This window comes from Rutidosis leptorrhynchoides, chromosome 5 (genome assembly GCF_046630445.1).
Source record: "Rutidosis leptorrhynchoides isolate AG116_Rl617_1_P2 chromosome 5, CSIRO_AGI_Rlap_v1, whole genome shotgun sequence".
In the NCBI taxonomy this organism is placed as follows: domain Eukaryota; kingdom Viridiplantae; phylum Streptophyta; class Magnoliopsida; order Asterales; family Asteraceae; genus Rutidosis; species Rutidosis leptorrhynchoides.
In genome coordinates this window covers 264,410,177-264,482,265 of record NC_092337.1, presented here as the reverse complement: position 1 = coordinate 264,482,265, position 72,089 = coordinate 264,410,177, and positions in this window count along the sequence as shown.

Genomic DNA, 72,089 nt, shown 5'->3' with positions numbered 1-72,089 from the left:
CCCGTTAAATAAATTTCGTCCCGAAATTTTAAGCTGTTGAAGGTGTTGACGAATCTTCTGGAAATAGATGCGGGTATTTCTTCTTCATCTGATCTTCACGCTCCCAGGTGAACTCGGGTCCTCTACGAGCATTCCATCGAACCTTAACAATTGGTATCTTGTTTTGCTTAAGTCTTTTAACCTCACGATCCATTATTTCGACGGGTTCTTCGATGAATTGAAGTTTTTCGTTGATTTGGATTTCATCTAACAGAATAGTGAGATCTTCTTTAGCAAAACATTTCTTTAAATTCGAGACGTGGAAAGTGTTATGTACAGCCGCGAGTTGTTGAGGTAACTCAAGTCGGTAAGCTACTGGTCCGACACGATCAATAATCTTGAATGGTCCAATAAACCTTGGATTTAATTTCCCTCGTTTACCAAATCGAACAACGCCTTTCCAAGGTGCAACTTTAAGCATGACCATCTCTCCAATTTCAAATTCTATATCTTTTCTTTTAATGTCAGCGTAGCTCTTTTGTTGACTTTGGGCGGTTTTCAACCGTTGTTGAATTTGGATGATCTTCTCGGTAGTTTCTTGTATAATCTCCGGACCCGTAATCTGTCTATCCCCCACTTCACTCCAACAAATCGGAGACCTGCACTTTCTACCATAAAGTGCTTCAAACGGCGCCATCTCAATGCTTGAATGGTTGCTGTTGTTGTAGGAAAATTCTGCTAACGGTAGATGTCGATCCCAACTGTTTCCGAAATCAATAACACATGCTCGTAGCATGTCATCAAGTGTTTGTATTGTCCTTTCGCTCTGCCCATCAGTTTGTGGATGATAGGCAGTACTCATGTCTAGACGAGTTCCTAATGCTTGCTGTAATGTCTGCCAGAATCTTGAAATAAATCTGCCATCCCTATCAGAGATAATAGAGATTGGTATTCCATGTCTGGAGACGACTTCCTTCAAATACAGTCGTGCTAACTTCTCCATCTTGTCATCTTATCTTATTGGCAGGAAGTGTGCTGATTTGGTGAGACGATCAACTATTACCCAAATAGTATCAAAACCACTTGCAGTCCTTGGCAATTTAGTGATGAAATCCATGGTAATGTTTTCCCATTTCCATTCAGGGATTTCGGGTTGTTGAAGTAGACCTGATGGTTTCTGATGCTCAGCTTTGACCTTAGAACACGTCAAACATTCTCCTACGTATTTAGCAACATCGACTTTCATACCCGGCCACCAAAAATGTTTCTTGAGATCCTTGTACATCTTCCCCGTTCCAGGATGTATTGAGTATCTGATTTTATGAGCTTCTCTAAGTACCATTTCCCTCATATCTCTAAATTTTGGTACCCAAATCCTTTCAGCCCTATACCGGGTTCCGTCTTCCCGAATATTAAGATGCTTCTCTGATCCTTTGGGTATTTCATCCTTTAAATTTCCCTCTTTTAAAACTCCTTGTTGCGCCTCCTTTATTTGAGTAGTAATGTTATTATGAATCATTATATTCATAGATTTTACTCGAATGGGTTCTCTATCCTTCCTGCTCAAGGCATCGGCTACCACATTTGCCTTCCCCGGGTGGTAACGAATCTCAAAGTCGTAATCATTCAATAATTCAATCCACCTACGCTGCCTCATATTCAGTTGTTTCTGATTAAATATGTGTTGAAGACTTTTGTGGTCGGTATATATAATACTTTTGACCCCATATAAGTAGTGCCTCCAAGTCTTTAATGCAAAAACAACCGCGCCTAATTCCAAATCATGCGTCGTATAATTTTGTTCGTGAATCTTCAATTGTCTAGATGCATAAGCAATCACCTTCGTTCGTTGCATTAATACACAACCGAGACCTTGCATTGATGCATCACAATAAATCACAAAATCATCATTCCCTTCAGGCAATGACAATATAGGTGCCGTAGTTAGCTTTTTCTTCAATAACTGAAACGCTTTCTCTTGTTCATCATTCCATTCAAATTTCTTCCCTTTATGCGTTAATGCAGTCAAGGGTTTTGCTATTCTGGAAAAGTCTTGGATGAACCTTCTGTAGTAACCAGCTAGTCCTAAAAACTGGCGTATGTGTTTCGGAGTTTTTTGGGGTTTCCCACTTTTCAACAGTTTCTATCTTTGCCGGATCCACCTTAATACCTTCTTTGTTCACTATGTGACCGAGGAATTGAACTTCTTCCAACCAAAATGCACACTTTGAAAACTTAGCGTACAATTCTTCCTTCCTCAATACTTCTAACACCTTTCTCAAATGTTCACCGTGTTCTTGGTCATTCTTTGAGTAAATAAGTATGTCATCAATGAAAACAATGAAAAACTTTTCAAGGTATGGTCCACACACTCGGTTCATAAGGTCCATGAACACAGCTGGTGCATTAGTTAAACCAAACGGCATGACCATAAACTCGTAATGACCGTAACGTGTTCTGAAAGCAGTCTTTGGAATATCATCTTCTTTCACCCGCATTTGATGATACCCGGAACGTAAGTCAATCTTTGAATAAACAGACGAGCCTTGTAGTTGATCAAATAAGTCATCGATTCTCGGTAGTGGGTAGCGGTTCTTGATGGTAAGTTTGTTCAACTCTCGGTAGTCGATACACAACCTGAATGTACCATCTTTCTTCTTGACAAACAAAACAGGAGCTCCCCACGGTGATGTGCTTGGTCGAATGAAACCACGCTCTAAAAGTTCTTGTAATTGGCTTTGTAGTTCTTTCATCTCGCTGGGTGCGAGTCTGTAAGGAGCACGAGCTATTGGTGCAGCTCCTGGTACAAGATCTATTTGAAATTCAACGGATCGATGTGGGGGTAATCCCGGTAATTCTTTCGGAAATACATCAGGAAATTCTTTTGCGACGGGAACATCATTGATGCTCTTTTCTTCAGTTTGTACTTTCTCGACGTGTGCTAGAACAGCATAGCAACCTTTTCTTATTAGTTTTTGTGCCTTCAAATTACTAATAAGATGTAGCTTCGTGTTGCCCTTTTCTCCGTACACCATTAAGGGTTTTCCTTTTTCTCGTATAATGCGAATTGCATTTTTGTAACAAACGATCTCCGCTTTCACTTCTTTCAACCAGTCCATACCGATTATCACATCAAAACTCCCTAACTCTACTGGTATCAAATCAATCTTAAATGTTTCACTAACCAGTTTAATTTCTCGATTCCGACATATATTATCTGCTGAAATTAATTTACCATTTGCTAATTCGAGTAAAAATTTACTATCCAAAGGCGTCAATGGACAACTTAATTTAGCACAAAAATCTCTACTCATATAGCTTCTATCCGCACCTGAATCAAATAAAACGTAAGCAGATTTATTGTCAATAAGAAACGTACCCGTAACAAGCTCCGGGTCTTCCTGTGCCTCTGCCGCATTAATATTGAAAACTCTTCCACGGCCTTGTCCATTCGTGTTCTCCTGGTTCGGGCAATTTCTAATAATGTGGCCCGGTTTTCCACATTTATAACAAACTACATTGGCATAACTTGCTCCGACACTACTTGCTCCGCCATTACTCGTTCCGACACCATTTGTTCCTTTCGTTCTATTAACCCCTGGTCCGTAGACCTCACACTTCGCCGCGCTATGACCATTTCTTTTACACTTGTTGCAAAATTTGGTGCAGAACCCCGAGTGATTCTTTTCACACCTTTGGCATAGCTGCTTCTGATTGTTGTTGTTGTTGCGGTTATTATTGTTGTTGGGATGATTGTTGTAGTTGCTGTTGTTGTTGTTGTTGTTGTTGTTGTTGTTGGGCCGTTTGTTATAGTTACGATTGATGTTGCGATTGTTGGGATAATTGTTGCGATTATTGTTGTAATTGCTGTTGTTGTTGTATTGGTGATTCTTATCACCGTTTTCCTCCCACTTTCTTTTGACTTCCTTCACATTGGCCTCTTCAGCAGTCTGTTCTTTAATTCTTTCTTCAATCTGGTTCACGAGTTTGTGAGCCATTCTACATGCCTGTTGTATGGAGGCGGGCTCGTGTGAACTTATATCTTCTTGGATTCTTTCCGGTAATCCTTTCACAAACGCGTCGATCTTCTCTTCCTCATCTTCGAATGCTCCCGGACACAATAGGCACAATTCTGTGAATCGTCTTTCGTACGTGGTAATATCAAATCCTTGGGTTCGTAACCCTCTAAGTTCTGTCTTGAGCTTATTGACCTCGGTTCTGGGACGGTACTTCTCGTTCATCAAGTGCTTGAATGCTGACCACGGTAGTGCGTACGCATCGTCTTGTCCCACTTGCTCTAGATAGGTATTCCACCATGTTAACGCAGAACCTGTGAAGGTATGCGTAGCGTACTTTACTTTGTCCTCTTCAGTACACTTACTTATGGCAAACACCGATTCGACCTTCTCGGTCCACCGTTTCAATCCGATCGGTCCTTCGGTTCCATCAAATTCCAAAGGTTTGCAGGCAGTGAATTCTTTGTAGGTGCATCCTACACGATTTCCTGTACTGCTAGATCCAAGGTTATTGTTGGTATGTAGCGCAGCCTGTACTGCGGCTATGTTTGAAGCTAGAAAAGTACGGAATTCCTCTTCATTCATATTCACGGTGTGTCGAGTAGTCGGTGCCATTTCCTTCAAAATAGTTAAATGGAACAAGTTAATCATACAGAATATTAAGAGTAGTTAATAGTATTTCGTAGCATAATATGAACTCATTTATAAAAGCTTTTTCTTCATATTAGCGTTTTATAAGTTTAAATTCGGGTAGTACCTACCCGTTAAGTTCATACTTGGTAGCTAATATACAATTCAACTACTACAATTCTATATGAAAAACTGATTATAATAATATTTCGCGTTCAAACTTTTATACAATATTTTACAAACTTACAATACCGCTTATTTTACATAAAGCATGAAATATAGCACACAATAACTTTGATACAAGATAGTTGTGAAGAGAATTCTAGCTAGTACACAAGTCGTTCAGCAAAGGCAATAAAGACACGTAATTCATACGTCCAGAAACAAGTCATGCATTCTGGTTTTACTAGGACTACTTCCCATCCTTGGTCTTGTGCAACATAACCGTTATGGCCGTTGATAAGACAGCGTGTTGTAACGTCGTCAAAGGGACGAGGGTTACGTAATGTCCAACAGTCCCGTAATAATCTAAAAACCTCATTTCTTACCCCAATTACCGACTCCGTCACTTGTGGAAACGTTTTGTTTAATAGTTGTAGCCCGATGTTCTTGTTCTCACTTTGGTGAGAAGCGAACATTACTAATCCGTAAGCATAACATGCTTCTTTATGTTGCATGTTAGCCGCTTTTTCTAAATCACGAAGTCCAATATTCGGATATATTGAGTCAAAATAATTTCTTAACCCGTTGCGTAAAATAGCATTTGGGTTCCCCGCAATATATGCGTCAAAGTAAACACATCGTAACTTATGGGTTTCCCAATGTGATATCCCCCATCTTTCAAACGAAAGTCTCTTATAAACCAATACATTCTTGGAACGTTCTTCGAATGTCTTACAAACTGATCTCGCCTTAAATAGTTGTGCCGAGGAATTCTGGCCGACTCTAGACAAGATTTCATCAATCATGTCTCCGGGTAGGTCTCTTAAGATATTGGGTTGTCTATCCATTTTGTGTTTTTAAACTGTAAAATAGACAAGAGTTAGATTCATAAAAAAATACTTATTAATACAAGCAATTTTTACATATATCATAAAGCATAAGAACACTATATTACATATATTACACCACACAAATACAACTATCTTATTCCGACTCGCTCGTTTCTTCTTCTTCGGTTTTGGTTCGTTTTGCCAAGTTTCTAGGGATATATGATGTTCCCCTAATACGAGCCGTCGTTGTCCACATTGGTTTAGAAAAACCTGGTGGTTTAGAGGTTCCCGGGTCATTGTTACAACTTAAGGACTTCGGGCGTTGACGATACATATAAAGTTCATCGGGGTTGGAATTAGATTTCTCTATTTTTATGCCCTTTCCCTTATTATTTTCTTTTGCCTTTTTAAATTCAGTTGGGGTAATTTCTATAACATCATCGGAATTCTCTTCGAAATCCGATTCATCGGAGAATTGGTAATCCTCCCAATATTTTGCTTCCTTGGCGGAAACACCATTGACCATAATTAACCTTGGTCGGTTGGTTGAGGATTTTCTTTTACTTAACCGTTTTATTATTTCCCCCACCATTTCTATTTCTTCATCCGGTTCCGATTCTTCTTCCGGTTCCGATTCTTCTTCCGGTTCCGACTCTTCTTCCGGTTCCTCTTCGGGAACTTGTGAATCAGTCCACGAATCATTCCAATTTACATTTGACTCTTCATTATTATTAGGTGAGTCAATGGGACTTGTTCTAGAGGTAGACATCTATCACATAATATCAAATGCGTTAAGAGATTAATATATCACATAATATTCACATGTTAAAAATATATAGTTTCCAACAAAATTTGTTAAGCAATCATTTTTCAAGTAAACACGGTCGAAGTCCAGACTCACTAATGCATCCTAACAAACTCGATAAGACACACTAATGAAAAATTCTGGTTCTCTAAGACCAACGCTCGGATACCAACTGAAATGTCCCGTTCTTATTGATTAAAAACGTTCCATATTAATTGATTTCGTTGCGAGGTTTTGACCTCTATATGAGACATTTTTCAAAGGCTGCATTCATTTTTAAAACAAACCATAACCTTTATTTCATAAATAAAGGTTTAAAAAGCTTTACATAGATTATCAAATAATGATAATCTAAAATATCATGTTTACACACGACCATTACATAATGGTTTACAATACAAATATGTTACATCGAAATCAGTTTCTTGAATGCAGTTTTTACACAATATCATACAAACATGGACTCCAAATCTTGTCCTTATTTTAGTATGCAACAGCGGAAGCTCTTAATATTCACCTGAGAATAAACATGCTTTAAACGTCAACAAAAATGTTGGTGAGTTATAGGTTTAACCTATATATATCAAATCGTAACAATAGACCACAAGATTTCATATTTCAATACACATCCCATACATAGAGATAAAAATCATTCATATGGTGAACACCTGGTAACCGACATTAACAAGATGCATATATAAGAATATCCCCATCATTCCGGGACACCCTTCGGATATGATATAAATTTCGAAGTACTAAAGCATCCGGTACTTTGGATGGGGTTTGTTAGGCCCAATAGATCTATCTTTAGGATTCGCGTCAATTAGGGTGTCTGTTCCCTAATTCTTAGATTACCAGACTTAATAAAAAGGGGCATATTCGATTTCGATAATTCAACCATAGAATGTAGTTTCACGTACTTGTGTCTATTTTGTAAATCATTTATAAAACCTGCATGTATTCTCATCCCAAAAATATTAGATTTTAAAAGTGGGACTATAACTCACTTTCACAGATTTTTACTTCGTCGGGAAGTAAGACTTGGCCACTGGTTGATTCACGAACCTATAACAATATATACATATATATCAAAGTATGTTCAAAATATATTTACAACACTTTTAATATATTTTGATGTTTTAAGTTTATTAAGTCAGCTGTCCTCGTTAGTAACCTACAACTAGTTGTCCACAGTTAGATGTACAGAAATAAATCGATAAATATTATCTTGAATCAATCCACGACCCAGTGTATACGTATCTCAGTATTGATCACAACTCAAACTATATATATTTTGGAATCAACCTCAACCCTGTATAGCTAACTCCAACATTCACATATAGAGTGTCTATGGTTGTTCCGAAATATATATAGATGTGTCGACATGATAGGTCGAAACATTGTATACGTGTCTATGGTATCTCAAGATTACATAATATACAATACAAGTTGATTAAGTTATGGTTGGAATAGATTTGTTACCAATTTTCACGTAGCTAAAATGAGAAAAATTATCCAATCTTGTTTTACCCATAACTTCTTCATTTTAAATCCGTTTTGAGTGAATCAAATTGCTATGGTTTCATATTGAACTCTATTTTATGAATATAAACAGAAAAAGTATAGGTTTATAGTCAGAAAAATAAGTTACAAGTCGTTTTTGTAAAGGTAGTCATTTCAGTCGAAAGAACGACGTCTAGATGACCATTTTAGAAAACATACTTCCACTTTGAGTTTAACCATAATTTTTGGATATAGTTTCATGTTCATAATAAAAATCATTTTCTCAGAATAACAACTTTTAAATCAAAGTTTATCATAGTTTTTAATTAACTAACCCAAAACAGCCCGCGGTGTTACTACGACGGCGTAAATCCGGTTTTACGGTGTTTTTCGTGTTTCCAGGTTTTAAATCATTAAGTTAGCATATCATATAGATATAGAACATGTGTTTAGTTGATTTTAAAAGTCAAGTTAGAAGGATTAACTTTTGTTTGCGAACAAGTTTAGAATTAACTAAACTATGTTCTAGTGATTACAAGTTTAAACCTTCGAATAAGATAGCTTTATATGTATGAATCGAATGATGTTATGAACATCATTACTACCTTAAGTTCCTTGGATAAACCTACTGGAAAAGAGAAAAATGGATCTAGCTTCAACGGATCCTTGGATGGCTCGAAGTTCTTGAAGCAGAATCATGACACGAAAACAAGTTCAAGTAAGATCATCACTTGAAATAAGATTGTTATAGTTATAGAAATTGAACCAAAGTTTGAATATGATTATTACCTTGTATTAGAATGATAACCTACTGTAAGAAACAAAGATTTCTTGAGGTTGGATGATCACCTTACAAGATTGGAAGTGAGCTAGCAAACTTGAAAGTATTCTTGATTTTATGTAACTAGAACTTGTAAAATATATGAAGAACACTTAGAACTTGAAGATAGAACTTGAGAGAGATCAATTAGATGAAGAAAATTGAAGAATGAAAGTGTTTGTAGGTGTTTTTGGTCGTTGGTGTATGGATTAGATATAAAGGATATGTAATTTTGTTTTCATGTAAATAAGTCATGAATGATTACTCATATATTTGTAATTTTATGAGATATTTCATGCTAGTTGCCAAATGATGGTTCCCACATGTGTTAGGTGACTCACATGGGCTGCTAAGAGCTGATCATTGGAGTGTATATACCAATAGTACATACATCTAAAAGCTGTGTATTGTACGAGTACGAATACGGGTGCATACGAGTAGAATTGTTGATGAAACTGAACGAGGATGTAATTGTAAGCATTTTTGTTAAGTAGAAGTATTTTGATAAGTGTCTTTAAGTCTTTCAAAAGTGTATGAATACATATTAAAACACTACATGTATATACATTTTAACTGAGTCGTTAAGTCATCGTTAGTCGTTACATGTAAATGTTGTTTTGAAACCTTTAGGTTAACGATCTTGTTGAATGTTGTTAACCCATTGTTTATTATAACAAATGAGATGTTAAATTGTTATATTATCATGATATTATGATATATAATATATCTCAGTATGATGTATATACCGTTAAATGTCGTTACAACGATAATCGTTACATATATGTCTCGTTTCGAAATCATTAAGTTAGTAGTCTTATTTTTACATATGTATTTCATTGTTAATACACTTAATAATATATTTACTTATCATTTAACATAATTAACCAAGTGTATCAATATCTTAATATGATTCATATGTACCTAGTAAGACGTTGTTATAACGATAATCGTTATATATATCGTTTTCGAGTTTCTTAAATTAATAGTCTCATTTTTATGTATATAACTCATTGTTAAAATACCTAATGAGATACATACTTATAATAAAAACATGTTAACTATATATATAACCTTATATATGTCATCGTATAGTTTTTACAAGTTTTAACGTTCGTGAATCACCGGTCAACTTGGGTGGTCAATTGTCTATATGAAACATATTTCAATTAATCAAGTCTTAACAAGTTTGATTGCTTAACATGTTGGAAACATTTAATCATGTAAATATCAATCTCAATTAATATATATAAACATGGAAAAGTTCGGGTCACTACACCATATACATCGCACATATGCACATTTTGCTACCGACACCCTTTTTTATAATATTTAATAAATAATATATTTAATCTTTATAATTAATTAAATATTATATTATATTTACATGCGTAGTAAAAATGTAATTTTTGTCCAAATGACTCGTACATTGTTACTCGAATCATGTACCACTTTCGGTTTTTCGAACGCACTTTCGTACGTTTAGAAAACTAGCCTTTTACGTTACGTGACATGTAGCCTTATTAATAATTTGACTTACTCATCAATAAATTACCTTATAAAAAAAATAACTTATAAAATTGAGCGTTGTGGTCATTTGCTTCTATAAATCAGCGACTCATTGTTTATCAAATATATTATTTTAAATCAGGACATTTTATGACAAAGTTATATATATTTATATTTTCATTTCGAAATATAAATTTGAATTATTTACTTAATATAGTTTTTCAAAATTAATGTCATTCAAAACTTATATATTTAGAAATCGTTTAAATATTAAGAATTACTATTTCGCAACATTTGTATTTTAAAGTTTAAAATTGATATAGTTAATTTATATACAAATGTTCATAAATCATTTGATGTCGTGCGAGGTGTACGTGAAATACTATATATTTTTGATACGAAAAGCGATACAAATTACACAAGTTTTAATTATTTATTTACAAATGGGATATACCTAAACCTTGCTACAACACTATAGGCAGTGTACCTAATCGTAGAGTAGTATAGTTTTTAGTAAGTCCGGTTCGTTCCACAGGGAGCTGGCTTATTTCACACTATATTTTAAACAATTATATTCGTACAAAATATATTATATTAATAATATATAAAAGGGGGTTTTACCGTTTAATGACCGGTTTGTCGATTTTATATTTTAAACGAAGCGTAAAGTAAATGACGATATTTAACTAACAATATAAAATAAATAACAATAATTAAAATGACAATAAATAAAAGTACGAGGAAAAATGAAATAAAATATATTATGCTTATTTAAGCTTCCGTAACCATGATGGTTGACGTGTTGATTTTAGTTTTATGCCCATGGGTTAATTGTCCTTTGTCCTGGATTATTTAATATGTCCGTCTGGTTTTTGTCCATAACAGTCCATCGGTCATAAATTTAAAGTGCGAGTGTCCTTGTCAATTTATTCTTATACCCGAAGTCAAATATTCCAACTAATTGGGGACTTAAACTGTAACAAGGTTTTAATACTTTGTTTAATAATTACACTAGGATATCGACTGCGTGTAACCCAAGGTTTTAATACTTTGTTATCAATTATGCCAAGTGTCCTTGTACATAATTTCACCCCTGTTTTAATAATTCCATAGACTATTAATCCATTCCCGTGTCCGGTTAAATAAACGATTATTCGTACATATAAATACCCTGCCCATCGTGTCCGATCGAGTGTATATGGTTATTTATAGGTACATCCAATTGTAAATCTTTATATTAAAATTAACAAACTATCATTTAGTTAAACAAATATAAAGCCCATTAATAACCCATAGTCTAATTTTCACAAGTGTCGTTCTTTTGTCCAAACCCCAATTATGGTACAAAGCCCAATTACCCAATTTTAGTATTTTATCCCAACATCATGATTACTTCGTCTTATATAAGCATAATAATAACTTAAGTACGAGACATTAATTTAAAAAGGAGAACATAGCTTACATTGATTATTTATCGCGTAGTGGTACACGGACAGAATTTCGACTTCAAAACCCGTAAAATAACCTTTACATAACCCGAACTAATCTAATATAACACTAATCTATATTGTATATATATATATATATATTATATATATTTATTTATATTATACTATGGAGTATTATTATTATTATGTTATTTTTACTCGCAGAATTCGTGACCTTTTATAGACATTTTGGAATTTGGCAGCTCCGCGAGTCGTGGAGTTTTTGGCCTTCAAACTCCGCGAGTCGTGGAGTTTGAAAATTCAGCTCACAAACTTTTGGCTCCTAGCTTGTCGACATAATTTATATATAAATATAAAATATAAATAATTAATATAATTATTTATATATTATATTATATTCTTGTGCATAGTAGACTTGTAATTTTTGGTCCGTTGCGTCGGGCGTTGATAGTTGACTCATGTCCCGGTTCCAGATTTTCGAACGCCCTTTCGTATAATTTAATATCTTGTACTTTGCGTTCTGCAACTTGTACTCTTATCATTTTTAGACGTTTCTTATCAATAAATTGAACCTTTTGGATTGTATCTTGTACATTTGAGCTTTTTGGACGTTTGTGTCTTCAAATCTTCGTTTTCGCCTTTTGTCTTCGCACTTATTTAATATAAACGATTACAACTTAAAATAGGACAATTACAACTAAATAATTTACATGTTGGGAGGATATTGCTACTAAATATATGTTCATTTGGAGCACTATCAAATATCCCCACACTTGAACGTTGCTTGTCCTCAAGCAATACAGAACTTGAAATATAATACATCACACGAATCACTTCTTTATTCTTCACAATTTATACATTAGTGATTTTGAGATGGCGGTATGAACAATGGTAGTAACGATGTGGTTTACAGTCCCACATGACTATAAAAATTTAGATCCTTTAGGAAATTGGATCTTTATGATAATATTTGATCTTTTGAAAATTCATTCTAGCTTTTATCCTAGATAAGTTTTCCGGAATAACCCTTCACAGGTGTTTGCAAAATGTATTTGTGGGTTTTGTGGGTTTCAGATTTAAAAATTTTATCTCAAAACTTATGGTTTTGTGTCACCCACTTGCTAACCTTGTATTAGGAAAGCAACACGTCCAGTATACTTGCTCTATATATTACCTTTCGGTAAACTACCGTCCGGTTGTAAAGGAAAGCGTTGAACAAGCAACTGTTAAGGCAATGTCCCCTGACATGCTTTTAATTATGGTCTATAACGTGTCGGACGAAATTACTATCCTTTGTAGGAGCAATAGTAAAGCTCACCCTTATAATTTTTTGGTCTGGCACAAGGTCCTGTATTCGACCATGCTATGCAACCACCGTTCTTACGGTTGACACCCGATTTGGTTCAGGTGACCTAATGAATTCAAGGTGAATTCCTAGGATTTTACGTTCGATGGTAATGAACGCATTGAAAATGGGTTTTCAGAAAACAAATCTGTTTATAAATTGATCAAAATATTTTTTCGTTCAAGCTCGAGTTTAGATATCATTGAATTCCATGAGTTTGAATTCTCAATCTTTAAGGTCAATCTCAAGGATTGAGTAATATCAGGCTTAAAAGCTGATTTTTGATCTTTTAAGGAGATTATCCTTTCTGGGGATCTGATTCATTAGTCTTATCAAGCTAATTTGCAGGGGGGCCCTCCCCATTTTACGAGACAGATCCTCTCATGGTTAAGATAAGTCTGACCACTTGGCGACCCTGTTTGATGCTGAGGTCCATGGATTTCTTGCTGATTTTAGTGATGACTTTTCTAGATTTTTCATCAACCTACAGCTGGTCTGGACGACAACTTCCTGACCTAAATCAAGAAGCGCGTGTCTTTTTCGGAAGACTTTACTTCCTTTTAATGATGGAATTGATTCATCGTGTAGATCCATCTTTTCTTTCAAATATATTACAGTAAATCGGGTAAAACTGATTAAAATCGTCCAAAACAAAAGTACCTGCAATAACTTTACAGAAACATGTGATAGATAGTTTTTAATTGAATAACTTCATACATTCTCCCCACACTTAGTTTCTTTCTTTGCCTTTTTATTCTCCTTTATTTCATTTTAAATGAATTCAATCGTTTTAGGGTGTTTCTCAATTTATGTCCTTTCCGAGGTAACGATAATTTCGGTATTAACACCTAGTTTTCACCGTTCATAAATATATATAAACATGATTTTAAATTCATTTAGTTGAAAATTTTTAAAATTTTCACAAAATTTGGCAAATAAACCAAGTATAAACCCGAGAGAATTTATAACCCTTCCCCACACTTGAGATCATGCAATGCCCTCATTTGCATAAAATCAGACTTTAATTATAAATTCACGAGGGTGATAATTGTAGAAAAGTGATTAAAAATACCCAGTTTGTAATTACAAAGCTCGTCGAATGCTAGATGGCACACCTCATCGTTCATTCCTTCTTGTTTTTATCACACATGTTTTTCTTCAAAAATGGTTGCTTTTCTGAACTGTTTGCTAATCTTTAAAAATGCGTCTTTTACCCTAATTTATTATGCATGTTTATTAACGAGTTATGCACTAACCCGAACCCCTAATTTAACGTTAAGTGGGGTTAGACTTCCCCACACTTAGCTGACGACATGTGAAGTCGGTAGAATAAGTTCCACGAATTAAAATAGTGAGCCAGTTATTTACATCTCGGGTGGTGTATAATATATCAATGGGTTTAAAGTTTAGACTCACCCGATCATCACTACTTAATTCTTTTTTAAGTGTAGCTTTTAGTAAATGGATATGTCTCTTTTCTGGTTCTTGGTCAAATGGATCGATATACACCGACATACTTATTTCTATAGGGTGGACAATTCCTAATATTTCCTTCCTTTTATTCTCAGGATCAAAGTTTTCACCTCTATTACCCAATTGGGTGAAATTCAAGGTGTCATTATCTATTACAGCTCGTAGTTCATCTTCGGTAGATGACTCATCTATTGAGAATATTGGGTTGGAAGGTTGTGGAATGGTGAATTTCGGGATTGTAGTAGATTCTTCTTCATTAACGGTACTTATTGGTCTCACCATTTTGGTCTCGGGGGTAAAATTTTCAACGTTATCGTTTTCCCAAGAGTACCAATTTGTCACCCTTACTTATTCTTTATCCATTGATGGATCGATGATTTCGTCGGTAGAGGCTAATGTGTCGATATGTTGTGAAATTGGTAAGACTGAATAAAAAGTATCATCGGGATAGTTGGTAATTTCGGAGCTCTCGAATTCATCAAAATTCGATGATATGAGATTTTCTTGCACAATACTCCTCAGATCAACAGGTGTGTAATCTGATAGGGTTTCAGCTTGCCGATTTACAAACTCTCTCATTTGTTCATTTTGAGCATCAAGTTCTTCTAGTTTGATTTTCATATAATCTAAAGAATTTTTAGGCACATAATTTTCCTCGTCTTCTGGTTGTTGAGTTTGGAAATATTCTTGTGAATAATCCCAATTAGAATTGTATTCCTCATAATCATTCCATTCAGGTTCCATGGGTGCATAATTTTCCATAGGAACATTATAATAACATTCCCATGTTGAGTGATAATCTCCACAGATTTCACAACCAGTTATTGTTTCGTCATTCGTGATCCAAGCTTGACCGAATGAATTGTCATCAACACCTGTTTGAGAGTATTGATGAAATTGATTTTGGAGTTCAAAAAGAGTTTCCAAGGCCTTGTTTTCAAAATTTTCCGTTTTATTGCGATGGCCAAATTTTAGCTACAATGTGGTGCATTCACTAATTATCCTATTAGTTATAAATAAAATAAAAAAAATTATATAAGTTATCAAATTAATAGACTTTTCTGCTTTTGCCCACGTTTCGAATAGCCAATAGATGCAGCAGGGAGCCAGAACCCTTTAAATCGGAAGCTCACAACTCAGCCACTAACAAATCCAACTATTACTACGAAGCAGAAAATTTAGATGTCTATCAATTTAACCGCTTAAAATAATTTTTCGTTGAAATTTTAAAGAAATTATAGAGAAGAAATAGAGAAAATTCTAAGTCCTAAAAACTAGAGCGTCGAGAAATAAGAAAGAAAAAGAATGCGCGACAAAAACTGGAGTACATTAAATACTATTAAATTTTAGCAGAAAATACTATTAAATACGATACAATTTTACACAAGATATTTATTTATTTATAGAATGGATATACTTAAACCTTGCTACAACAGTTATAGGCAGTGTACCTAATCGTAGAGTAGTGTAGTTTTTAGTAAGTCCCGTTCGTTCCACAGGGAATCTTTTTAAACAAAGCTTAACGCTATATTAGTTTACTTTTATAAAAATACAAATATATATATAAGTAATATTATTATTATAAAGGGGGGTTTTTACCGTTTAATGACCGGTTTGTCGATTTTAAAACTTTAGTCGCAGTTAAAACCAAATGTAAAATAATAAATACAAGACTTAAATTAAAGCGTAAAGTAAATAACGATAATGAAATTTCGAATAATAAAAGTGCGATAAAATAAACTTGCGATAATTAAAAAGTACGATAATTAAAAGTGCAATTAAATACAATAACAATAAATAAAAATGCAATAATTAGAAGTGCAATTAAATATAAAATAAAGGAAGTTAAATATGAAATAAAAGAATTATGCTTATTTAAACTTCCGTAATCATGATGTTTGACGTGTTGATTTTAATTTTATGCCCATGGGTTAATTGTCCTTTGTCCTGGATTATTTAATATGTCCATACGAATTTTGTCCATAATAGTCCATCAGTCATAAATATAAAGAGCGAAAGCCTTCGTCAAATTATTCTTATTCCCGAAGTCAAATATTCCAACTAATTGGGGATTCGAATTGTAACAAGGTTTTAATACTTTGTTTAATAAATACACCAGGTTATCGACTGCGTGTAAACCAAGGTTTTACTACTTTGTTAACAATTACACCAATTACCCTTGAATGTAATTCACCCCTGTTTCAACAAGTCTATTAACTATTAATCCAGTTCCGTGTCCGGTAAAATGAATAATTATTGGTATTCATAGATATCCCGCCCACCGTACCCAGTTAAGCGTATGTGGTTATATATAAATACGTCAAATTATAAGTTTGTATATTAAATTAACAAGGTATTGTTTAGTTAATATAAAACCCATTAATAGCCCATAGTCTAATTTCCACAAGTGTCGTTCTTTTGTCCAAACCCCAATTATGGTACAAAGCCCAATTACCCAATTTTAGTAATTAGCCCAACATCATGATTACTTCGGATTAAATAAGCATAATAATAACTTAGCTACGAGACATTAATATAAAAAGGTTGAACATAACTTACAATGATTAAAAATAGCGTAGCGTTACACGGACAGAATTTTAACTTACACCCTTACAATATTCGCTAACATACCCTTATTATTAGGATTAAAATTAAAATTAAAATTAAAATATTAATTATATATATATTTTACGTATATAGATAGAGAGATGGATATATGATGGATTAAAAATGCTCAGAATTCGGTTGCTTTTATAGGGACTTTCAGAAATTGGGGCTCCGCGACTCGCGGCATTTTTGGCCTTCAAACTCCGCGAGTCGCGGAGTTTGTAAATACAGCTCACCAGCTTTTGGAGTCTTTCTTGCCGACGATTTATTTATAAATATAATATATATATAATTAATATAATTAATTATATATTATATTATATTTATATACATAGCTAACTTGTAATTTTTAGTCCGTTGCGTCGAGCGTTGAGAGTTGACTCATGTCCCGGTTCCGGATTTTCGAACGTCCTTGCGTACAATTTAATATCTTGTACTTTGCGTTTTGAATATTGTACTCTTGTAATTTCGAGACGTTTCTTATCAATAATTGGAATCTCTTTGATTGTCTTTTGTACTTTTGAGCTTTTTGGTCGTTTGCGTCTTCAATTCGTCGAATCTGTCTTTTGTCTTCACCTTTTATTATTTAAACGAATATCACTTGTAAATAGAACAATTGCAACTAAAAGCTTGTCTTTCTTGAGGAATAATGCTATGAAATATATGTCCGTTTTTAGCATTATCAAATATTCCCACACTTGAGCGTTGCTTGTCCTCAAGCAATATCGTCTTGAAATACTAGAATCACTTCTTTATTCTTCACACTTTGTACATCAGTGATTTCTATACGGTGGTATAAACAATGGTAGTAACGATATGGTTTACAGTCCCACATGACTATAAAAATTTAGATCCATTAAGGAAATTGGATCTTTATGAAAACATTTGATCTTTTAAAAATTAAATCTAGTTTTTACCCTAGATAAATTTTCCGGAATAACCCTTCACCGGTGTTTGCAAAATATTTTTGTGAGTTTGGTGGGTTTCAGATTTGAAAATTTTAGCTCAAAACTTATGGTTTTGTGTCACCCACTTGCTAACCTTGTATTTGGAAAGCAACACATCCAGTTTACTTGTCCCGTATATTACCTTTCGGTAAACTACCGTCCGGTTGTAAAGGAAAGCGTTGAACAAGCAACTGTTAAGGCAATGTCCCCTGACATGCTTTTAATTATGGTCTATAACGTGTCGGACGCAATTACTATCCTTGGTAGGAGCAATAGTAAAGCTCACCCTTATAATTTTTCGGTCTGGCACAAGGTCCTGTCTTTGACCATGCTATGCAACCACCGTTCTTACGGTTGACACCCGATTTGGTTCAGGTGACCTAATGAATTCCAGGTGAATTCCTAGGATTTTACGTTCAATGGTAATGAACGCATTGAAAATAGGGTTTTCAGAAAACAAATCGGTTTGTAATTTTGATCAAAATATTTTCTCGTTCAAGCTCGAGTTTAGATATCATTGAATTCCATGAGTTTGTAATTCCCAATCTTTAAGGTCAATCTCAAGGATTGAGTAATATCAGGCTTAAAAGCTGATTTTTGATCTTTTAAGGAGATTATCCTTTCTGGGGATCTGATTTATTAGTCTTATCCAGCTAATTTGCACGGTGCCCCCCCATTGTACGAGATAAATCCTTCTCATGGTTAGGATAAATCTGACCACTTGGCGACCCTGTTTTATGCTGAGGTCCGTGGATTTCCTGCTGATTTTAGTGATGACTTTTCTAGATTTTTCGTCAACCTACAGCTGGTCTGGACGACAACTTCATGACCTAAATCAAGAAGCGCGTGTCTTTTTCGGAAGACTTTACTTCCTTTTAATGATGAAATTGATTCATCATGTAGATCCATCTCTTCTTTTCTTTCATTGGGTAAAACAGTTTAGTTTAGTCCAAAGCAAAAGTATTTTCAGTTATTTGTTACAGATATATGTGACATATGTTTAAGATAACTTGGTAAATTTTTCCACACTTGGCTTTTATTTCCCTTTTTATCGTCCTCTATTCCATTTTAAATGAATTTTAACATTTTGGTTTGTTTCTCAATTTATGTCCTTTCTGAGGTAACAATAATTTCGGTGTTAAAACCTAGTTTTATTGTTCATAAATATGTATAAACATGATTTTGAGTTCATTTAATTGAAAATTTTTAAAAATTTTACTAGAATTGGGTAGTCAGTATATAAGACTAGGGCTGTTCTTTATTATCAGAGAGCACTAGATTCTAATACAACTACTGCTTTACTAGTATTTTTAATGGTAACCAAGTGTATAAAGTAAAAATTTTAAAATCCGAAAGAATTTAACCCCTTCCCACACTTAAGATCTTGCAATGCCCTCATTTGCAAGAAATCAGTAACAATTTAAATTATTGAGGGTGATTTGTGTGAAAATGATTAAATTTTTACCAAAGTTTCCAAACATATTGGCGTTTGTTTGCTGAATGATAAATGGTGCACATCATTTGTTCATTCCGTCTTGTTGTTATTTCACATATATTTTGCATCTTGTCGTCAAAATTAGTTGCTTTTGCTGAACTTAATGCTAGTCTTTGAAAATGCGTTGTTTTACCCTGTTGTGTACATAAGATAAACTGCAAACATATATACATATTTTTGAAGTTTGGTATATTACCCCACATTCAAAATTATTAAAATCTAAGAATAAAAGTTAGAAAATTATAAAAACTATTACAATATTATCATAAGTATTAAACATATCTACATTACAAATTACAAAATAAATAAAACTAAGTAGACTAGGGATGATACTGGTACCAATAGGGGTTCCAAGTATAACCATAGGTGCTATAGAATGCTTCGGCAGGGTTATACGTAGGATACGGTGGTTGCATCTCTATAGACCAGGGAGGGAAGATGGGTTTCGGAGTAGGAATATAGTTTCTACCTATATGTTGGCAATAAGCTATGATTTGGTTTTGATGAACTTGCCAATCTTCAAATGCTCTCTGTCTAGCATTTTCGTACTCCTGTGCAGCTATAAACCTTTGCATTTCTTGCATCTCATTTCCCCCTCCTACATTACCTTGCTGTTGGTTTCTCTCAACCTGTGGATGTCTACCATGGTATTGTACTGCGGCGTTATTTCGCCTCTTCAAAACTTTCGCACCATGGTATACATTTAAACCTATAGTATCGCGGGGTTCTGGTTCTTCGACTAATAATCCCCCCCGACTTATATACACACCGAGATATTCAGCAATCAAAGTAATAAAAATACCACCTCCTATTATGCTATGCGGTCTCATCCCCCTAACCATAGCTGATAAATAATAACCCACACAATAAGGTATACTTACAGCGCTTTGTGGGTCTCGAATACACATATGGTAAAACAAATCCTGTTCATTTACCTTTTCCTTGTTCTTACCTCTTTGTGTAATCGAATTAGCTAAAAACCTATGAATCACTCTTAATTCTGCTCTATCTATATCCAAATAAGAGTAATTTCCCCCTTTGAATCGGTGATGGCTTGTCATTTGACTCCATACACCGTGTGTATTAAAATTTTCATCTATCTTTCTACCATTTAGTATCAACCCTCTACAATCGGCAGATGCTAACTCCTCAGGCGTATATATACATAAAGCCTGAGCCATGTCTAGTAAAGACATGTGGCGCATCGAACCTCCTAACAAAAATCTAATAAAAGATCGATCGGTTAAACTAGCTACCCGATCATTTAATTCTATACTACACAACAATTCTTCACACCATACTTTATATACAGGTCTATGCATGGTGTATAAACGTACCTAGTCATTAAAAGTAGAATTACCATACCTCTGTACAAGTAATTCCCTAATTGGCCCGGCCAATTCTACAGCTTCTAATGGTCCCCATTCTATGACCCTCGGTACCTCAACAACTTTAGAATGAAGAGTATGCAAACCCCTTTGGTATTTTGGATAATCTATCCAAAGTCTGTCAAATCTCAGGTTCGGGTGCAAATCTTCCAAGTGCATATCAGAAAATGTCATGACTGGATGAGGTATATCTTGCTTGTAGTAGTTATCCACCTCCTATTGTTCCGCATTCTCAGCAGGAGCATTGCGAGCTTGGGATGAAGATTCACCCCTTTCAGTCTGCAAAACACATCAAACACAATTTTTGTGCATCCAAATATGCATTAGTGTCAGCAAATCATCAATCAACATAATTACAATGACATGATCAATTTATATCAAACTTAAGCTTATTTTCACATTTTTATCTAATCTACACTTTTTCAAATAAGCATATACGAAAATGTTTGCCAAGTTCATAAGCATTTAACTCAAATAACATGTCAAAATAATTATTACTAGCACTTAAACAAGTTTCAAATGGCATTATCTCTCAAAAATCAAGTTCATGAATTTTTAAACTTGAAAAAGTCCACTTTAATTCTCAAAATCATGTTTAGTCTCAAAGTTTGGATCATTTAACTACCTAAACATGTTACACTACTTAATTTAGCAACAATTCATGACAAAAATCGGCCATAACCTGTTTATATCAAAAAGCCCCAAATTTGCTCAAGAACACAAACCCTAGATTACTCAAAATTTGAAGTTTAAGGCTTCTAATCATGTTAAACAGCATCAATCTAGGTTATACATGTGACAACCCGGAAATTTTCGACCAAATTTAAACTTAATCTTTATATGATTTCGATACGATAAGCAAAGTATGTAATGTTGAGTCTAGAAATTTTTTGAAACGATGTTTATATATTCAATTGACCTTCGACTGCTCTCGATGATTCACGAACAATTAATTGTAAATAGATATGTGTGTATGTATATATAAATAATAATTCGAAATATAATTTGAAGTATAATATGTTGTTGTTATTAAAAATTAATAAAATAAAAATAGGATATTATAATAATTATTATTTAAAATATATCTCTATATATAAATAAAGTATATTAAAAATAAATATTAAATGATTGTAATACCCGTTTGATGTTTCGATTGATATTAAGCAAGTTAAATTCAAACTTATGTAATTTTAAAATAAACGGTGATACGAAAATGAGTTCTATAAATTTTAGGGTTAGTAAAAATGTATTTAGGAGCTATTTATTAAATTTTAAAACTTTTTACATTTTACTTGTAGTTGGGAGTGAATAATTAATGTAATTTTTATTTAATAGTTAATGATCGAATTTTATACCATAATGACTAATGTAATTAAAGAAAATTAATATAAAAATTTGGGATTTTTCCGAAGACTTTTATCCGCCACTGAATCAACAACGGAGTACGAAATTTAGTCCGTAATAGGTGTCGGCTAAGTAATTGCACGATTTAATTTTCAATTATTATTATATTAATATAAAGTTAAATTATTGTTTGTAATTCGTGACTTAAATAACACAAAATGATTAAAGTCTATTACTGTACCATATCACTGTTATTGTCTCTTTTAATCATTACTTAATATTATTATGTATACATAGTACATGGTTATATGATAAATAAAAATAACACTTTCATTGCTTCCCTTCCTTCTTCCTTGCAACAGTTCAACTCAAACCAGACCACCACCTCACTTATTTCGGACCGGTGACAAAGAAATTAATCACACCTCAAGATCACACACAACCGATTCACACAGTTTATCTACTCAATCACTCTATTCTGTCACCTTTATTCTTCATTGTTGGATCAATCGAATCAAGGATGCAAGTTTAAGAGATGATTCTCCCACCGTAAACTGAAAAGATGAAAAGTTTTAACCTCATCTCATGAAGGGTTTGAAGGTGGGAGACAAGAAGCAGGAGGCAGCGGATCAAACCAAACCGTTGTAAAGATGAGTGCTGCTATATATTTTTTTTTCTTTCCTTCTTCTATTTTCTTTTTGTGGTTTCTTCTACATCCCTATTTATGTTACTATTTGCATTGAACAAAACCAACAGTCACCCTAGACCACGTTCTTCACCCCCATCTTCGTAAACCCACTCCACCATAAATCACCACCCTAACCTTCAAAACCATCGATGATTATTGTTGTTAGCGAATAAACCCACCACAATCAACATCATTTATTACGTTCTATTTTTGGTTCAACATAATCATCATCCTTCATTTATATTCGGAATCGAATCAAACCCACTTAGTGTGCTGCTGCTATATTACCACTGTTGCTACTATTTTTTTTTACAGCCGTTACACAAAGACTACCACCTCAACTGCCATTTTCGCTATTTTTTTTTTCTGTGTTTCTACGTCGCTGAATAGCTGCACCTGCAGCTGAAGTTTTCTATATTTTTTTTTTGGCTTAAAAGGTAACAAGGGTGTTGATGTCATGTTACTTTAGCATAAACAAGAAAAGAAAAGGATGAAATAAAAGGGCTTTCATATTATCGGCCACTATTCTTTTTTAGTGCAGTTAGTTACCGAATCCTTTATTAATTGATAGGATTTGGGCCGTACCATTTAATTCTCAGATTAGGCTTGGTAATTGCTTCATAGACTTACCTGAGGTTGGGCTTAAGAAACTGTAATGGGCCGTAACATTTGGTCCATGTAAACTAGTGGGTCGGTTTGTTATTTGAACCGAAGCCCAAAGTAGATAGATGATAGTTGATTTTAGTTGAAAAAAAAAAAACAATGGTGGTTTGCTACGAAATAATAATCTATGATGATAATTATGATGATGATGATTAAGTTTGGTTTTGTAAAGAAGAAGAAATAGGCAAAACAGTAGAGATTGGATAAATAAAAATTATGCCGCATATTAAATAGAAAGGATTAGATGGTTCAGTGATTTAAGAGTGTGTTTGTTGAAGCAGGAGGTCATGGGTTCAAGCCTAGGCTGCTGCAGTTTATTTTTTTTCAATAAATAGCTGCACAGGTTGGACTAAGAGTGATTGGGCTGTTGGGCCAAGAGTGGCTAGGCTGTTCGGGCTCAAAACAGAATACGGGATAATATAACTATTTTGGGTATTGAATCAAGAAAAAGCAGACTAGATCAGGTGGTTGGGGTTATGTCGGGTTAACGATAGGTCTCGGGTTCGAGTCTTGGTGGAGACAGTTTTATTTTATTTTGGGAGATTATACTCTTAAGGTAGTTCATCTTTATTTTTATTATTAGTATTATTATTGTTATTATTATAATTATTATTATTATTATTACTAACATCATTATAAGTATCTTTTTATTAAAATCATTAAGATTATTAGTATTAATATTAAAATTAACATTATTATTACTATTTTTATCATTAACATGATTATTATTATTATTATTATTATTATTATTATTATTATTATTATATTATTATTATTATTATTATTATTATTATTATTATTATTATTATTATTATTATTATTATTATTATTATTATTATTATTATTGTTATTATTATTATTATTATTATTATTATTATTATTATTATTATTATTATTATTATTATTAACATTATTTTATCAAATACATATTGGATACATAAAAATATATTTGATACATAATATAATTATATTAATATTACATAAGATATTAGAATGAACATATTGACATTAATTATATAAATATTACCTATAACAAATTACTGATTTTTGATATTATACTAACTACTTATATATATATATATATATATATATATATATATATATATATATATATATATATATATATATATATATATATATATATATATTATATATATATATATATATATATATATATATATAGATATATATATATATATATATATATATATATATATATATATATATATATAATATAACTATATGTATAAATATTAATAAATATATGTAACACATAAATGAACATATAATATATAAGTAAAGTATATATATAAATATATATATATATATATATATATATATATATATACATATATATATGTTAAATAGAATTTAGTATGATTATTATATAATTAAAATACTTAAATAAATATCATATGAATAATAAATGGAATTATGTGTTTACATGTATTAATATATATAAATGATATAGGTTCGTGAATCTGAGGCCAACCCTACATTTGTTCAGTGTCGTCATATGTATTTTTACTACAAAATACAGTAGGTGAGTTTCATTATTCCCTTTTTATATATATTTTTGGGCTGAGAATACATGCAATGTTTTAATAACTATTTTTCAATATTTATATGTGTGAGTTTCATTTGATTCCCTTTTACTCTTTACATTTTTGGGACTGAGAATACATGCGCTACTTTTACAACTGCTTTATTAAATGCTTTTGATATACATTTTGAACTGCGAATACATGAAATGCTTTTTATAAATGTTTTACGAAATAGACACAAGTATGTGAAACTACATTCTATGGTTGAATTATCGAAATCGAATATGCCCCTTTTTATTAAGTCTGGTAATCTAAGAATTAGGGAACAGACAACATAATTGACGCGAACTCTAAAGATAGATCTATTGGGCCTAACAAACCCCATCCAAAGTACTGGATGCTTTAGTACTTCGAAATTTATATCATGTCCGAAGGAGGATCCCGGAATGATGGGGATATTCTTATATGCATCTTGTTAATGTCGGTTACCAGGTGTTCAATCCATATGAATGATATTTTTGTCTCTATGCATGGGACGTATGTTATGAGAAATGGAAATATGAAATCTTGTGGTCTATTAAAATTATGAAATGATTATTTATGATAAACTAATGAACTCACCAACCTTTTGGTTGACACTTGAAAGCATGTTTATTCTCAGGTACGAAAGAAATCTTCCGCTGTGCATTTGATCATTTTAATGATATTACTTGGAGTCATTCATGACATATTTCAAAAGACGTTGCATTCGATTCGTTGAGTTTATCAAGATCATTATTAAGTCAATTATAGTTGGATATATTATGAAATGGTATGCATGTCTGTCAACTTCAGATGTAAATGAAAGATTGTCTTTTCAAAACGAATGCAATGTTTGTAAAATGTATCATATAGAGGTCAAGTACCTCGCGATGTAATCAACTGTTGTGAATCGTTTATAATCGATATGGACTTCGTCCGGATAGATTAGGACGGGTCCTTTCAGTTGGTATCAGAGCGGTGGTCTTAGTGAACCGGGTCTGCATTAGTGTGTCTAACTGATAAGTCGTTAGGATGCATTAGTGAGTCTGGACTTCGACCGTGTCTGCATGTCAAAAGTTTTGCTTATCATTTTTGTCGAAAATCATCTGTTTACCATCCTTAGGAAATTACCTGCTTATCATTCTTAGTCTAGACACATCTTACTGCAATGATTGCATGAATAGTGTATAGACAAATATTCATATCTTAGCGTATCTGACAATTCATATCTTAGTGTATCTGTTACTGTAGACCTTGTCTGATATCTCTCGTAAATTTCTCCGTAATTTAAGGGATCCGGGTTCCATATATATATATATATATATATATATCTATGCATATTATACATTAAGAATACCATCCAACTATCAATTGCTGTCACTAAACTCTTCATACCAAGAATCCTTTCTGAGATCGCATAAGATGGCCTCTATGAATCGACCAAGTTCCCCTGACTCCGAAGACAGCGTGACAGGAGCACACCAACCAATCAACTATCGTGATTACTGGAGAAAATGGGGGTGGGTTCGCGACATACTCACCCTATGGAGAAGGGAAGAAGGTACTCCATATCATGAACCGAATCTACCACCTAATCTTGGAGTACTTGACCCGCTCACCGGCGAACCCGTTCGCAACACCGTTTATATCCTTTTTGCAAGAATTTTTTGTCTTGAGGCTACCATTAACGGAAATAGAGGAGATATCCGACCTCTACCTCACACTGATAACCAACCAGGGTTAGTAGAAGAAGTTAGAGAACTCGAGCTCGAGTATTAACTTTAGAGAGCATGGTACACAATTTGCAAGCACCAGCAGTATCACCAACACCAGTAACATCCCCAGCCTCAGCACCAACGGCATCAGTACCACCAATAACCCAAGTCTCAACAATCCATGCCTCAACATCTCATTCTGTACCCAGAGTATAATCATCGTTCTACGTATCGTTCTACGTATCGTTCTACATTGATTATCTTCGTTCTTCATAACGATTAAATAATCTCTAAATGTTTTAGAGATTATGTACTCTAGTTCTAGCCGTAAATCTAATGAGTTTAATATCACATTGACTCATTAAATCCATAATTACGTCTGAAGAAAATATATATGTATATATATGTTTTCATAAAGATTGTAATTAAAATTTTTATTGTACAAACTGTTAATGGTGAAAATATTTTAACGGGTAGGTAATACCCGAGGACTATTTAAATTTCACATTAATAAGTTACATTGTACGTTCTTCGAATCTGTTTCAACAGTCATATACTATCCTACTTACATCCACCGATATACAAATCCGTTCACCACAGAATAACCATATTCATCCAAATACATATTTGGATTTTGACCTATCTGAATCCAACAAGTGGCATAATGAAGAAATAATGGACACAATAAAAATTGATTAGAAACAGATTAATTAACAATATGAAATTCTAATAAGAATCCACGCTAACAAAATCCTAGCTAACTGTTCCTAGCTAACTGTTAATTCCGTATTACCATTTAGTTATCGCAATTTACTTATCGCAATTTACATTCTCGCAATTTTATTTATCGTCATTTAATTTCTGTTATTTACTTTACGCACTTTATTTATCGTCATTTAATTTCTGTATTTATTTTACGCACTTTAAATATCGGGACATGTATACAAGGTTTTGACATATCATATCGACGCACCTATATATATTATTTGGAATCACCATAGACACTCTATATGCAGTAATGATCGAGTTCTCTATACAGGGTTGAGGTTGATTCTCAAATAATATATATACTTTGAGTTGTGATCGAGTCTGAGACATGTACACGGGTCACGATATGTATTAATTAATTCGAATATTATATATTAAACTATATATGAATTATTGGACTGTCAACTGTGGAATATCGACTGAGGACTAATAACATTGGACAATTAAAATGAATTAAAATATTGATTATAACATATGAAACTAAACAATTCTTCAAGTTTGCCACTTGATTTCATCTTAAACCTCATTTGTATCTTGACGATTACAATCTGCGTTCAAACCTTTCATGATTCTTGACAACACCTCAATCGAGAGGATGAACCAACCGCACTTCATCTACGGAAGAAAAGTTTGATGCATATAGTTATGCACCTGAAAAACTCTCAGAAACTGAGTAAACATTTAACATGTTGCTGTGCTAATTCTTTTAGCGTTATTATTACCCAAAATAACTTGGTAATTTCTTTCAAATTAGCAAATTTTGTCACAGCTCCAGCAAATCAACTTCGACTTTTCGTTCGAAACAACCTTATTACAATCTTGATATATATGCGTGCTCTTTTATTATTATCGGGGAACTTTTTATATTCCATCTGATTACCAGCAGACGTACTAGCATCTTCGTTGCTCTTTGGTTTAAATCTCTCCGACAAATCACTATATTTATCTATTGAAGTCTCATCATGTACTCATCCGCATCTTGTAACAAGAATTGTCATACCAATTACCAGAAATCCACAAATCTGTATTGTGAGTCTCGCAACGTTTCCACAACAACAGTTATATGTATCCATATAACATTCATCTCTTAGAACTATGATCTTCCATTCTAAAATTCTGAAAAGCACCCAGTCTGCGAAGTAATACTATGAATTTTGGAAAGTTGAATGAAGCAACAAAAACTGTAAACGACCTCAACAGCCAAAAGTTGATGATAAAGAATTGTATGTTGGCAAAGCTCAGGAAAAGTTTGAAACTGAAAAAAAACAAAAAAAAACAAAAAAAAAACTGATTGAGCAAACTACGAAGGGGTCTCTGAACAAATCACAAGGACTAAACTTGTACATTAAGAATCCTGATGATTCTGTTTCTGATGAAATCTTTAGCGAATACCTTGATTCCGACTCCAAACTCTTGCGGACAAATTTTCTTCACCATCCTTCGATATTAGAAATTCCAAGATATCATCGTATCTTTCATTATAAATATCCTCCATATTTCTGAAGATATTTTTATAACTATTCTTATATGAAATCATTAATCTCTTCGTGCTATCAGTGTTACATCTGTAGTGACCCGAACTTTTCCATGTTTATATATATTAATTGAGATTGATATTTACATGATTAAATGTTTCCAACATGTTAAGCAATCAAACTTGTTAAGACTTGATTAATTGAAATAGGTTTCATATAGACAATTGACCACCCAAGTTGACCGGTGATTCACGAACGTTAAAACTTGTAAAAACTATATGATGACATATATATGGTTATATATATAGTTAACATTATATTATGATAATTAAAAATATCATTAAGTATATTAACAATGAACTACATATGTAAAAACAAGACTACTAACTTAATGATTTTGAAACGAGACATATATGTAACGATTATCGTTGTAATGACATTTAATGTATATATATCATATTAAGAGATATTCGTACATCATAATATCATGATAATATAATAATTTAAAATCTCTTTTGATATTATAAACATTGGGTTAACAACATTTAACAAGATCGTTAACCTAAAGGTTTCAAAACAACATTTACATGTAACGACTAACGATGACTTAACGACTCAGTTAAAATGTATATACATGTAGTGTTTTAATATGTATTTATACACTTTTGAAAGACTTCAATACACTTATCAAAATACTTCTACTTAACAAAAATGCTTACAATTACATCCTCGTTCAGTTTCATCAACAATTCTACTCGTATGCACCCGTATTCGTACTCGTACAATACACAGCTTTTAGATGTATGTACTATTGGTATATACACTCCAATGATCAGCTCTTAGCAGCCCATGTGAGTCACCTAACACATGTAGGAACCATCATTTGGCAACTAGCATGAAATATCTCATAAAATTACAAAAATATGAGTAATCATTCATGACTTATTTACATGAAAACAAAATTACATATCCTTTATATCTAATCCATACACCAACGACCAAAAACACCTACAAACACTTTCATTCTTAAATTTTCTTCATCTGATTGATCTCTCTCAAGTTCTATCTTCAAGTTCTAAGTGTTCTTCATAAATTCTAAAAGTTCTAGTTTCATAAAATCAAGAATACTTTCAAGTTTGCTAGCTCACTTCCAATCTTGTAAGGTGATCATCCAACCTCAAGAAATCTTTGTTTCTTACAGTAGGTTATCATTCTAATACAAGGTAATAATCATATTCAAACTTTGATTCAATTTCTATAACTATAACAATCTTATTTCAAGTGATGATCTTACTTGAACTTGTTTTCGTGTCATGATTCTGCTTCAAGAACTTCGAGCCATCCAAGGATCCGTTGAAGCTAGATCCATTTTTCTCTTTTCCAGTAGGTTTATCCAAGGAACTTAAGGTAGTAATGATGTTCATAACATCATTCGATTTATACATATAAAGCTATCTTATTCGAAGGTTTAAACTTGTAATCACTAGAACATAGTTTAGTTAATTCTAAACTTGTTCGCAAACAAAAGTTAATCCTTCTAACTTGACTTTTAAAATCAACTAAACACATGTTCTATATCTATATGATATGCTAACTTAATGATTTAAAACCTGGAAACACGAAAAACACCGTAAAACCGGATTTACGCCGTCGTAGTAACACCGCGGGCTGTTTTGGGTTAGTTAATTAAAAACTATGATAAACTTTGATTTAAAAGTTGTTATTCTGAGAAAATGATTTTTATTATGAACATGAAACTATATCCAAAAATTATGGTTAAACTCAAAGTGGAAGTATGTTTTCTAAAATGGTCATCTAGACGTCGTTCTTTCGACTGAAATGACTACCTTTACAAAAACGACTTGTAATTATTTTTCTGACTATAAACCTATACTTTTTCTGTTTAGATTCATAAAATAGAGTTCAATATGAAACCATAGCAATTTGATTCACTCAAAACGGATTTAAAATGAAGAAGTTATGGGTAAAACAAGATTGGATAATTTTTCTCATTTTAGCTACGTGAAAATTGGTAACAAATCTATTCCAACCATAACTTAATCAACTTGTATTGTATATTATGTAATCTTGAGATACCATAGACACGTATACAATGTTTCGACCTATCATGTCGACACATCTATATATATTTCGGAACAACCATAGACACTCTATATGTGAATGTTGGAGTTAGCTATACAGGGTTGAGGTTGATTCCAAAATATATATAGTTTGAGTTGTGATCAATACTGAGATACGTATACACTGGGTCGTGGATTGATTCAAGATAATATTTATCGATTTATTTCTGTACATCTAACTGTGGACAACTAGTTGTAGGTTACTAACGAGGACAGCTGACTTAATAAACTTAAAACATCAAAATATATTAAAAGTGTTGTAAATATATTTTGAACATACTTTGATATATATGTATATATTGTTATAGGTTCGTGAATCAACCAGTGGCCAAGTCTTACTTCCCGACGAAGTAAAAATCTGTGAAAGTGAGTTATAGTCCCACTTTTAAAATCTAATATTTTTGGGATGAGAATACATGCAGGTTTTATAAATGATTTACAAAATAGACACAAGTACGTGAAACTACATTCTATGGTTGAATTATCGAAATCGAATATGCCCCTTTTTATTAAGTCTGGTAATCTAAGAATTAGGGAACAGACACCCTAATTGACGCGAATCCTAAAGATAGATCTATTGGGCCTAACAAACCCCATCCAAAGTACCGGATGCTTTAGTACTTCGAAATTTATATCATATCCGAAGGGTGTCCCGGAATGATGGGGATATTCTTATATATGCATCTTGTTATTGTCGGTTACCAGGTGTTCACCATATGAATGATTTTTATCTCTATGTATGGGATGTGTATTGAAATATGAAATCTTGTGGTCTATTGTTACGATTTGATATATATAGGTTAAACCTATAACTCACCAACATTTTTGTTGACGTTTAAAGCATGTTTATTCTCAGGTGAATACTAAGAGCTTCCGCTGTTGCATACTAAAATAAGGACAAGATTTGGAGTCCATGTTTGTATGATATTGTGTAAAAACTGCATTCAAGAAACTGATTTCGATGTAACATATTTGTATTGTAAACCATTATGTAATGGTCGTGTGTAAACAGGATATTTTAGATTATCATTATTTGATAATCTACGTAAAGCTTTTTAAACCTTTATTTATGAAATAAAGGTTATGGTTTGTTTTAAAAATGAATGCAGTCTTTGAAAAACGTCTCATATAGAGGTCAAAACCTCGCAACGAAATCAATTAATATGGAACGTTTTTAATCAATAAGAACGGGACATTTCAGTTGGTATCCGAGCGTTGGTCTTAGAGAACCAGAAAATTTGCATTAGTGTGTCTTATCGAGTTTGTTAGGATGCATTAGTGAGTCTGGACTTCGACCGTGTTTTCTTTAAAAATGATTGCTTAACATTTTTGTTGGAAACTATATATTTTTAACATATGAATATTATGTGATATATTAATCTCTTATCGTGTTTGATATTATGTGATAGATGTCTACCTCTAGAACAAGTCCCATTGACTCACCTAATAATAATGAAGAGTCAAATGTAAATTGGAATGATTCGTAGACTGATTCACAAGTTCCCGAAGAGGAACCGGAAGAAGAGTCGGAACCGGAAGAAGAGTCGGAACCGGAAGAAGAATCGGAACCGAAAGAAGAATCGGAACCGGAAGAAGAAATAGAACCGGTGGGGGAAATAATAAAACGATTAAGTAAAAGAGAATCCTCAACCAACCGACCAAGGTTAATTATGGTCAATGGTGTTTCCGCCAAGGAAGCAAAATATTGGGAGGATTACCAATTCTCCGATGAATCGGATTCCGACGAGAATTCCGATGATGTTATAGAAATTACCCCAACTGAATTTAAAAAGGCAAAAGAAAATAATAAGGGAAAGGGCATAAAAATAGAGAAATCTAATTCCAACCCCGATGAACTTTATATGTATCGTCAACCCCCGAAGTCCTTAAGTTGTAACAATGACCCGGGAACCTCTAAACCACCAGGTTTTTCTAAACCGTTGTGGAAAACGACAGTTAGTATTAGGGGAACATCATATATCCCTAGAAACTTGGCAAAACGAACCAAAACCGAAGAAGAAGAAACGAGCGAGTCGGAATAAGATAGTTGTATTCGTGTGGTGTAATATATGTAATATAGTGTTCTTATGCTTTATGATATATGTAAAAATTGCTTGCATTAATAAGTATTTTTTTTATGAATCTAACTCTTGTCTATTTTACAGTTTAAAAACACAAAATGGATAGACAACCCAATATTTTAAGAGACCTACCCGGAGACATGATTGATGAAATCTTGTCTAGAGTCGGCCAGAATTCCTCGGCACAACTATTTAAGGCGAGATCAGTTTGTAAGACATTCGAAGAACGTTCCAAGAATGTCTTGGTTTATAAGAGACTTTCGTTTGAAAGATGGGGGATATCACATTGGGAAACCCATAAGTTACGATGTGTTTACTTTGACGCATATATTGCGGGGAACCCAAATGCTATTTTACGCAACGGGTTAAGAAATTATTTTGACTCAATATATCCGAATATTGGACTTCGTGATTTAGAAAAAGCGGCTAACATGCAACATAAAGAAGCATGTTATGCTTACGGGTTAGTAATGTTCGCTTCTCACCAAAGTGAGAACAAGAACATCGGGCTACAACTATTAAACAAAACGTTCCCACAAGTGACGGAGTCGGTAATTGGGGTAAGAAATGAGGTTTTTAGGTTATTACGAGACTGTTGGTCATTACGTAACCCTCGTCCCTTTGACGACGTTACAACACACTGTCTTATCAACGGCCATAACGGTTATGTTCCACAAGACCAAGGATGGGAAGTAATCCTAGTAAAACCAGAATGCATGACTTGTTTCTGGACGTATGAATTACGTGTCTTTATTGCCTTTGCTGAACGACTTGTGTACTAGCTAGAATTATCTTCACAACCATCTTGTATCAAATTTATTGTGTGCTATATTTCATGCTATATGTAAAATAAGCGGTATTGTAAGTTTGTAAAATATTGTGTAAAAGTTTGAACGCGAAATATTATTATAATCAGTTTTTCATATAGAATTGTAGTAGTTGAATTGTATATTAGCTACTAAGTATAAACTTAACGGGTAGGTACTACCCGAATTTAAACTTATAAAACGCTAATATGAAGAAAAAGCTTTTATAAATGAGTTCATATTATGCTACGAAATACTATTAACTACTCTTAATATTCTGTATGATTAACTTGTTCCATTTGACTATTTTGAAGGAAATGGCACCGACTACTCGACACACCGTGAATATGAATGAAGAGGAATTACGTACTTTTCTAGCTTCAAACATAGCCGCAGTACAGGCTGCGCTACATACCAACAATAACCTTGGATCTCGCAGTACAGGAAATCGTGTAGGATGCACCTACAAAGAATTCACTGCCTGCAAACCTTTGGAATTTGATGGAACCGAAGGACCGATCGGATTGAAACGGTGGACCGAGAAGGTCGAATCGGTGTTTACCATAAGTAAGTGTACTAAAGAGGACAAAGTAAAGTACGCTATGCATACCTTCACAGGTTCTGCGTTAACATGGTGGAATACCTATCTAGAGCAAGTAGGACAAGATGATGCGTACGCACTACCGTGGTCAGTATTCAAGCACTTGATGAACGAGAAGTACCGTCCCAGAACCGAGGTCAATAAGCTCAAGACAGAACTTAGAGGGTTACGAACCCAAGGATTTGATATTACCACGTACTAAAGACGATTCACATAATTGTGCCTATTATGTCCGGGAGCATTCGAAGATGAGGAAGAGAAGATCGACGCGTTTGTGAAAGGATTACCGGAAAGAATCCAAGAAGATATAAGTTCACACGAGCCCGCCTCCATACAACAGGCATGTAGAATGGCTCACAAATTAGTGAACCAGATTGAAGAAAGAATTAAAGAACAGACTGCTGAAGAGGCCAATGTGAAGCAAGTCAAAAGAAAGTGGGAGGAAAATGGTGATAAGAATCAGCAATACAACAACAGCAGCAATTACAACAATAATCGCAACAATCGCAACATCAATCGCAACTACAACAAACGGCCCAACAACAACAACAACAACAACAACAGCAACTACAACAATCATCCCAACAACAATAATAACCGCAACAACAACAACAATCAGAAGCAGCTATGCCAAAGGTGTGAAAAGTATCACTCGGGGTTCTGCACCAAATTTTGCAACAAGTGTAAAAGAAATGGTCATAGCGCGGCGAAGTGTGAGGTCTACGGACCAGGGGTTAATAGAACGAAAGGAACAAATGGTGTCGGAACGAGTAATGGCGGAGCAAGTAGTGTCGGAGCAAGTTATGCCAATGTAGTTTGTTATAAATGTGGAAAACCGGGCCACATTATTAGAAATTGCCCGAACCAGGAGAACACGAATGGACAAGGCCGCGGAAGAGTTTTCAATATTAATGCGGCAGAGGCACAGGAAGACCCGGAGCTTGTTACGGGTACGTTTCTTATTGACAATAAATCTGCTTACGTTTTATTTGATTCGGGTGCGGATAGAAGCTATATGAGTAGAGATTTTTGTGCTAAATTAAGTTGTCCATTGACGCCTTTGGATAGTAAATTTTTACTCGAATTAGCAAATGGTAAATTAATTTCAGCAGATAATATATGTCAGAATCGAGAAATTAAACTGGTTAGCGAAACATTTAAGATTGATTTGATACCAGTAGAGTTAGGGAGTTTTGATGTGATAATCGGTATGGACTGGTTGAAAGAAGTGAAAGCAGAGATCGTTTGTTACAAAAATGCAATTCGCATTATACGAGAAAAAGGAAAACCCTTAATGGTGTATGGAGAAAAGGGCAACACGAAGCTACATTTTATTAGTAATTTGAAGGCACAAAAACTAATAAGAAAAGGTTGCTATGCTGTTCTAGCACACGTCGAGAAAGTACAAACTGAAGAAAAGAGCATCAATGATGTTCCCGTCGCAAAAGAATTTCCCGATGTATTTCCGAAAGAATTACCGGGATTACCCCCACATCGATCCGTTGAATTTCAAATAGATCTTTTACCAGGAACTGCACCAATAGCTCGTGCTCCTTACAGACTCGCACCCAGTGAGATGAAAGAACTGCAAAGTCAATTACAAGAACTTTTAGAGCTTGGTTTCATTCGACCAAGCACATCACCGTGGGGAGCTCCTGTTTTGTTTGTCAAGAAGAAAGATGGTACATTCAGGTTGTGTATCGACTACCGAGAGTTGAACAAACTTACCATCAAGAACCGCTACCCACTACCGAGAATCGACGACTTATTTGATCAACTACAAGGCTCGTCTGTTTATTCAAAGATTGACTTACGTTCCGGGTATCATCAAATGCGGGTGAAAGAAGATGATATTCCAAAGACTGCTTTTAGAACACGTTACGGTCATTACGAGTTTATGGTCATGCCGTTTGGTTTAACTAATGCACCAGCTGTGTTCATGGACCTTATGAACCGAGTGTGTGGACCATACCTTGACAAGTTTGTCATTGTTTTCATTGATGACATACTTATTTACTCAAAGAATGACCAAGAACACGGTGAACATTTGAGAAAGGTGTTAGAAGTATTGAGGAAGGAAGAATTGTACGCTAAGTTTTCAAAGTGTGCATTTTGGTTGGAAGAAGTTCAATTCCTCGGTCACATAGTGAACAAAGAAGGTATTAAGGTGGATCCGGCAAAGATAGAAACTGTTGAAAAGTGGGAAACCCCGAAAACTCCGAAACACATACGCCAGTTTTTAGGACTAGCTGGTTACTACAGAAGGTTCATCCAAGACTTTTCCAGAATAGCAAAACCCTTGACTGCATTAACGCATAAAGGGAAGAAATTTGAATGGAATGATGAACAAGAGAAAGCATTTCAGTTATTGAAGAAAAAGCTAACTACGGCACCTATATTGTCATTGCCTGAAGGGAATGATGATTTTGTGATTTATTGTGACGCATCAAAGCAAGGTCTCGGTTGTGTATTAATGCAACGGACGAAGGTGATTGCTTATGCGTCTAGACAATTGAAGATTCACGAACAAAATTATACGACGCATGATTTGGAATTAGGCGCGGTTGTTTTTGCATTAAAGACTTGGAGGCACTACTTATATGGGGTCAAAAGTATTATATATACCGACCACAAAAGTCTTCAACACATATTTAATCAGAAACAACTGAATATGAGGCAGTGTAGGTGGATTGAATTATTGAATGATTACGACTTTGAGATTCGTTACCACCCAGGGAAGGCAAATGTGGTAGCCGATGCCTTGAGCAGGAAGGACAGAGAACCCATTCGAGTAAAATCTATGAATATAATGATTCATAATAACCTTACTACTCAAATAAAGGAGGCGCAACAAGGAGTTTTAAAAGAGGGAAATTTAAAGGATGAAATACCCAAAGGATCGGAGAAGCATCTTAATATTCGAGAAGACGGAACCCGGTATAGGGCTGAAAGGATTTGGGTACCAAAATTTAGAGATATGAGAGAAATGGTACTTAGAGAAGCTCATAAAACCAGATACTCAATACATCCTGGAACGGGGAAGATGTACAAGGATCTCAAGAAACATTTTTGGTGGCCGGGTATGAAAGCCGATGTTGCTAAATACGTAGGAGAATGTTTGACGTGTTCTAAGGTCAAAGCTGAGCATCAGAAACCATCAGGTCTACTTCAACAACCCGAAATCCCGGAATGGAAATGGGAAAACATTACCATGGATTTCATCACTAAATTGCCAAGGACTGCAAGTGGTTTTGATACTATTTGGGTAATAGTTGATCGTCTCACCAAATCAGCACACTTCCTGCCAATAAGAGAAGATGACAAGATGGAGAAGTTAGCACGACTGTATTTGAAGGAAGTCGTCTCCAGACATGGAATACCAATCTCTATTATCTCTGATAGGGATGGCAGATTTATTTCAAGATTCTGGCAGACATTACAACAAGCATTAGGAACTCGTCTAGACATGAGTACTGCCTATCATCCACAAACTGATGGGCAGAGTGAAAGGACGATACAAACGCTTGAAGACATGCTACGAGCATGTGTTATTGATTTCGGAAACAGTTGGGATCGACATCCACCATTAGCAGAATTTTCCTACAACAACAGCTACCATTCAAGCATTGAGATGGCGCTGTTTGAAGCACTTTATGGTAGAAAGTGCAGGTCTCCGATTTGTTGGAATGAAGTGGGGGATAGACAGATTACGGGTCCAGAGATTATACAAGAAACTACCGAGAAGATCATCCAAATTCAACAACGGTTGAAAACCGCCCAAAGTCGACAAAAGAGCTACGCTGACATTAAAAGAAAAGATATAGAATTTGAAATTGGAGAGATGGTCATGCTTAAAGTTGCACCTTGGAAAGGCGTTGTTAGATTTGGTAAACGAGGGAAATTAAATCCAAGGTATATTGGACCATTCAAGATTATTGATCGTGTCGGACCAGTAGCTTACCGACTTGAGTTACCTCAACAACTCGCGGCTGTACATAACACTTTCCACGTCTCGAATTTGAAGAAATGTTTTGCTAAAGAAGATCTCACTATTCCATTAGATGAAATCCAAATCAACGAAAAACTCCAATTCATCGAAGAACCCGTCGAAATAATGGATCGTGAGGTTAAAAGACTTAAGCAAAACAAGATACCAATTGTTAAGGTTCGATGGAATGCTCGTAGAGGACCCAAGTTCACCTGGGAGCATGAAGATCAGATGAAGAAGAAATACCCGCATCTATTTCCAGAAGATTCGTCAACACCTGCAACAGCTTAAAATTTCGGGACGAAATTTATTTAACGGGTAGGTACTGTAGTGACCCGAACTTTTCCATGTTTATATATATTAATTGAGATTGATATTTACATGATTAAATGTTTCCAACATGTTAAGCAATCAAACTTGTTAAGACTTGATTAATTGAAATAGGTTTCATATAGACAATTGACCACCCAAGTTGACCGGTGATTCACGAACGTTAAAACTTGTAAAAACTATATGATGACATATATATGGTTATATATATAGTTAACATTATATTATGATAATTAAAAATATCATTAAGTATATTAACAATGAACTACATATGTAAAAACAAGACTACTAACTTAATGATTTTGAAACGAGACATATATGTAACGATTATCGTTGTAATGACATTTAATGTATATATATTATATTAAGAGATATTCGTACATCATAATATCATGATAATATAATAATTTAAAATCTCTTTTGATATTATAAACATTGGGTTAACAACATTTAACAAGATCGTTAACCTAAAGGTTTCAAAACAACATTTACATGTAACGACTAACGATGACTTAACGACTCAGTTAAAATGTATATACATGTAGTGTTTTAATATGTATTTATACACTTTTTAAAGACTTAAATACACTTATCAAAATACTTCTACTTAACAAAAATGCTTACAATTACATCCTCGTTCAGTTTCATCAACAATTCTACTCGTATGCACCTGTTATCGTACTCGTACAATACACAGCTTTTAGATGTATGTACTATTGGTATATACACTCCAATGATCAGCTCTTAGCAGCCCATGTGAGTCACCTAACACATGTGGGAACCATCATTTGGCAACTAGCATGAAATATCTCATAAAATTACAAAAATTTGAGTAATCATTCATGACTTATTTACATGAAAACAAAATTACATATCCTTTATATCTAATCCATACACCAACGACCAAAAACACCTACAAACACTTTCATTCTTCAATTTTCTTCATCTAATTGATCTCTCTCAAGTTCTATCTTCAAGTTCTAAGTGTTCTTCATAAATTCCAAAAGTTCTAGTTTCATAAAATCAAGAATACTTTCAAGTTTGCTAGCTCACTTCCAATCTTGTAAGGTGATCATCCAACCTCAAGAAATCTTTGTTTCTTACAGTAGGTTATCATTCTAATACAAGGTAATAATCATATTCAAACTTTGATTCAATTTCTATAACTATAACAATCTTATTTCAAGTGATGATCTTACTTGAACTTGTTTTCGTGTCATGATTCTGCTTCAAGAACTTCGAGCCATCCAAGGATCCGTTGAAGCTAGATCCATTTTTCTCTTTTCCAGTAGGTTTATCCAAGGAACTTAAGGTAGTAATTATGTTCATAACATCATTCGATTTATACATATAAAGCTATCTTATTCGAAGGTTTAAACTTGTAATCACTAGAACATAGTTTAGTTAATTCTAAACTTGTTCGCAAACAAAAGTTAATCCTTCTAACTTGACTTTTAAAATCAACTAAACACATGTTCTATATCTATATGATATGCTAACTTAATGATTTAAAACCTGGAAACACGAAAAACACCGTAAAACCGGATTTACGCCGTCGTAGTAACACCGCGGGCTGTTTTGGGTTAGTTAATTAAAAACTATGATAAACTTTGATTTAAAAGTTGTTATTCTGAGAAAATGATTTTTATTATGAACATGAAACTATATCCAAAAATTATGGTTAAACTCAAAGTGGAAGTATGTTTTCTAAAATGGTCATCTAGACGTCGTTCTTTCGACTGAAATGACTACCTTTACAAAAACGACTTGTAACTTATTTTTCTGACTATAAACCTATACTTTTTCTGTTTAGATTCATAAAATAGAGTTCAATATGAAACCATAGCAATTTGATTCACTCAAAACGGATTTAAAATGAAGAAGTTATGGGTAAAACAAGATTGGATAATTTTTCTCATTTTAGCTACGTGAAAATTGGTAACAAATCTATTCCAACCATAACTTAATCAACTTGTATTGTATATTATGTAATCTTGAGATACCATAGACACGTATACAATGTTTCGACCTATCATGTCGACACATCTATATATATTTCGGAACAACCATAGACACTCTATATGTGAATGTTGGAGTTAGCTATACAGGGTTGAGGTTGATTCCAAAATATATATAGTTTGAGTTGTGATCAATACTGAGATACGTATACACTGGGTCGTGGATTGATTCAAGATAATATTTATCGATTTATTTCTGTACATCTAACTGTGGACAACTAGTTGTAGGTTACTAACGAGGACAGCTGACTTAATAAACTTAAAACATCAAAATATATTAAAAGTGTTGTAAATATATTTTGAACATACTTTGATATATATGTATATATTGTTATAGGTTCGTGAATCAACCAGTGGCCATGTCTTACTTCCCGACGAAGTAAAAATCTGTGAAAGTGAGTTATAGTCCCACTTTTAAAATCTAATATTTTTGGGATGAGAATACATGCAGGTTTTATAAATGATTTACAAAATAGACACAAGTACGTGAAACTACATTCTATGGTTGAATTATCGAAATCGAATATGCCCCTTTTTATTAAGTCTGGTAATCTAAGAATTAGGGAACAGACACCCTAATTGACGCGAATCCTAAAGATAGATCTATTGGGCCTAACAAACCCCATCCAAAGTACCGGATGCTTTAGTACTTCGAAATTTATATCATATCCGAAGGGTGTCCCGGAATGATGGGGATATTCTTATATATGCATCTTGTTATTGTCGGTTACCAGGTGTTCACCATATGAATGATTTTTATCTCTATGTATGGGATGTGTATTGAAATATGAAATCTTGTGGTCTATTGTTACGATTTGATATATATAGTTTAAACCTATAACTCACCAACATTTTTGTTGACGTTTAAAGCATGTTTATTCTCAGGTGAATACTAAGAGCTTCCGCTGTTGCATACTAAAATAAGGACAAGATTTGGAGTCCATGTTTGTATGATATTGTGTAAAAACTGCATTCAAGAAACTGATTTCGATGTAACATATTTTTATTGTAAACCATTATGTAATGGTCGTGTGTAAACAGGATATTTTAGATTATCATTATTTGATAATCTACGTAAAGCTTTTTAAACCTTTATTTATGAAATAAAGGTTATGGTTTGTTTTAAAAATGAATGCAGTCTTTGAAAAACGTCTCATATAGAGGTCAAAACCTCGCAACGAAATCAATTAATATGGAACGTTTTTAATCAATAAGAACGGGACATTTCAACATCATATAGAAACTGTTAGTTTCTATATTCTGTAAACTTTCGAGCTTAAAATATGAATGTTATTGAAGTAATATTGGGAACTGATGCATGAATTAGTATAATATAATGACACTTGATCAACGTGATTATATTACAGTAAGTCATGCTGAGTTTCTAATGAAATATGATGATTCACAGACAATAACGTCATTATGTGCCATGTTACACGACTCTTACATTCTATCTAATATACAAATATATCAAGAACATAAATTCTTGATAGTTCTATCTTTTCTCCTGAAATTTGGTGACTTAACCAATCAAGATCGTGCTATTACAATATCTCTCTTAGAACATTTGTTATGTTCATCTGAAATTACATACCTAAGAATTCTGGACCATTACTCACTTGACTTAAAAGTCGGGAAGAGAAAACAAGAGCATGAAGCTCCGATATATAAGGGAAAATATAAAGCCCAATGACAACACCGAAATTACAAACCGTATATATTAATACGAATAGCAATACAAAGACACGGTAGAATTAAGAATAGTATCACCCCAAGGTAATAGTTGAAGTAAACAGATTTTTCTGATGGGAGATTGAAAAGAAGAATGACAGAAATGATAATTAGGAAAATATCAAGGATTAGAACGGGATTAAGTTTTTTTTCACAATCTTTTGGATGTGTGAACTAAGAAAGAAAGTATAGGAATGGTGATAATAATGGAATGGAAGAAGTTCATTTATAGAGAAATATCCAGCAGAGCAATCGAAACAGATTATCGCATTTAACCAAAGAAGATCTTAATTCCCTGAATTATCGAAGAACCAAATCGTATTACGAAAATTTCCTATAAATCTCCTTGATTCCCGGAAACCAACAATGACTACGTCACCAGTTAAGACAAATCTACATTTATTCATTTCACTTTTTTTGTGATAGCTTCATTCGTACTCTTCGAACAATCGAATAGTTTTATCCATATTACTCAATGATGATAAAATTCTATTTACCAACTCATATTCGTCATGAAAACATTTTTATTGTTAGCCATGACCACCTCACTCAAATTTCGGGACGAAATTTCTTTAACGGGTAGGTACTGTGACGACCCGGAAATTTTCGACCAAATTTAAACTTAATCTTTATATGATTTCGATACGATAAGCAAAGTATGTAATGTTGAGTCTAGAAAATTTTTGAAACGATGTTTATATATTCAATTGACCTTCGACTGCTCTCGAAGATTCACGAACAATTAATTGTAAATAGATATGTGTGTATGTATATATAAATAATAATTCGAAATATAATTTGAAGTATAATATGTTGTTGTTATTAAAAATTAATAAAATAAAAATAGGATATTATAATAATTATTATTTAAAATATATCTCTATATATAAATAAAGTATATTAAAAATAAATATTAAATGATTTTAATACCCGTTTGATGTTTCGATTGATATTAAGCAAGTTAAATTCAAACTTATGTAATTTTAAAATAAACGGTGATACGAAAATGAGTTCTATAAATTTTAGGGTTAGTAAAAATGTATTTAGGAGCTATTTATTAAATTTTAAAACTTTTTACATTTTACTTGTAGTTGGGAGTGAATAATTAATGTAATTTTTATTTAATAGTTAATGATCGAATTTTATACCATAATGACTAATGTAATTAAAGAAAATTAATATAAAAATTTGGGATTTTTCCGAAGACTTTTATCCGCCACTGAATCAACAACGGAGTACGAAATTTAGTCTGTAATAGGTGTCGGCTAAGTAATTGCACGATTTAATTTTCAATTATTATTATATTAATATAAAGTTAAATTATTGTTTGTAATTCGTGACTTAAATAACACAAAATGATTAAAGTCTATTACTGTACCATATCACTGTTATTGTCTCTTTTAATCATTACTTAATATTATTATGTATACATAGTACATGGTTATATGATAAATAAAAATAACACTTTCATTGCTTCCCTTCCTTCTTCCTTGCAACGGTTCAACTCAAACCAGACCACCACCTCACTTATTTCGGACCGGTGACAAAGAAATTAATCACACCTCAAGATCACACACAACCGATTCACACAGTTTATCTACTCAATCACTCTATTCTGTCACCTTTATTCTTCATTGTTGGATCAATCGAATCAAGGATGCAAGTTTAAGAGATGATTCTCCCACCGTAAACTGAAAAGATGAAAAGTTTTAACCTCATCTCATGAAGGGTTTGAAGGTGGGAGACAAGAAGCAGGAGGCAGCGGATCAAACCAAACCGTTGTAAAGATGAGTGCTGCTATATATTTTTTTTCTTTCCTTCTTCTATTTTCTTTTTGTGGTTTCTTCTACAGCCCTATTTATGTTACTGTTTGCATTGAACAAAACCAACAGTTACCCTAGACCACGTTTTTCACCCCCATCTTCGTAAACCCACTCCACCATAAATCACCACCCTAACCTTCAAAACCATCGATGATTATTGTTGTTGGCGAATAAACCCACCACAATCAACATCATTTATTACGTTCTATTTTTGGTTCAACATAATCATCATCCTTCATTTATATTCGGAATCGAATCAAACCCACTTAGTGTGCTGCTGCTATATTACCACTGTTGCTACTATTTTTTTTTACAGCCGTTACACAAAGACTACCACCTCAACTGCCATTTTCGCTATTTTTTTTTTCTGTGTTTCTACGTCGCTGAATAGCTGCACCTGCAGCTGAAGTTTTCTATATTTTTTTTTTTTGGCTTAAAAGGTAACAAGGGTGTTGATGTCATGTTACTTTAGCATAAACAAGAAAAGAAAAGGATGAAATAAAAGGGCTTTCATATTATCGGCCACTATTCTTTTTTAGTGCAGTTAGTTACCGAATCCTTTATTAATTGATAGGATTTGGGCCGTACCATTTAATTCTCAGATTAGGCTTGGTAATTGCTTCATAGACTTACCTGAGGTTGGGCTTAAGAAACTGTAATGGGCCGTAACATTTGGTCAATGTAAACTAGTGGGTCGGTTTGTTATTTGAACAGAAGCCCAAAGTAGATAGATGATAATTGATTTTAGTTGAAAAAAAAAAAACAATGGTAGGTTGCTACGAAATAATAATCTATGATGATAATTATGATGATGATGATTAAGTTTGGTTTTGTAAAGAAGAAGAAATAGGCAAAACAGTAGAGATTGGATAAATAAAAATTATGCCGCATATTAAATAGAAAGGATTAGATGGTTCAGTGGTTTAAGAGTGTGTTTGTTCAAGCAGGAGGTCATGGGTTCAAGCCTAGGCTGCTGCAGTTTATTTTTTTCAATAAATAGCTGCACAGGTTGGACTAAGAGTGATTGGGCTGTTGGGCCAAGAGTGGCTAGGCTGTTCGGGCTCAAAACAGAATACGGGATAATATAACTATTTTGGGTATTGAATCAAGAAAAAGTAGACTAGATCAGGTTGGTTGGGGTTATGTCGGGTTAACGATAGGTCTCGGGTTCGAGTCTTGGTGGAGACAGTTTTATTTTATTTTGGGAGAATATACTCTTAAGGTAGTTCATCTTTATTTTTATTATTAGTATTATTATTGTTATTATTATAATTATTATTATTATTATTACTAACATCATTATAAGTATCTTTTTATTAAAATCATTAAGATTATTAGTATTAATATTAAAATTAACATTATTATTACTATTTTTATCATTAACATGATTATTATTATTATTATTATTATTATTATTATTATTATTATTATTATTATTATTATTATTATTATTATTATTATTATTATTATTATTATTATTATTATTATTAACATTATTTTATCAAATACATATTGGATACATAAAAATATATTTGATACATAATATAATTATATTAATATTACATAAGATATTAGAATGAACATATTGACATTAATTATATAAATATTACCTATAACAAATTACTGATTTTTGATATTATACTAACTACTTATATATATATATATATATATATATATATATATATATATATATATATATATATATATATATATATAATATAACTATATTAATAAATATATGTAACACATAAATGAACATATAATATATAAGTAAAGTATATATATATATATATATATATATATATATATATATATATATATATATATATATATATATATATATATATATATATATGTTAAATAGAATTTAGTATGATTATTATGTTGGGATTTAACAAGTTTGATATATCTTAAAACCTTTTAAGAATCATTATAAACGGAAGCGTATAATTATCAAGTTTTACTTGTTAAACTTTAACCAATTTAAAGCTAAATCCCATGGATCAAGTTGTGAACATTATGCTTACATATTAACAAGAGAAGGAAGAGTGTTTTATACCTCCTTAAACTAAGTTTAAGGGCTGTTTTGATGCAAGAAGATGATGAAGAAATAATGCTTCAACACACCCTTGAGTTGGTTGAACCTTTAAGCCTTTATAACCTTGCTATCCAAGCTTGAAACCACTTCTTTTGCACTTGAATAAACCAATCAGCAGCAACACTGATTTGAGCAGAAAATTGATGAACTTATTGATGAACTTAGCCTCTAACTTGAAGCCTCAAGTGTTGCATACCCCAAGCCTTTTGTGCACCAATACCACCTTTACTTTGGTTAGGATTTTGACACTTAATGAACTAAATTACCAAGCTCAAAACCCTCTCCCTTTTGATAAAAATTTCGGCCAGCAGCTGTATGAAATGAGTGAGAGAGTTTTTTTTTGCTTCTTGGTTGAATACTTGAGTCAAATTACTTGGTATATGAACTCTAGCATGCACTTGATAAATGTGTGTTCTTGAAAGTAAACAAAAGAAAGTATGGGAGACTCCTTGGTCAAAACAAAACCGTCCCCCATCCCCTTTTTATAACAAGATTGTTATTTTTTATATCTTGTATAAAATACCTTTGTATTTATATAAAACTTGTTATATAAAATTTGTAATTGCTAAGTTACTTGCATTTTACAAACCAATTTATAAAATATTACACAACATAATTATTTAAACCTATAAATAATTAAATATAAATTATCCAAGTAATTTATCTCAAGTGGTTATATTTTAGAAAACCCATTTTCTAAAATCCAAGTGTCGCGTATTTATTTAACGAACCTATCGTTAAGATTAAATACTTATAAGGTGTTGGTAAGCTTGTTATTGGGTATGACCCGACTTGGATCATAACATAGTGGCGACGTTAATTTAATATGTCTCTCGGGCATATGAAATACCTACAATCTCTCACTTGCACGAGAAACATAAGAAATTAATGCAAGTGATGGATACCACCTAACGACCGTCCATCACCCCAAATATGTTATGACTTTGTGCCATTCAATAACATCATCCCTTTCGAGTTCCCATCTCGAATATGAATAGGTGAATCTTTCATTATATCCTTTCATCCTAGATGTCATGTTAAATCCAAGAGATACAGAGTGATCACTCTCTTATAGATTTAACTTTATCAGGCCTTAGACATCTGACTCTCAACGAATAAGAGGGACAAATTCCATCTTGACTACATACGTCCTAGATACACACTTTGTATTATACCTGAGCTCTTCCTTATGTACTACCATATTTCAGAATAGCGAAGGAAAGAATCAAGGCACAATACTTGGTAAATATCTGAACCCAATATGTATCTCAGGTCAGAGGATACAATGATATTCACCTTTACTCAAGATTACATGTGATCAACCACAAAGGCTCCATTTAGTAAATCTTGAGAGCGGGTCTTCCAATATTTGTTTCCCACAAATATCTATGAACCTTGGTTGCAACCCTGCCTCACATTCATCCCGTGAATGTATACCAATCCAAGTTCATAATAGTCTAAACCTCACACTTGTTCCCACAAATGTGATCGACTACGGAATTTAGAATAATTACTTATTCATGGATAAAATATGCAAAATAGGAACATAACTCAAAATAAATTAATGCCATAATTATATTAATGAGTTTGAACAATATCGTTCCGTTATAATACTTAAAACAGATCATGACCAATCACTAGAATATCGAAGCCCTAATGCACAAACATGTCCTGTATGTTTTGATCCATGTAAGAGCTTCGTGAGTGGATCCACTATGTTAAGATCTGTGTGAACTTTGCGAATACATATCTTTCCTTTTTCAACTTCATCCCTTATGTAGTTGAATCTCCGCTCAATGTGACGGGTCTTTTGGTGAGCACGAGGTTCCTTGATTTGAGCAATCGCACCCTCGTTATCACAAAAGATCTCAAGAGGGTCCTGAATGGAAGGGACTACTCCTAAGTCGTCGATGAATTTCTTCATCCATGCAGCTTCCTGAGCTGCCAATGAGGCGGCGATGTACTCCGATTCTGTAGTGGATAAAGCAACAACATCCTGTTTTGAACTCTTCCAAGAGACCGCACCTCCATTTAACGTGAAGACATAACCGGATTGTGATCGAGAATCATCTCGATCAGTTTGGAAACTCGCGTCTACGTAACCCTTTACAGCGAGTTCCTCCTCACCAGACCCATATATCAGAAACATATCCTTAGTCCTCCTAAGGTATTTCAATATACTTTTAACAGCAATCCAATGACTGTTTCCTGGGTTATTCTGGTATCTACTTGTCAAGCTAAGAGCGCATGGGACATCCGGTCTAGTGCATATCATTGCATACATGATTGACCCAATGGCAGAAGCATATGGGACTTTCTTCATTCTCTCCTGTTCATCTTTCGTGGTGGGGCACTGAGATGAACTAAGGAGCGTTCCCTTTTGAATAGGTACCAAACCTTTCTTAGAGTTCTCCATCTTGAACCTTTTCAAGATCTTTTCAATGTATGCACTTTGATTTAAACCTATCAGTTTCTTGGATCTATCCCTGTAGATCCCAATCCCCAAAACGTATTGTGCTTCTCCAAGATCCTTAATGGAGAAGCATTTGCTTAACCAAGTTTTAACACCTTGCATTTTCGGAATATCATTTCCAAATAACAATATATCATCCACATATAGTACAAGGAACATGATAGTGCTCCCACTAGCTTTCTTGTATACACAAGCTTCATCACCATTTTTAATGAAGCCAAATTTCTTGGCCTCCTCATTAAAACGATGATTCCACATTCTAGATGCTTGTTTCAATCCGTAGATTGACTTCTTTAACTTGCATACCTTTTTAGGATATTTCGGATCAACAAAACCCTCAGGCTGAACCATATAGACATCTTCCTCAAGATGTCCGTTTAGGAAAGCGGTCTTGACATCCATCTGCCATATTTCATAATCATAATGAGCAGCAATGGCAAGTAATATCCTAATAGACTTTAGCATCGCCACAGGCGAAAAAGTTTCATCATATTCAACCCCTTGAGTTTGAGTGAAACCTTTTGCTACAAGTCTAGCTTTATATGTATCCAAGTTTCCATGTATGTCGGTTTTCCTTTTGAAAAGCCATTTACAATCAACTAGCCTAGAGCCAGGAGGTTGCGCAACAAGTTCCCAAACTTGGTTGTCATACATGGATTGCATCTCAGCGTTCATGGCTTCCTGCCATTTATCTTTATCAATCCTTGATAAAGCATCTTGGTAGTTTATTGGTTCATCCAAATCAACCACATAGCAACCATCCATGAGAAACCCATATCTCTCAGGAGGATTACTAATCCTACCAGATCTGCGAACGTCTTGTGTATTTTGATCATCCATTTGATCATTCTCAACATTTTCATGTTGAGTGCTAGTGTCAACCAATTGTGTATCATCTACTTGATCTTGAACCTCCTCAAGATCTATCTTCCTTTCACTATTTCCTTCCATTAGGAACTTAGTTTCAAGGAATTCTGCCTTCCGAGCAACAAATACATTCTGCTCGGATGGATCATAGAAATAATATCCCATATCATCCTTGGGATATCCTATGAAGATACACTTCGTGGATCGAGCATCCAACTTATTAGGGACGTAACGCTTAGGATAAGCTTCACATCCCCATACCTTTAAGTATGATAGAGATGGAGGTTTTCCAAACCACATCTCATGAGGAGTTCGTTCCACTTTCTTGGTAGGGGCCATATTTAGAATACGAGCCGCGGAGCATAGACAATAACCCCAAAATGATAGAGGTAACGAGCTTCTTGCCATCATAGATCGAACCATATCCATTAGGGTTCGGTTCCTCCTTTCGGAAAGTCCATTAAGTTGGGGTGTTCCAGGAGGAGTGAGTTGTGATATAATCCCACAACTTCTAAGATGATCTTGGAAAGCATCGCTTAGGTATTCACCTCCTCTATCGGTACGAAGTACCTTGATTGTCTTATTGAGTTGATTTTGTACTTCATTTTGATACTCTTTGAATGCTTCAAAAGTTTCGTCCTTATGTTTTAACAAGTAGACATATCCGAAACGGCTGAAGTCATCAATGAAAGTAACGAAGTATCTTTCACCATTCCTAGTTATGGGCTTAAAGGGTCCACATACATCCGAATGTATTAATCCCAATAAGTCCTTAGCCCTTTCATAGGTCCCTTTGAAAGGTGCTTTAGTCATTTTGCCTTGTAAACAAGATTCACATACATCAAACGATTCTAGTTCATTTGATTTCAAAAGGCCATTCTTTTGGAGTGTATGCATTCGATTCTTGTTTATGTGACCAAGGCGACAATGCCATAAGTAGGAATCACTCAAATCCCTTTTGAGTTTCTTGGTGCTAGTATGGTATATTGAGCTACTAGATGATGTGTCATCGTGAACCAATTCATAAATTCCATTTGAAGGCGAAGCCTTAAAATAAAATACATTATCTAAATAAACGTGGACATCATCATTAACAAAATTAAGATAAAAATCACATTGTTTTAAACAGGAAACTGAAATAATGTTTCGACATAAATCCGGTGCATACAAAACATTGTTCAAAATAAGTTCCAAACCACTTGGAAGCTTTAATACAAAGTCTCCTTGAGCCTTCACTTGCACTTTGGCTCCATTACCCATATAGAGACTTGATGTTCCCATTTGCTTGCTACTTCTTTTGAACCCCTGCAAAGAATTGCAAATGTGAGTTCCACATCCAGTGTCTAATACCCATGTATTAGAAGAAGTAATACTAAGCTCTATATATACCATATATATGTTACCTGAGGATTACCCCGCATCCCTCTTTTCCTTCAACTCCTTAAGGTAGACCGGGCAATTGCGTTTCCAGTGACCCATTTCACCGCAACCGAAGCACGGGTCTTCCTTGGGGTTTGCTTGTCCGGCAACCTTTTGCTTCTTGTTCTTGTTTTTGGTTGGGGTAACCATCCTCCCCTTTCCCTTGCCTTGATGGGCGGGTCCTTTTCTCTTAGCCACCTTAGACTTAGAGGTGTTACCTTTGGATCCACCTTGATCGATTGCTAACACAGGTAAAGCCCTTTTACCCATGCTAGTTTCCGCCGTTCTAAGCATACCGTGAAGCTCACCTATGCTCTTATCCATCCCATTCATATTGTAATTAATTACAAATTGATCAAACCTTTTTGATAGGGAGTTAAGGATAAGATCGGTGGCTAACTCATTAGATATGTTGAGATTAAGACGGTTTGCGCGATCAATAAGGCTTTTCATTTTGAGGACATAAGAGGATACGGATTAGGTGTCATCCATACGACATGCATGTAACGCTCGAACCGTTTCGAAGCGCTCGACACGTGCTTGTTGAAGGAACATCTCCTTCAATTGCGTAATCATGTCATATGCACTATGATGTTCGAAATCCTTTTGGAGTTCGGGTATCATAGTCCCAAGCATTAGGCAAGCGACTTGCACCGAATCGGCGCAATACTTATCCCAATAAGCCATGCCTTCCGTATCATCCTCGTCGGGTTGATCCGGAATGGGGTCTTCCAACACATACGCCTTATCCTCAAGTTTGAGGACAATCCTAAGATTGCGGAACCAATCCATAAAGTTCGTATGGTTGAGTTTGTCTTTCTCGAGGAGAGACCTTAACGATAGGTTGTTCAAGTTAATAGGTGCGTTTGGAATGTTGTTGTTGTTATTGGCGGCCATCTACAAAATTAACAAAGTTCATTTAAGTATCGATTTTAATTTAACATTCAATACCCTTTAAATCAAATTGAATTATTAAATTCTAGAATCCAACGGTAAACCAAATTTCGGTTAGGTGACCTTTATCCCGCAATTTGATTTAGCTAGGTAGTCAATAAATGACAATTGCAATCCATTTGCAACTTCTAGAGTATGGGATCATGCAATCCTTTTGCATGGCATATTTATCCCATCAACGCCTATTTGTTCCTCATGCTTCGGTGACCCTAAGTTCATGATTCCCAAATCAAGTCGTCCTATTTGTATAGACTTGTAAATTTAACATACAAGTGGTTAGGTGACCTTTATCCCACAAGCATGCGAAATTTACCTTAATCATATTAGTTTGCTCATAACGGTTAGGTGACCTTTATCCCATCATGAGTTCCCTAATACTTTTAAGTGTCACACAATAGGATGGCGTTAAACTTGTTTACCTTGTTTAAAAAAGGGATTTTAAGTTTTCATTAATTCTAGTTTGAGAAAACTTTTATGCCATACACCAACATGCATTTAGTGTATGGTACTTATGAAAAACCAATTTCATGTCTTGTAATTGAGCCAATTACTTGATATAAACCATTTTATATACGTTATCCTTTTCTTGTTCTTAATAACCATTTATTAAGGTTTTTGGTTGCAATTTTAATTCAACCATTTAAATTACCATTTTGCATGTACTTAGTACGTCTAATTTAACCAATTAAATTGTCATTTTGTTTGTTGTTATCTTGTGATTAATTGTATCAACCAAACATACAAAACAATAATCATACAAACAACCACACATGCAAAATAAGTGTGTTCACAATCTAGCCATTTTGGTGGACATTTGTTTAGCCGAAAACAAATGTCACCGGTTAAGGGGTTAATCATACAAAGTAGGAGATTTCAAATCTCCCACTTAATCTTGCATCCATATGCACCTTGTGTTCTTCAAGTCTTCATCATCTTGTATCTTCATTTTACAAAATATGTATCCTAATACATTTTTCTAGAAAATGAAAATACAACCTAATCTATTTTACATACCAAATATAAAATAAAATTACATAGCCTTATGAATGAATTATTATATACCAATTGAACAAATATTACATGCCATTGAATAATTATTATTACAAACCAAATGAATCATAAATCAACCAAATATAGCATGCAATCAACACACGGTCAAGGCTAGGATTGTGAACATCAACATGCAACCAATTGTGACCAAAATGCAAGAGCCCAAACCCAATTTTGGAGCCCTAACAATTCGGCATTCATCAAACACCCTCCCAAAACCCATGATTTTTGCATTCTTCTTTCATGCATGTACTTAGAATGCAAAGTTGATGGGTTTTAAAACAACAATTCGAAGCATATTTCAACAACTTCGGCTCTAGATACCATTGTTGGGATTTAACAAGTTTGATATATCTTAAAACCTTTTAAGAATCATTATAAACGGAAGCGTGTAATTATCAAGTTTTACTTGTTAAACTTTAACCAATTTAAAGCTAAATCCCATGGATCAAGTTGTGAACATTATGCTTACATATTAACAAGAGAAGGAAGAGTGTTTTATACCTCCTTAAACTAAGTTTAAGGGCTGTTTTGATGCAAGAAGATGATGAAGAAATAATGCTTCAACACACCCTTGATTTGGTTGAACCTTTAAGCCTTTATAACCTTGCTATCGAAGCTTGAAACCACTTCTTTTGCACTTGAATAAACCAATCAGCAGCAACACTGATTTGAGCAGAAAGTTGATGAACTTAGCCTCTAACTTGAAGCCTCAAGTGTTGCATACCCCAAGCCTTTTGTGCACCAATACCACCTTTACTTTGGTTAGGATTTTGACACTTAATGAACTAAATTACCAAGCTCAAAACCCTCTCCCTTTTGATAAAAATTTCGGCCAGCAGCTGTATGAAATGAGTGAGAGAGTTTTTTTTTGCTTCTTGGTTGAATACTTGAGTCAAATTACTTGGTATATGAACTCTAGCATGCACTTGATAAATGTGTGTTCTTTAAAGTAAACAAAAGCAAGTATGGGAGACTGCTTGGTCAAAACAAAACCGTCCCCCATCCCTTTTTTATAACAAGATTGTTATTTTTTATATCTTGTATAAAATACCTTTGTATTTATATAAAACTTGTTATATAAAATTTGTAATTGCTAAGTTACTTGCATTTTACAAACCAATTTATAAAATATTACACAACATATTTATTTAAACCTATAAATAATTAAATATAAATTATCCAAGTAATTTATCTCAAGTGGTTATATTTTAGAAAACCCATTTTCTAAAATCCAAGTGTCGCGTATTTATTTAACGAACCTATCGTTAAGATTAAATACTTATAAGGTGTTGGTAAGCTTGTTATTGGGTATGACCCGACTTGGATCATAACATAGTGGCCACGTTAATTTAATATGTCTCTCGGGCATATGAAATACCTACATATTATATAATTAAAATACTTAAATAAATATCATATGAATAATAAATGGAATTATGTGTTTACATGTATTAATATATATAAATGATATAGGTTCGTGAATCTGAGGCCAACCCTACATTTGTTCAGTGTCGTCATATGTATTTTTACTACAAAATACAGTAGGTGAGTTTCATTATTCCCCTTTTATATATATTTTTGGGCTGAGAATACATGCAATGTTTTAATAACTATTTTTCAATATTTATATGTGTGAGTTTCATTTGATTCCCTTTTACTCTTTACATTTTTGGGACTGAGAATACATGCGCTACTTTTACAACTGCTTTATTAAATGCTTTTGATATACATTTTGAACTGCGAATACATGAAATGCTTTTATAAATGTTTTACGAAATAGACACAAGTATGTGAAACTACATTCTATGGTTGAATTATCGAAATCGAATATGCCCCTTTTTATTAAGTCTGGTAATCTAAGAATTAGGGAACAGACACCCTAATTGACGCGAACTCTAAAGATAGATCTATTGGGCCTAACAAACCCCATCCAAAGTACCGGATGCTTTAGTACTTCAAAATTTATATCATGTCCAAAGGAGGATCCCGGAATGATGGGGATATTCTTATATGCATCTTGTTAATGTCGGTTACCAGGTGTTCAATCCATATGAATGATATTTTTGTCTCTATGCATGGGACGTATGTTATGAGAAATGGAAATATGAAATCTTGTGGTCTATTAAAATTATGAAATGATTATTTATGATAAACTAATGAACTCACCAACCTTTTGGTTGACACTTGAAAGCATGTTTATTCTCAGGTACGAAAGAAATCTTCCGCTGTGCATTTGATCATTTTAATGATATTACTTGGAGTCATTCATGACATATTTCAAAAGACGTTGCATTCGATTCGTTGAGTTTATCAAGATCATTATTAAGTCAATTATAGTTGGATATATTATGAAATGGTATGCATGTCTGTCAACTTCAGATGTAAATGAAAGATTGTCTTTTCAAAACGAATGCAATGTTTGTAAAATGTATCATATAGAGGTCAAGTACCTCGCGATGTAATCAACTGTTGTGAATCGTTTATAATTGATATGGACTTCGTCCGGATAGATTAGGACGGGTCCTTTCAATACAAGCATAATACATAAACAATTTAAGAATAATTACACTAAAAAGCATCAAAATCGAATTGGGGAAAAAATTGCTCAAGAACACTAATTTCGGATTAAATGGTGTTTAGGTGTAGAAATTTACCGTTTTTCTTGAGTAATTCCTAGATAGCATCCTTCTCAACATGATTTTAGTAAAAGATTTGGTGATTAACGGTCAAAAATTGTGAATTTGGGGTGTATTTTTCGGGTTTTTCGTGCAGTATTTTTCGCAGTTTGTATGAGTTGTGGTGTGCAACTGAGCTGTTTCAGCTCCTTTTAATTTTTTCTGTAATCCGATCCCTCCGCGAGTCGCGGGGGTTAAGCCTTCAAACTCCGCGAGTCGCGGAGTTTGGTTTTTTTTTTTTTTTTTTTTTTTTTTTTTTTAGCATAATGATAATTAAAACAATTAAGTAATTAATTTTAAAATTTTGTTTCCCTTGTTATTTAGGACGTGGTCGTTTCGGATCGATGTCCTAGTCCGTCCTTCGACAAAATTTTAAAATTTGTCTTTTTGTAGCGATTGTTTTAAAAGCTAAGGTTTTTGGGTTTTTAATATTTTTGGCATACTTTAATTCAATAAGATTAAAAATAATGATAATAAAAGTTCTCGTCCCTCCCGCGGGTAAAGCAATTTCGGTTCAAAGACCTAGTCTTCAACTTACAACGAATTTTAAAAATCATATTTTTAACTTAATGAGATAAAGTAAATTTTTGTTTTTAAATTAACACAATTTAAATATAAAATTCAAAATTAATATTAAAAAAATTTCACACCAAACTTACAATTTAAAATGCATAAAATTAAAAATTCATATTTTAAAAATTAAAAATTCACACCAAACTTAATTTAAAAATTCATATTATAAATTCACATCAAACTTATATTAATTTTTCAAATATTTACAATTTTAAAAATATTATTTTTACAAAGTTTACAATATTAATTTAAGATTTAAATATTAATTTTAAAAACATGGTAAAAATAAAATTAAAAATCTTTTTGGCTTTTTATCCCACTTTAATCAATCAAATATTATCAAAAATATGCGCCCCTCTTTTCGGTAAAGTAATTTCGGTTCCAAGACCTAATTTAACTCATGACGAATTTTTGAAATATTTTGGGTTGATTGTTTAAAGATATTTATACCTTAAGAATAAACGTTAAATTTTGCAGTGATGTAATAAATTTTTGAATGATATCAATAATTTCGGTCGCCAAACCTAATTTTATTCAATACTAATTTAATACTTTATAGCGAACAAATTAGCGTTTATTATCAAAAGGTTAAAAATAAAAATAAAAAATAAAAACTGTACAGACTTACCTGTGAAATAGATTTCTTAGTTATATGATCTATCCCATTCATAAGATAGTCGGTTTAATTGGTTTTCCATAGCTACATAGGTGTAACCTTGAGCATTCAGTGTCTTTTCTTCTAAACATATGAACGGTCCGTCTCTGCATAAAGTAACAAATTCGGTATTTGAATAGGTTTGATTATTTGAACATTTACCTTCATGTGACCTTTTTCCGCATTTGTGACATCTTTCTAGGTGTCGTGCTCTTCTTTTTGCTGCGGATTTTGATTTTCCTTTACCAAACTGTAACTTATTATCTTCGCATCTGGATTCTTTTCTAACTCCGTCCATTCTTTCTCTGATTACTGATACTATTTCACTCGGAAGTGTGTCATTATTACGTTTAGTGATCAAAGCTTGTAGCATTAGACCATGGTTTAGTTCACAGGCAGTCTTCATTTTGTAAAAACCTAAAAAAATAAAAATTCAGAATGGGGGGAGAAGACTAGTTCTTTAGGGTCTGCTAGGGAAAGACCATTCGGGTTCCATTTTCGAGAACTACACGAAAACAGACAATCTAACTCTAACAGAAATACATAAACCCCTTGATTCTCCCCACACTTAGTTAGCTGTGGTGTCGAAATTGTGATTAACTTCGTTGTCAACTTCCATCGGACCATGTATGTAGTGTTTAACTCTGTGACCATTAACTTTAAATTCAATCCCATTTGAATTTATCAATTCTACTATTCCGTATGGGAAAACTCTTTTGACTATGAATGGTCCAGACCATCTTGATTTCAATTTTCCAGGAAATAGCTTGAATCGTGAATTGAAAAGAAGAACTCTGTCTCCTTCCTTAAATTCTTTTGAACTTCTGATTCTTTTATCATGCCATTTCTTCGTTCTTTCTTTATAGATTAACGAATTCTCGTATGCTTCATGTCTTAATTCTTCTAATTCGTTTAGTTGACTTAATCGTAGACGTCCGGCTTCATGTAAATCAAGATTACATGTCTTCAAAGCCCAAAATGCTTTGTGTTCAATTTCTACTGGAAGATGACATGCTTTTCCATAAACAAGTCTAAAAGGTGTGGTTCCAATTGGAGTTTTGTAGGCTGTTCTAAAAGCCCAGAGTGCATCCTCCAATTTAATGGACCATTCTTTCGGATTTGATCCTACGGTTTTCTCTAGAATACGTTTTAAAGCTCGGTTGGTATTTTCAACTTGTCCACTTGTTTGTGGATGATATGCGGTGGAGATTTTATGAGTTACTCCATATCTTTTAAGAACTTTCTCAAGTTGATTATTACAGAAATGAGTACCCCGATCACTTATTAAAGCTTTCGGTGTTCCGAACCTTGCAAAAAGACGTTTTAAAAAGTTGACTACAACTCGTGCATCGTTAGTTGGGAGAGCTTGTGCTTCCGCCCATTTAGATACATAATCAATGGCTACGAGTATATACAGATTATTATGAGATTTTGGAAATGGACCCATAAAGTCAATACCCCAAATGTCAAATAATTCACACACTTGTATGACATTTTATGGCATTTCATCACGTTGACTTATTTTTCTGGCCCTTTGACAAGCATCACAGGATTTGCAAAGAAGGTGTGCGTCTTTGTAAATTGTAGGCCAATAGAATCCAGCATCATAAACTTTTCTTGCTGTTAGTTGAGGCCCATAATGCCCTCCTGTTGGTCCTGTGTGACAATGGTTTAATATTTTACTAGCTTCATCTCCAAATACACATCGGCGTATTATTCCATCGGGACAACTTTTAAACAGATGTGGATCTTGCAAAAAATAGTGTTTTATATCACTGAAGAATTTCTTTCGTCTTTGGTACGATAATCCTTTTTCAAGGAATCCACAAACTAAGTAGTTTGCATAGTCTGAAAACCATGGAATTTCTTTATAATCTATCTTCAATAGATATTCATCAGGAAAGTTGTCTTGTATGGCCGATTCATTTAGAACTTCTAATTCAGGATTTTCAAGACGAGAAAGATGATCAGCGGCGAGATTTTCTGCTCCTCTTTTATCTCGGATTTCAATATCAAACTCTTGTAAGAGTAAGATCCAATGGATTAATCTTGGTTTAGCATCTTGTTTCGAAAATAGGTATCTAAGAGCAGAATGGTCGGTATAGACCACCGTTTTTGCTAGAACGAGATATGATCGAAATTTATCAAAAGCAAAGACAATAGCAAGGAGTTCTTTTTCAGTAGTTGTATAGTTTGTTTATGCTCCTTGTAACGTCTTACTAGCATAATATATAGGTTGAAATCGTTTTTCAATCCTTTGTCCTAAAACGGCTCCCATTGCAAAATCACTTGCATCGCACATTAGTTCAAATGGTAGATTCCAATTTGGTATTATCATGATCGGCGCATTAGTGAGTTTCTCTTTAATAATATTAAAAGATTTGATACACTCATCTGAAAAGATGAATGGAACATCCTTTTCTAGGAGTTTATTCATAGGAGTGGCAATTTTAGAAAAATCTTTTATGAAACGTCGGTAAAAACCGGCATGCCCTAGAAAACTCCTAACTCCTCTAACATTGGTGGGATGTGGAAGTTTAGCAATTACATATAATTTAGCTCTATCCACTTCAATTCCTTATTTTGAAATTTTATGTCCAAGAACGATGCCTTCTTTAACCATGAAATGGCATTTCTCCCAATTAAGTACTAGATTTGATTGTTCGCATCTAATTAGCATTCGTTCCAGATTAACTAGACATGATTCAAATGTATCACCGAAGACTGAAAAGTCATCCATGAATACTTAAATGCATTCTTCTATCATGTCGTGAAAAATCGCCATCATACACCTTTGAAAGGTTCCAGGGGCGTTGCAAAGTCCAAATGGCATGCGTTTGTAAGCAAAAGTACCATAAGGGCATGTGAATGTGGTTTTCTCTTGATCTTCGGGTGCTATTGGAATTTGAAAATATCCGGAAAATCCATCTAGAAAATAATAGTAACTATTTCCGGCTAATCTTTCCAACATTTGATCTATGAAAGGTAAGGGAAAGTGATCTTTTCTGGTGGCGTCATTTAATTTTCTATAATCAATACACACACGCCATCCTGTTACAGTCCTAGTAGGAATAAGCTCATTTTTCTCATTTGTATTGACAGTCATGCCACCCTTCTTAGGCACGCATTGAACTGGGCTTACCCATGGACTATCAGAGATTGGATAAATTAGACGTGCGTCTAGCAGTTTAATAATTTCTTTTTTAACTACATCTTGCATATTAGGATTTAGTCTTCGTTGGCGTTGCACATACGTTTTATGACCTTCTTCCAAAAGGATTTTATGTGTGCAATACAAAGGACTTATTCCTTTAATATCATGAATCTTCCATGCAATGGCTGGTTTATGAGCTTTCAACACAGAAATGAGTTGTGATTTCTCATTTTCAGTAAGAGAAGACGATATTATTACAGGTAATTCAGATTCACCATGTAAATAAGCGTATTCCAAATGGTTTGGAAGTGGCTTTAATTCTAATTTCGGAGGTTCTTCTATCGATGATTTATATCGATATCTGTCTTCTTCTTTTAGCATTTGAATTTCTTCTGTTGTTGGTTCATATCCATTAGCTATAAGTGTAGCTAACATTTCAGCTTCATCAATTTGTTCTGTTCCTTCTCCTAAAGAACATTCTCCTGTTCCTTGTAATTCAGGAAATTCTTCTAATAATTCTGCATGTGCATCTATAGTTTGAATATAATAACATGTATCATCTGTAGATTGTGGTTGTTGCATTGCTCTATCAACTGAAAAGGTAACACTCTCGTCCTCTATACTTAGGGTCAATTTTTTACCGAACACGTCTATCATTGCTTTAGCCGTATTTAAGAATGGTCTTCCTAATATGAGAGGAACTTGAGAATCTTCTTCCATGTCCAGAACAACAAAATCTACTGGAAATACTAAAGTACCAACTTTAACTAGCATGTTCTCCATTATCCCTCTAGGATATTTTATTGATCGATCGGCTAGTTGTATGCTTATTCTGGTTGGTTTCAATTCTCCAAGGTCTAGTTTAGCGTATAGTGAATACGGCATTAGATTTATACTAGCACCTAAGTCTGCCAATGCTTCTATTGAACTAAGACTACCCAGAAAACATGGAATTGTGAAACTTCCTGGATCAGATAGTTTTTCTGGTATCTTATTCAACAGCACTGCTGAACAATTAGCATTCATGGTAACAGCCGAGAGTTCTTCCATTTTCTTTCTATTTGAGATTAGATCTTTCAAGAATTTAGCATATCTAGGCATTCCTGAAATCACATCAATGAAAGGAAGATTTACATTTATCTGTTTAAACATATCCAAGAATTTGGATTGCTCGGCTTCAAGTTTCTCTTTCTTCATTTTACTCGGGTAAGGAAGTGGTGGTTGGTATGGTTTAACATAAGGTTTAGCCTTAACTGTATTATCTTCATTAACCTTTTCAACTACCGGTTCTTTTTCCTTATCTTGATTAGGTTGTGGTTCTTGTGGAGTAGGAATAGTTTCATCAGAAGTTACAGGTATTTCAGGTGGTTTAAGTGTTGTACCACTTATTGTGGTAATGGCTTTAGCTGTTTCATTCTGGGGGTTAGCATTTGTATCACTAGGTAGACTTCCCGGTTTTCTTTCACCTATTAACCTTGCTAGGTTACTTACTTCTTGTTCCAGATTTTGAATAGAAGCTTTTTGATTTCTAAATGCTTGAGTATTTTGTTCATTGGTTTGTTTTTGAGATGTGAAAAACTGCGTTTGAGTTTCAACTAGCTTCGTCATCATATCTTCTAAATTCGGCTTTTTATCATCGGTTTGTTGTGGTGGTTTGTTTTGAAAATTAGGTCTTTGCTGATTGTAAGTATTATTGGATACTTGTTGATTGCTAGGACCTTGTTGGTTGTTGTATGGAATATTTCGGTTATAGTTCTGGTTTTGATTGTAAATCGGTCTTGGCGGTTGATAATTATTCTGATAATTATTTCCAGGCCTTTGGTTTATGTATGAAATATTCTCTCTTTGTTCCATTGTTAATTCAATACTAAGACAATCTTTTGTCAAATGTGGTCCTCCACACTGTTCACAACTAATTCGTATTGAGTGAATATCTTTAGTCATCTTTTTCATTCGTCTCTCAACAGCATCTATCTTTGAGTAAATGGAATCTAAGTCATGGCTAGAATCGGCTCTAGCTGCTTTAGATGATCTAACGAAATCTTTTTCTTGATGCCACTCATGTGAGTGGGAAGCAGTGTTATCAATAATTTTGTAAGCATCAGTTTCGGTTTTCTTCATAATAGAACCACCAGCTGCTATATCTATGTCTTTCCTTGTAGTGATGTCGCATCCTTGGTAGAATATTTGTACTATTTGACAGGTGTCTAAACCATGTTGCGGACATCCTCTTAACAACTTTCCATATCTTGTCCACGCCTCATATAGAGTTTCATTTGGCTTCTGTGTAAACGTAACAATTTCTGCTTGAAGTCTTACGGCTTTAGATGCAGGAAAGAATTGTTTAAGAAATTTTTCAACTAAAACATCCCATGTCTCAATCACCCCTTCAGGTAACGATTCCAACCAATCTTTGGCTTCTCCCTTTAAAGTCCAGGGAAATAACATGAGATATATCTGTTCATCCTCCACTTCTCGGATTTTAAATAGTGTGCAGATCCTATTAAAGGTACGTAGATGTTCATTTGGATCTTCCTTCGGCGCACCACTAAATTGGCATTGATTAGTCACCATGTGTAGAATTTGTCCTTTGATTTCATAATCTGGCGCATTAATGTCTGGATGAGTAATTGCGTGACCTTGGCCAGTGCGTTTAGCTCTCATTCGGTCTTCCATACTTAAAGGTTCCAGATTCTCCATAATTGAATTTGTTGAAACGAAATCACTAGAGGATTCTGATTTAATGGTTCGTTCCTCAACAATCTCTGTTTGAATGATTAGTGGTTCCGGAGGAAAATTTAGTGGTTCAGGATCTACGAATCGTTCCTGAATATTTTCCGGATTCTCAATTGTGAGGTCGGGTTCAAAAAAATGGATTATCGGAAATTTGAACTGGAGTACTTGGTCGACTGGATGAAGATTCTAAAGAAAAATAAACGGCAGTAATATTTGCTAAATGTCTTGATCTAGTTACAGGTGGTGAACGTACAAAAGGTGGTGAACGTCTTGCTCGGTGCATTCACTGAATATCCTATTAGTTTTTAAAAGGAAAGAAAAATTATAATAAGTTACTCAATCAATAGACTTTTCTGATTTTGCCCACATTTCGAATAGCCAAAAGATGCAGCAGAGGGGCAGGATTCGTTTGGTCTCAATATAATTAAGGACTGTTTGGCTCCAATAACCCGGTCCACTTACAAATCCAACTATTACTACGAACCAGAAAATTTTGATGTCTATCAATTTAACCACTTAAAATAAATTTTCGTAATTTTAAGAAATTTAGATAAGAAGTAGAATAAAAATCTATGTCCTAAAACTAGAATAGCGAGAAATAAGAAAGAAAAAGAGTTCGTCGGAAAAAGGTCGAAAAAGAAAAATGGTTGAAAAATAAAAGGTGACGGAAAAATAAAAGAAACTTATAAAACTTAAAAACATTTGACTAACCTAACCTTATTACTACAACTAACTTAAAATTATAATCGCAAATTGAGATTACTAATTGGAATGATAATTGATACATAGGTAAAAGTCGTCTAAAAATATTAAAGCTTACAGGAAAAACTAAATCCCAAATGGAAATAACTTAAAAAGAAACTAAAACTTAAAAAGGCGTCGCAAAATTCTAAAGCACCTAAATCTTAGTCTAAAGAAAAAGCACTTAAGGGATTTTACGGCAAAGCCTAAAAATCTAGAAGTAAAAATAACTATGGTAAAAACTAAGTTTAAAACTAAATATGAGCTAAAAATACAAATATTACGCTAAAACGATTAAAAAGGGATAAAATATAAAAATATACAAAAAGTTGTAAAAAATACAATTTTTATAAAAATATTATTTTTATATTATTTATTTATTAAAACTATTAATTTGACAATTTAATTAAACTAATTTAACTAAATATTAATAAAAACTAAAATAAATAAAAAGTAAAACTTAAAATAAAACTAATTATAATAATAATAATAATAATTAGGGTTAAATAATAATAATAATAATAATTAATTACTCGTAATTAATTGCAGTTAGGGTTTCTGTCAGTGTCAGAGTTACTCCGAGACTTGCGGTATTCCAAGCAGCAAACCCCGCGAGTCGCGGGGTTTCAAAATTCAACCCTGGAACAGTTTAAAACTGACGCGTTTTTTTTTTTTTATATTTTCTGTTTTTAATTTAATTAATATATTTATATAAGTTAAATAAGACTTTTCTTAAAAACTAAGATAAAAATAAAATACTTTATAATTTTATAAATAACATTCTAAAAAATAGATTTATATTTGATTATTTTTTTTTTTTCGGTTTTTTATATTTATAAAATATATTTATAAAATAAATTAAATAAAACTTATATTTTTACAAACTAAAGAAAATTTATAAAACTTAAATATTTATCAAACTCCTAAAAATATTTATATTTTTGTTTTTCTTTTTATATTTTCAAATATTTAAAACGTATTTTTATAAAAACGAATTTTAATAAAAGTAAACTAAATTTTTTTTTTTATATTAGCGTTGCGCTTCCGGCTTTTAAGAGGTTCCCCGGTAGCGGCGCCAAAAACTTGATGTCGTGCGAGGTGTACGTGAAATACTATATATTTTTGATACAAAAAGCGATACAAATTACACAAGTTTTAATTATTTATTTACAATAAGGATATACCTAAACCTTGCTACAACACTATAGGCAGTGTACCTAATCGTAGAGTAGTATAGTTTTTAGTAAGTCCGGTTCGTTCCACAGGGAGCTGGCTTATTTCACACTATATTTTAAATAATTATATTCGTACAAAATATATTATATTAATAATATATAAAAGGGGGTTTTACCGTTTAATGACCGGTTTGTCGATTTTATATTTTAAACGAAGCGTAAAGTAAATGACGATATTTAACTAACAATATAAAATAAATAACAATAATTAAAATGACAATAAATAAAAGTACGAGGAAAAATGAAATAAAATATATTATGCTTATTTAAGCTTCCGTAACCATGATGGTTGACGTGTTGATTTTAGTTTTATGCCCATGGGTTAATTGTCCTTTGTCCTGGATTATTTAATATGTCCGTCTGGTTTTTGTCCATAACAGTCCATCGGTCATAAATTTAAAGTGCGAGTGTCCTCGTCAATTTATTCTTATACCCGAAGTCAAATATTCCAACTAATTGGGGACTTAAACTGTAACAAGGTTTTAATACTTTGTTTAATAATTACACCAGGATATCGACTGCGTGTAACCCAAGGTTTTAATACTTTGTTATCAATTATGCCAAGTGTCTTTGTACATAATTTCACCCCTGTTTTAATAATTCCATAGACTATTAATCCATTTCCGTGTCCGGTTAAATGAACGATTATTCGTACATATAAATACCCCGCCCATCGTGTCCGATCGAGTGTATATGGTTATTTATAGGTACATCCAATTGTAAATCTTTATATTAAAATTAACAAACTATCATTTAGTTAAACAAATATAAAGCCCATTAATAACCCATAGTCTAATTTTCACAAGTGTCGTTCTTTTGTCCAAACCCCAATTATGGTACAAAGCCCAATTACCCAATTTTAGTATTTTAGCCCAACATCATGATTACTTCGTCTTAAATAAGCATAATAATAACTTAAGTACGAGACATTAATTTAAAAAGGAGAACATAGCTTACATTGATTATTTATCGCGTAGTGGTACACGGACAGAATTTCGACTTCAAAACCCGTAAAATAACCTTTACATAACCCGAACTAATCTAATATAACACTAATCTATATTATATATATATATATATATATATATATATATATATATATATATATATATATTATATTTATTTATATTATACTATGGAGTATTATTATTATTATGTTATTTTTACTCGCAGAATTCGTGACCTTTTATAGACATTTTGGAATTTGGCAGCTCCGCGAGTCGTGGAGTTTTTGGCCTTCAAACTCCGCGAGTCGTGGAGTTTGAAAATTCAGCTCACAAACTTTTGGCTCCTAGCTTGTCGACATAATTTATATATAAATATAAAATATAAATAATTAATATAATTATTTATATATTATATTATATTCTTGTGCATAGTAGACTTGTAATTTTTAGTCCGTTACGTCGGGCGTTGATAGTTGACTCATGTCCCGGTTCCGGATTTTCGAACGTCCTTTCGTATAATTTAATATCTTGTACTTTGCGTTCCGCAACTTGTACTCTTATTATTTTTAGACGTTTCTTATCAATAAATTGAACCTTTTGGATTGTATCTTGTACATTTGAGCTTTTTGGACGTTTGTGTCTTCAAATCTTCGTTTTCGCCTTTTGTCTTCGCACTTATTTAATATAAACGAATACAACTTAAAATAGGACAATTACAACTAAATAATTTACATGTTGGGAGGATATTGCTACTAAATATATGTTCATTTGGAGCACTATCAACATTTTAATAACCAAATTATTTTATATTCAAAAATCATTTTATTACAAAGGTTATAATAGTAGAAGTTGTTATGTCATAAGACGTTTTTAATAATAAAAGTCTATTATATCGAAAAGACGTTTCCGTTTAAGAAAGTAAAATCATATATGAATCATATCAGGTTTCAAGGTTTTAATTTCCATTTTAATCATGACTCGTAAAGGAAAAATCAAACGTAAGGAATCATCTTAATGTAAAATGTCGATCTATTTAACTTGTCAATATCTATTTTCTAAGTTATTTACATTCCCTAATTTCACTTTCACGTTAAATAATATGAAAATTAAATCGTTATCTTAACAAAAGTCACGAGTGAAATATAATAAAGCATGTATTGGAAATCAAACAAGAATCTCCACTAACTTTTGTCTAACTCTTGTTAAGTGACACTATGTTCTTACTTGTAATCACTTTACCATTTATTCCGAATACCGTTAAAAAGGAAAAGTTTCCTAAATCAAAGTGGACCTCTCAAGAGAGACTCGTAATCATACAATGTATCTGATAAATCAATCATTTGATCTTATCTTCTAATTTCATCGATAATCATATTGAAACAAATACGTTCAAGTAAAGTATTATACGTTTAATACTTTGTTAACGTTCTCAAGTTATAATATATATACATATACATACATATACATATTCATATTCAATTATATAATGGTTCGTGAATCGTCGGAATTTGGTCGAGTTTAAATGAATGTATGAACACAGTTTAAAATTCTTGAGATTCAACTTACAAACTTTTCTTATCGTGTCGGAATCATAAAAAATAAAAGTTTAAATTTGGTCGAAAATTTTTGGGTTGTCACAGTACCTACCCGTTAAAGAAATTTTGTCCCGAAATTTGATTGGGATGGTCATGGCTGATAATAAGTATGTTTTCATGACGCATATAAGCTGAAGATTAGGGTTTTATCATCAATTAGTAATATGGATAAAACCATTTGATTTTGTGAAGAGTACGAGTGAAGCTATTACCAAAAGAGTGAGATGAGTATGTATAGATTCGTCATATCTTTTGACGTAGATATGGTGGATTTCCAAGTTCAATAGATTTGGAGAAAATCTTCGTAATAGGATTTGATTAAGGAAATTTAGGATCTGCTTTAAATGCGATCATCCATTTTGATTGCTCTGTCGAATATTTTGCTATAAATCCATTCCCTTCGTTTCCTTACAATTCACACCTTCTCTTCTTTCTCCCTCAGCTCATACTTTAAAATATTTATTAATATGCTCCATCCAGTTCCGATTCTTGATATACTCCTTACCTTCATATATGTCATTCTTCTTTTTCATCTGCCGCCGGAAGAATCTATTTACTTCTACTATACACTTGGTTTTATAGTGTTTTTAGTTCTCCCGTGTCTTTATATTGCTATATGTATTGATATATACGGTTTATAATTTCTAGGTGGCTGTTGGGTTTTATATCTTCTCTTATATTTCAATGTCCCTGCTTCTGTTTCCCATAAACATTGTCATCTCCAGTTAATGCTTTCTTTTATTTGCTATGATTTATACCCCATTTTCTGCTTTAGAGCTTTGTCCTTTCGTTTCTTCTTCTTGCGATTAAGCACCGCCTGTAATGGTACAGAATTCGCAGATATGAATTTCTGAATGAACATTGTTAATGTTCTAGGAAGGAAATTGTAATGGCACGATCTTGACTTGTCAAATTACCAGAATACCTTGGAAAAAGTCGAATCATCAAGAAATATTTTCTTGATATTTTAGAGGTTATGTAGAATACTAGAGTCGTGTAACATGACACATGATGACGGTATGGTCTGTGAATCATCATGTTTCATTAGAAACTCAACATGACTTACTGTAATATAATCATGTTGATCAAGTGTAATTATATTATACTAATTCATGCTTCAGTTCCCAACACTACTTCAAAAATATTCTTATTTTAAACTCGAAGGTTTCAGATTTTAGAAACTAAAATAGTTTCTTTTATGATGTAATACAGATAGCGCGAAGAGGTAAATGATTTCAGATAAGAATAATTAAGAAAATATATTCAGAAATATGGAGGATATTTATAATGAAAGATACGATAATATCTTAGAATTTCTAATATCAGAGGATGATGAAGAATATTGTCCGCAGGGGTTTATGATCAAGAGTAAGATATTTGTTAATGACTTCAGCAGATACTGAATCATTTGGATTCTTTGAATGTAGGTTTTGTCCTTGTGATTTGTCCACAGCCTCTTTCATACTTTGCTCAATCCGTTTTCCAGTTCCAAAACTTCTCTTTTTCAGAGCTTTGCCAATACACTATTCTTTATCATCAAACTTTTTACTGTTAAGATCGTTTACAGTTGTTGCTGCTTCGTCATCATTTCAATAACTAGTTCGCAATTCAAGGTGTTTTTCAGAAATTTCACATTCAAAGTATGTAAGTCCAGGAGATAGACGTTGTACGTACACATATAACTGTTGGCGTAGACATGCTGCGAGATTTCAAAATACTGATTGCTAATTCCCGATGATTCGTATAGCAATTCTCGTTACAAGATGCAAATGAGTAAATGATGGGGTTTCGATAAATATAATGATTCTTCAGAAGGTCAAAGATCAGTGAAGTTGTGAATAAGTTTATTGCTAATGTGGTGGAATATGAAAGGTTCTCCGGTAACAAAAGGGTAACCATATATATCAAGATTATGATAAGGCTACTCCGAATGAAAAATCGAAGTTGTTTTGCTGGAGCTATGATAGAATTTGTTACTTTGAGAAGGATTTGCAAAGTCATTTTTGCTAATAAATGCCAAAGGATCTGACACAGATATGTGTTGAATTTTGACTTTGGTTTCGAGAGCTTTTTAAGTACATAACTGTGGGTAATATGTGGTTGGATCATCATCTCGATTGCTCATTATTTGAAGTGTCTTCAGAAATTCTCGAAGGGTTTGAACACAGATTGTAATCGTTAATATACATTTGGTGTTCTAACACAGTTTTGAAGTCAAAGTATAGCTTTGAAAGATGTAGGAATCTAAAAGTGATGGTACCAGTTATATCTCGAATTGAATTCTGAGGTTTCAAAATCAGAATATGTAATTGGGTTTGAATGAGTATGGTTGTTTTGATTTCTATGAAAGAATGTATATTATTGTGAAAGTAGGAAGTATAGTTGATAATTTGCTTAATCAGATTCGGAGAATGTAACATATTAATTGTGATATATATATATATATATATATATATATATATATATATATATATATATATATATATATATATATATATCTCAGGTATTACCTACCCGTTAAAAAATTTCACAATTAATATTTTGTACAAAAGAATTTTATTACAGTCTTTATGAATATATATATATATATATATATATATATATATATATATATATATATATATATATATATATATATATATATATATATATATATATATATTCTCTTCAGATGTAACATAGATTTCAATGAGTCAATACTAAATTAAACTCATTCGATTTACGGTTGGAATTAGAATTGATTAATCCCTTGAAGGCTTTAGAGATTACATAAGTATTTCTTTAATAATAATGAAATTATGAATCAATAATTCATTATTTGTTGAGATATGATGTTGGTTTTCGTTAAATTTGTGTGAACTTCGCAAAGTACGAATGATGTTATCTGAAAAGTTTTGGTTACATCAATGATGAAGTGTAAAATCAAATATATACTTGATTTATTAGGAATTGGAATTTGTTGAATTGAGACAAAGATTGTAGTTAACGATGGTTAAGTCGCGGGTGAGGGACGTACATTATTGCATATTTGTAATATGAATTAACTGAGTAGTTAAGATTCACACACAATAGCTTAGCACGGAAGGATTTATTTTTATTTCAAAATATATATATATATAATATACATATAATTTCTTCAGAGGGAATGAGTTAATTCTTCATAACTTGTTGATACAATATACGCGTTATTAATTCGTAATGATGTCCACATCGATTCTTGAACTGACAGAGTTTGTGACATTATAGGTGTTGTTGATTCTGATGTTGACTGTACTGGCGATGCTGGTGACGCTGAGGGTACTGTTGATGCTATTGGTAAAACAAGTTTAGCTTGTTAATCACACATCATTTTTGTCAGAGTCTCCATCTTCCTTCTATCATTTTGGTTCGCTTAACTGATTTATGGTTAAGGCTAGATTAGATAATCTCTAAGACTTTAGAGATTACATAATCGCCTCGGAATGTTTCTCCAATGAAGTTATGAGTTAATACTTCGTCAGTTATCGTTGTTGGTACTTCTTAATATCTATGGTACGTATGACGTTGATGCTCGTGGGACAGATTGTGAAGTTGAGGTTTACGACGCGGTTGTGGTTGGAGGTGGTAATGGTACTATTGGCGTTGATGATGGTGGTACTGGTTATGCTGCTGGTGCTGCTGCTGGTGTTTGTAATCTCCGCACCATATTCTCCAAAGCCACTACCCGAGCGCGAAGCTCGTTGACTTCTTCTATTACACCGGGGTGATTATCGGTTCGAACGAGCGGATAAATAAAATCTAAAATTTGATGTAATATATAATCATGACGAGATACTCTGGAAATGAGAAAGAAAATGTTGTTTCAGACAGGTTCGCGGGTAAGTGCTTCAGGTTCTTCATCAAGAGGGCAATGTGGTGGATGGAAGGGATCACCTTCTTCTTGTCTCCAACGATTGAGGAGGCTACGAACCCATCCCTAATTCATCCAGAATAGATGATGACTGATTGGTTGATCCATTCCAGTCACACTGCTTTCGGAGCTTGAGTGGGATTCCATTTCGGAATCCGAATGACTTGAACTGATGACAAATTCCATTTCGTACGTTTGGATAAAGGATTTTTCGATATAAAATGATTTTCCGGCTATCAGGTGGTATTCTATTTAAATAGGATATCTATATATATAGAGCAAAAGATTTCGTAGATTACGGAGGAATTTACGGAATATATCAGACAAAGTTTAA